Raw genomic sequence first — 72,089 nt, 5'->3', positions numbered from 1 at the left:
CTGCTTAATTTGTTGCAATTTTCTCAGAATTAATCGTTAATGTCACAGTCAACCAAATTAGGGTCCCATTTGTGTTACAGCACACAGCAGTAGACGTCACTTATTCTTTCAAACCTGCCTTTAATTTATTCATTAAATTGTCCAATTCTGCTACAAGAGTCCAGTGGCTGCAGAGAAATTAATTATGAGTAGACAATGAATTATTTATCCATGTTTGTGCCAGGAATAAAACAAATGAGTCTTATGTCGAATTATAGCTTACCGATGTTTTATTTTTTTTAGTGTGAGGCCAAAAGGTTTATATCACTGTTGTTAATTAATTAAAGTGAAGCCAGGCCGGATAGACTGTGTTTAAAAACAGATTCAAACAGACTCAATTTAAGTCGTTTTTATTTAATACAGAGTTGAAAAACTTATTTTTAAGTATTTTTTTTGCCAAATATTGCATAAAAGTGAAGGTCAAATGAAGGTCAGCTGGCACAGCAATCAACTCAATCGGTCACTTATGGATATGACCAGATTATAGATAATATACATCTATATTATTTTAAAATGTACCAAAAGCAATTCAAACTTGCTCATTTTGATGAGACAACCAATTTGAGTTTCAGATTGAGTTTCACATCGTTTTAATTGAATTGTACTTTGTCAGGTGTCGAATCTGTGCGTGTGTGTTGCATTAGAGCTATTTATTATCCATATGAATATGTTAAAACTGCCTTCAGTCCGTCCAGTGATGATTTGTCAAGTTGCTCTTTAAGTAAAGATGGGAGTCAATGAGGTTAATCATTTCTCCACTGGCTCCTCCGCCCCATGCCCATCTTTCTTCGTCAGGACCTCGGGCCATCCGTCACAGGGAGAAGAAAAGAAAAAAAGCCCCCCAATTCTCTGAGCCTGCCCGACAGTTTCTCAGCCTCGCCCTCTGCTTACACTCAAAACAGTCGTCAAAGAAGATAAATATGCACAGCGAATGCGCGGCTATCGTAAAAATTGCCTCCATTCCGGGAACGGCCGACCTAATCCGTTCTGCTCCGTCATCCGTCCAGTTGACAGAGGAGGCTTCGACCCAATGGCGGTCGTGGAGCAACCGCGGGCCGTGGAGCCTCGCTGTGGCCCCGGCCTCGTGTCTTCCTGGATGCTCGGGCGTGTGTGGGGGGGTTCAGCTGCTAGTCAGACTCCTCGTGCCTCTATTCTGTCAGTATCGGCAGCCGAAACTAAATAAAGATGTTTACTGACAGCCTAATGAACGGATGGGCCCTGGTGATTTAACCTTGATGAATGGTCCGCCCAGGTGTTTTCGGTAACGACAATAAGCACTGCAAGCCGCAGGCCCAGTGATACTGGTATAATGCATTATTAGGCCATTAGAGGCAGCCCAAGAGAGACCACTTATGCACCAGCCTATCAATAATGCGGTGTCCCCGTCCACATTTGGGCCGGGGGAATTAGTCATACTGATATTCTATTTAATAAAAAAATCACAGGAAGACGCATAAAGAATCTCATTACATTTTAACAGGGTTACAGTAACCCAGGAGGACTGCGAGTTTAATTTTCATAAGAGCATCCATTCCTCAATTATGTCAAGCAGAGAAAATGTAAATGGCAAATGGAATCCTAACAATATCTAACCAGCAGCGCATTGGCAGCAGAGGAGAGCGAGGAGGGGGCTGCAGCTCTGTGTGTGTGTGTGTGTGTGTGTGTCTACATAGTTTCGGATCATGCAAAAGAACAAGGGAGAGAAGCCCACAATTTGTCAGTTGTGTTTTTAATGTGTGTGTGTGTGTGTGTGTGTGTGTGTGTGTGTGCGTGTGTGCGTGTGTGCGTGTGTGTGTGTGTGTTTTAACCCTCTCCCAGAGTAAGGTGTGAGACCTCTGCAGCAAAAACTGTCCAAAAACTGTTCAAAACTAGGGAAGCCGAGCCGTGCTAGCAATTATTTTTTATTGCCGTTACTACTTCTGTTGTATGGAGAAAACTAACTTTTTTTATTGGATTATATGTAGAATCTATTAATTTTATATTTGAGAGAAGGATAAAACATGTTATACGTAAATGTCAAGGAAATCTCTTTATTTTTGGATTTCTTTGGGGGGGTGGGGAGGCTCGCTGGAAAATAAACTAAAATAATTCCTGCCAATGATATTTATTTGAGTTGAGGACATCTCTGACTACTTACAGACACAATATCAAGCATTTGTACTCAATTTGGAGATATTCCAAAGCAAAAGTCCTACATTTCTATAATTAGGACTGTAGACTGTATTTTTTTTTCTTCATATTCCACTTTTAATATACAGACATCTATGCATGATTTACCTGATGAATTGTAAGATTGCAAAACAATCTTAAATAAAAAACTCGAGGTAACAGGGTTAAAACAATAATTGCGAGAATGCCCGCTCTGGGCTTCCGTACACTACTCTGTGAAGGTATTAACTGTTTTCTTTATCATGCATCAATGGTATTGCCTAAACCGTGCAAAATCATTTTGTACATGATGGTGAGTAAACATTATGCTATTGTTTGTAAGGATAATCTGATTTATTGTATCACCTGTGTCTTTCCATTTTACCATCATTTAACCATCCATTTAGCCTTAATGTGCTAAAACTACAAGCAACTCATCAATGAGAAAGGGCTTGCTGTCTCAGAAGTTTGACTTCATCACCAAAGGATGCATTGGAGGAAAGAAAAAGGCTCTCCATCGCCGAGAGCACTCATGTTTGCGGGGTAAGTTTGTGGACCTTGAGCGAGGAGGGGGTCAGCTATTTTAGCATAATTACTGGAAGCATTGGGAAACCGCTAGCCTTGCTCTTTTTAAAGGTCAAATAAACACCAACACCTCTAAAGCTCACAGATTAACACACTACACGTTATGTCAAGCACAAATAGAAGTGTAAAAACACCATGTTCTGATTTCATGAGGAGTTACGTGACGGGAATATATTTCTAGGGCCAGCAGGTTATGTAACATTGATATTGAATGATTCTACAAGTTCAATGCCAGTGTTAGAAAAACTGGTGTCCATCATGAAACTCAAACAAGCTACACTCCCTTACTTTCCGCCTTGCTACATCAGTGGCATTCTACTTCCTGTTTTGGCTCTGCACGTTGGCATTGGATGTAAATCGTGAGGCGCAAATTCCTCCAATAAAGTAGTTCCTGGAGACGCTGGGGTGGTAAATTAGTAAACGTTTGAGGTGTTGAGAGCGTATTAAAGGACAGAGCTAAGCTAGCGGTTTCGCCCCGCTCACAGTCTTTATGCTAAGCTAAGCACGGACATGAGAGGTATTGATTAAAAGCTCAGATAAAATGTTTTTCCCTTGGAGACGTCATCTCAGTTCAAACAGAATGAATGTGTCAAGGGAGAAGAAGAAGAGTCAAACATCATGTGTTAGGTTAGATATATTGAGTAATCCGCAACACAGCATGCTTTTATGATGCATACGTCCTTGGGACACGAATACGAACACACATGCGGACAAACAAACACAAATGGATCCATACATTCTGCTCATGAAATCTTTGCTCAACTCAAGGTACGTCTCGTCAAAAGATCCTGCTGCTGAAAGGCGTCGCTCTGCAGCCCGTCTCTCTCTCTCTCTCAAACACACAGAGCTCACAGGCCGGGGGTAGCGGCATTGGCATGTAGCTATGAGCGCCCGGTGCCGAAGCAGAGGGCCCCTCCAATAATAAACTGCTAATTGAAGGACTGCAGTGAGCATAGAGGTGTTAGCGGGGCGTCCGGCCGCTGAAAGATCACTGCAGCACGCCAGCCAGCCAAGGCGCTGAAAGAGCCTATTACACCTCGCCTCAGTACCTGGACCTTGTGCTAATGAACACAAACACACACACACACACACACACACACACACACACACACACACACACACACACACCCTGCCTGGAAGAAATATATACTCCCTGTACATCGGACCTAGCCGTTGGTCAGAGTGCCAGAGAAGCACTTTGGGAGTGTTTGTCAACATCAAACACAGAAATAAAAAAATATGTTTATATCCTACAGATCTCATGTCAAATAACCCCTGATTAGACCCGGGAAGACAAGCCGAAGTGCCTTAAAATTGTATTCGTTCTAAAAACCATCAAGGGGAGACTACTCACGTTCTTCTCCGACTATTCGGCCTCTCGCCACGGCTCTCCCGTGTGTGCATATATCTTACTTGAGTCGCAATGATTATTGGAATACACACTTTTGATTGGCTGAGTAGCATCAAGTGATTAAAGTAATCCTTTTTGCAGGATTAGAGCAGCATAGTGGACAGTGCAAACAAACAAACAAGATACATGGGTAGAAAAATAAGATCGAAACAAGTATAATACACAGTAAAGGTATAATTAAGCAATAAGGTACGAGAGGCAGTACTGTGTCGTGCAATAATGTACTGTTCAAGGGAGTTGTTGGCAAACCCTTGAACTGTACATTATTGTAGACACAGTACTGCCTCGAGTACCTTATTGCTTCTATAATACGGGTACCTGTGACTTTATAAATAGTAATAGTAAGCTCCCTTTCAGCACAAAATAGTTGTAGCCACCAAACGTTGTGTATCGCATTTCAGCGACAGAGAAAATAGTCCCGGGACGCACGGGACGCACATACGGGACTATAAAACGGACTGTGATTTACTGACCAGGCCGGTTGGAAGCAGGTGGAGGATGACACGCAGCCACCGATGTAAAGAAGTGCTCTCGCTGCTTCTGTCCGTCTTTTCTCCGTCATTTTTCTCCTCCATGATGTTTAGAGAACTTGCCTCGCGTCGGGATTTATACGTAATTATCTCTCACTAGAAATTATCATGATTTTGTGGTCAAACCCTTTTCATTCCTCATCTCATTTTAGGGAGGAAGTGACGTGTGTGTTGTCGTTCGTTATGCTAGTGTGGGGGATGCTACGTGAGCTTGTTAGCTGTTCCGTTTGAGCTAACGTTACTGTTAGCGAAGAGCCCCGTTGCAATACTGTGAACACTCAAGCAATACACCTGCAAGTTAAGGAAACCAACGTATGCGAGTCGTTACTGCGGACGTTACAATATCAAAGTTTACACAAACATGTTTGGTAACTGTCAAGCTTGAAATGACAACTAACGGTCGCGCAATTTAAATCGACCTGTTATTTTTAATTGCGCACTGATATGGAACGCTCTAAATGTAAACAGGCTGTACAGTACTTTATGGCTGAATAAACTACACCTCGTGACTCACTCTCAACCAATCAGAATGCTTGATTTGATCTACTCGTATTATAATAAATAAGTAGAAAACTCAAATTGTTCATAGTCCGACTGAATGGTTGTTAATATTGTATACTGGATTGAACAGATTATATATATATTGCACAGTGAATACATTGGATTTAAATGGCACATGGATGAATAAATGAATGAGGACCTGTCAGTTTTTGGCACGTGTGGTCTACTGGGAGCAGTCTTGGTTGTGCAGCCTGACAGCGGCATGAAGGAAGAACCTGCGGTATCTGTCCTTCACACACGGCAGGTGAAGCACCCACTGAAGAAGCTGCACAGTGCTGTGAGAGTTATGTGAATTACAACGCAAGCGATTGGTTCGGTGTGCAGCGATTGGTTCGGTGTGCTTCCTGGACCGTTGAACAAGTGCTTTAAAGCAGGGGTGTCAAACTCATTTTCACCCCGGGCCACATCAGCATCATGGTCGTCCTCAAAGGGCCGGTTGTAACTGTAACACTGTATAAATGTAACTACTCCCGAACATAATGTTAAATAACTGTCTTTGTATTAGATTATTGTTTATTCAAGTGTAAAAATATTGTACATGCATTTATATAAATGTCAAAATATATGTAAGCAAATTTCTCTGTTACTATGACAGAAATCCATTTAATTTAGGGTTAAGAAACCCACATTACTAAATTATAATAAATATACAATTATAAAAGATCAAACTTAAAACAGAAGAAAATAACAAAGATCAAACGCATGTTATTATATTAACTTTCTTCAAAGCTTTTTTGTCACAGTTGAGAAGGACATAACTGGTCCAACAAATAATTGTGAGCAAATAAGAACATGCATGTGGTCTGGGGCACTGGTTCAACTGGTCTGGGTAGTGGTTCTGAACTGGTCTGGGTAGTGGTTCTGAACTGGTCTGGGCAGTGGTTCTGAACTGGTCTGGGTAGTGGTTCTGAACTGGTCTGGGCAGTGGTTCTGAACTGGTCTGGCTGCAGGACCCACCTTGACCCCTTAATGAAAAGCTGAGATCCAATGGGAGGAACATTTTCAACTTCTCAAATTAATTTAATGAAAGTACACAATATCACAGTATGCCAACACAAAAAAAATAGTTCCCGTTTACACTCAATTAAAAACCCAAAAGTGCATCTTAAGGACACGAGGTAATGCAACACACATAATAATTTTATAACTTCAGCCTTTTTTAAGGCTCAGTGTTTTCATGCACAAATATGAAATAAAAAAGGTTGGGAATAAAGCAAACTATCACAAATAGTCCAACGTGTAAACTCACGCGAGTGTGAATAGATGGCATTCCGCTGCATAAAAAAAACGCCTTCAAAATAAGCACATAAAAAATCCCTTTCAAAATAAAAGCCCATGCAAAGGTCGCGGGCCACATAAAATTACCTGGCGGGCCGGAATCGGCCCGCGAGCCTTGAGTTTGACACCAGTGCTTTAAAGGCTAGAAAGCCGCGCTGGGTAAAATAGCAGTGCTTCGGCAAAATGTAATAATGTTCAATTATCGGTTGTAGGTTCAGGTCCGGATGAGACGGCGTCTGGGTCCGGACCTGGACTGCGGTCCGCCTATTGGTGACTCCTGGTATTAAAAGGTTACCATGAATTTTGAGCATTATCTTGGCATGAATTATCATTACCCCGCTTTATTTTGCTTCTCAGGAACTGGAATATCCAACATACAATTATGAAGTTCATGCGTCACGTAAACTGTCTTCAAAGAAATGCTCTTAATGACTTAAAAACACACTTCATGAAATGGTGGCGAGTTGGCCAAAGCTTTAGAACATTTCTCTTTCAATGTCTCTCCGGCATCAGCAACTGGAGCAAACTAAACCCCCCCATCCCGTCGTCGGCCTCCGTCTCACCCCCTCTGAGAATGAAGTGAGGGGCCCCACGAGAAACAGCCCCTTATGCGGCATGCATGAAGCCATGCAGAACGCTCATAATCTTTTAATACTTGCACAGGCAGGAAAGATTAAACCATCAGGGTGTTGACAAATGACAGAAGAACCTCGTTGAGTGTGTAAGAATCACACACACGCATACATGTACACACACACACACATACACACACTGGCTGTACGACCAAATAGTCGAGGACTCTTAATTAAAGCAATTGGCTTTCCAGATTGCTTCCCCAATACTTGATCAGGTTCGTCTGAAGCAGTAAGAGGATTAGTCAAAAATCTCTGTGGTAATGAGAGAGAGAGAGAAAGAGAGGGAGAAAGAGAAACAGACAAAGCGTTTGGGTGGAGGGAAAGTTGCTTCATTCTGTCTGTAATTGAGCGCAATATCGTCAAAGCAGGTTGAACGTGGGTTCCAGATTTTCACAACTGTTGCCCACTTGACTTTTCACTGCTGCTGTTTATAAAATGTATTTTTGTATGTCTTTCACTCCTTTTCTTATTCTTGTGTTCTTTATTTACAAGCCTGGCGTCCCAAAGAAATGTGAAATGACCACCGGCGTCTTAACAGCGTGTTTTGTGGTGGCGGAACAAGGCCAATGGAAAGTCAATGAGGATCCCAGGAGGATTGACCTCTGGTAAATACTTAGTTTATTAGTTAAAATTATTATTTTCACAAACTAAGTGAGATTGTTTGACTCTTTCCTGTTGTTCCAGTATTTTATTATTATTTTACAGTTCTTGGATTAATCCAATGCTGTATCCTTTAACTGATCCGTTATCATCCTGAAAAAATAATAACTGTTTAACATAAAGTGGTCGAGGACCAAGAGTCAAGTTTCCCTCCCAATGTAGCACAACAATGCTCTGTTTACTCCATTAGAAAAGCTGATAAAGAAACATTTAAAAGAGGCTGCAGTTGAACAGAGAGCTGCTCACGTCTCTCTTTCACAAACAAATGTATTTCCTTTTCTCCGTATGTTAAGCAGACGGTCACATTGCTAACAAGAAGGTCCCAGCTGGGCAACTGGAGGTTAGTGGTGGTGACGAGGGAGTTTAACTGTGTGTGTGTGTGTGTGTGTGTGTGTGTGTGTGTGTGTGTGTGTGTGTGTGTGTGTGTGTCTGTGTGTGTGTCTGTGTGTGTGTGTGTCTTGGGAGGTTGCTGATGGAGAGCAGGGCCCCTCTGGCATTGTGTAGGGTCTGAAAAGGAGGTCACTGATTTGTGGCTAATTATATTACGTAGACCCTACTCAGGGCTTGTTAGGTCTGCATTTACGTGTGTGTGTGTGTGTGTGGGTGAGTGTGCACTTGTACATTTATCATTGGAGGACCAGCGACGAGAAAACACATTTTCTCTGATCCTCACTTTTTCAGAGGCCTGTTTGAGGTTTTAGACTTTATTTTAGGGTTAAAATCAGATTAAAGTTAAGGTAAAGGGAAGGGTTGGGGTGTATTGTGATGGTTAACATTAAAGTTAAGGCAAAGGCTTTATGTCGGTGAGGTTCCTTACAACTGTGTGTGTCCATGGATATCTGACAAAATATTTTTCCCTGTAATCCATATGATCGTGAGCATCGCCATCTTTTCCTAAACTTCACCAAGACAGAAGTTTATTTTGAAAAGACTGTATGCATGTTGAGAGTGAAAATTGACACATGTTACTGGCTTTCTGAGGAAAACGCACACACAATTAGCAGTTAGTTTTTGTAAGATGAGGATACATTGTTGTGTTTGAATGTGTGTGAGGAGGTAAAACAGTCAAAAAAGGAAACGTTTAAAGAGATACAAAGGAGGAGAGCAGTATACTGGAGACCGTACCTGAAACACCGTCGCCATCTATTGCAAGCGCTAGCTAACGTGCAGCTAGCCTCAGTAGCTAAACCGTGTGCGTCTTCCTCTCCGCTGCAGCTAATCCTCTCCTGTGTTTCGCCCGCTGACTCTTGTTGCTGCTCTGCTTCATTTGTCTGCACAGCCAGCGCGGCGCAAAGCCCGTCATATGACTGCATGCCCTGCACATCGGCCTAATCGTATGGAAGAAATGATCACAGGGCAGGAAATCGCTGCACAGGGCCAAAGGAAACAATCTTTCTGCACAGACTTAAGCCAATAATGTCCTCTCTCTCAACTCGCAGCTTGGCCTCTAGCTTGCCCTCCAACTCTCTTTTTTTTCTTCAGCTTTTCAGCTTTTTTTGCTTTTTTCAGGTATTTTTACTATTTTTACTTTTTTACTTTACTATTTTGACAATCTTGATTTATAAATTTAGCGAAAATATCATCAATCCTTAAATCCATTCCCACTTCAAGGGGAATTCATTTTGTTTTAATGTTTGTCTGCTTTGATACGTCTGTATTGTGTTTAATGTGTTGAAGAAGATTAATTATGTGCACCTCACGCAGGTGCAAAGTTCTCAGAACAGCGTCATTAAGGAAAACGCTCATGCCTGCAGTTTATTAATGACTGTGTTTCCTTTGTGGATCTTCAACAGGTCACAACTTTTAAAAATTGGAATCCACATCCATGTTTTTACATCATGGTCGACATGTGTTTTACAAACATTACGAAAAAATTATTGCATTAAGTTAAGAAAGGAAAAATAAATGTTGAACACAAGTGAACACAAAGGTAAAGATTGTCAGCGCAACAGGAAGCTACAAAAACCTCAACACAGAGCCGAAGAAACGCAAATATAGTGAGGCGGAGCACCAAGAGGACGAAGCTGGTTCTCAAGCAGCTTTGGCGAGGACCCTAACCCTTATTGAGCCGGGACCAACTTTGAATGTTGTGTTTAAAAACCACCATTGAATAATTTCCTTCTTCCCTCAGAATATTTCAAAGTGTGTTTGGCAGGAACTTCATGACTTGTTTACTAAATGTTTTCCATTCAACGTGAGCTTGAGGCCGCTGATATAAAATTGTTGCAAAATGAATTGTGTTTTCACTGAAATCTGTCTCTTGGCCTGTTGGAGAATCCTCTGAAACTGTTGAGCGCTTAAACTTGATCTAAACATTTTCACGGGAGTCTATGCAGCACTGCCAACAGTTCAACAACAAGAGATACCCCACAACGTCATACCCATCACATCAAAAGACGGATGGCACTGACTGTTTTTAGGGGGGCGAAAGAAAAAGCCAATTATCATCTGCGCACTTTGCTGCGCCACCGGCAGCTTTGGTTTTAATGAAATGAAGCTCTGATGGGTATCACACTCCGGTGAACCTGACGTCTCCTCCTCAGTTTATCTCTCCATCAGCGGAGCGGCAGGTGAGCCGGCCGACAGCTTTGTCCCGGGAAGCGAGGGATTCAAACGCTCGAGGTCAAGGTGCGCCGGTAATCCGGGCAGCTGTGTTACCAGGATTAAGACGAGGCCATCGTTCTGTCCACCTAAAACAGGTGTTACCATGACGATGACCGGTGGGGAGTAGTACAGCTGCAGCACCTGCTGGGGTTGAGGACAAAACATCTGAAAAATGTCAAATTGACATCATATTGCACATATCGAAGCACACATACATGCTCACAGGAAGTAACAGCAGAGTGAGTAGTTTTACTGTAGTTCATCCTACAGTGTTAATTTTCTGAAGAGTGATGTTATTCTCTGAAACCTGCCTAGGGGCTGCCTGCGTTAGCGTGTACAGCTAACTTTGGTAAGAAGCTGTGTGCTGTCTTTGTCTAGTAAAGAAAATAAATCAAACTGTGACCGTAATCCAGGAGAAAATACATTTCCCTCGAAACGTTATTGAGAATCCAGTTTTGATAAACATATGTTAAAGATATATACAGGCTTTCTAATATACAGAATATGTATGCGTACATTTTTTTCTTTTTTTCAAAATCGCAAATGAGCCCCAAGAAGATGTCAAAACAGGCAAACACACACACGCACACATACACACACATACGACAGCCGCTCTCCCCTGACTGATGTGGTGTTGTGGCCCCAAGGGCCCCTGGAGAGCGCTAATTGAATTGACTTCCAGAGAATACTAATGGGCCGTAATGTTGAGATAACTGATACTCAAACAACGAGTGATCATTGACAGCATGTGTTTCTGCTGCGTGATAAACATGTCACAGCAGCACAAGGAGCCGGTTGGCCCGTGAATTAATCCCCCACCCGCCCCGTCTGTCCTGTCTGTTACACACACACACACACACGCACACGCACACACATACACACACACACACACACGCACACACACACACACACACACACGCACACACACACACACACAGTCATGTTTCCATCACTTTAGAGGATATCACATTGACATTAATTTCCTGGAGACTCGCCCTAACCATAACCATACCCGCTATTGCCCCAATCCCAACTCTAACCCTAAAGCTAACCGTCCCCCATAACCCTTGAACCTTCAAATCTTCACACTATGATGTTATGATTTATGTTAAGGGGACACACACACTATTTCAGACCCATTTTTTGTGCACAATGACATCAAATGTGTTCAATTTAAAATATCTAACTGATGATGATGTTTTCCCCTTTGGCGTGGGGTCTGAGGCTACATGATCTTAGCGCTATATACCTAAGATTCAAAACAGACTATCACAGGGTTCTAATGTCGTCAATATAAAAATAAAACAATAACAATCTTAAAATGATTGGAACATTATGAGAACATTATCGGCTAATAATTTCTCCCAATTGTCTTCCACTGCTTGTTCCTCTAAACATAAACACAACATAGCTTCATGTGTTCCTTAAAAGATGGTTCCGGTAAAAGTTAGCTGGTGGATGAGGGATATTTGACACAATGCATTACCAATCCTCTGACCCAAACGATGACCATAAACTGAACCTAAGCAACCGATAACCCTTTGAAGAGGTAAAGGGCGGACAAAATGTCCTCATGGCGTGTTCATGAAAATATATTTTCAATGGAAGCCGCTGACGTGACGACACCGAGTGAAGACCGATCATTCGGCTCTGCATGAGGCGCTACAAATTAAAGTTGAGCTGAACCATTTCCAGCGCCCCAATCATGCGGGCGAAGCGTCAACCAATCAATTGTTTTTCTTTCACCGTGTTCCATCTAAAGTAAACGCTGTTTCGCAACATAACTACGCCAACAAGCGCTCGAACAACGCTTCAACAGCAGCTCGCCGACGGAGCAGCGGGCCACGGCATTTATCTTGAAGTCTAAAACTCAATTTGGTCCTCCAAAGATAGCAGAAGGCTACACACACCCATACATTTGCAGTGAAGGGCTTCTAATCACAAAAAATATCAGTGGTATTCCATTAAAGAAAAGCAAAAACACAGGATTGAACCTATTGCTCCATTATTATTACAACAAAGTCAGTTCAACAAAGAATAATTCATACTTTCGCAATTTAGTAATCCCTAGCCACACACACACACACACACACACACACACACACACACACACACACACACACACACACACACACACACACACACACACTCTTCCCACTGTCCCTTGGTTACTTGGTCCCCTCGTCTGTCCGAACCAGAAACCTCCTCCTCTGCTTCCTGGGTTCTTGCAGCCATCTGGGAGACGTTTGTGCAGCACGACCCCTCCAATCCGGACGTTGCAGCTCATGAACACCGCCAACTGTTTCACACGTCAACTTTCTTGCTGACAAGACACAACAAACCCACAAGAAAATGAACAAATCATGACACTGCATTAAAAGGAACCAAGTTACTTCATCACCTGTATTTACATTCCCAAATTTGGATTCCCTAAAAATGAATCATGTGATAATGAGATGGCTCAGATGACATGACAAAGCACAGACAAATTATCTAATATCTCCATTTATCTGGGAACACACTACCACAACAAAAAAAGGCCTTTTTGTCTAGAAACTACAAATCTGAAAGCAATCCTAGTTTGATGAGCCATTACATGTGTCTTTTCTCTTTTGAGTGGACATGGTTTGATTTTGACACAGCTGTTTTTAATTAGTAGGTCCCTGAGGCAACACAGCTTGGATAGAGGGTGTCACCCACAACATCGACTCACCCTGACTGCACCCACCTCACCCTCACCCAGCGCCTGTACCTCTGCCATGCTGTTTGGTGTAAAAACAAATTCCCTCAGTGTAATCCCAAGCTGAGCTAACAGTTTTCAATAGCTTGTCCTTCACCGTCAGCCCGTCCAGCAACACCTCCGGGTTTCTGACACCCCCGACGACAACTCAGCCTCAGTTATTGTACTTCGTCTGAGCCCGCCGCCCGTGGATCAGCTGGGAGTTTGAGAAAATACCGCCATGAGAGACGAGGGCCTGGGTTGCCAATTGGGGTTGATGTTGAGAGATGTGGCCCGCAGGGAAGGGGTTTCATCCCATGCGATGTCCACATGTGCTGGCGGGTTTCCACATCGCTCCAACAACAGCGGCTGTAGGTTGGTATAACAATAAGCATCCTGTCAGATGAGGTAGTGAGAAAGCCTGTTGCAATAAGGCCGTTACATTATAACAGCTTGTGAACCAACGCAGTGAGAACTACATTTGTTTGGAATTGCATTAAGCCAATAAAGGATACTTCTATTTGTATTATTATATTATTATTTATATTAATATTATTACTACTACTAAAAATAATAATAATGAACTACAATTTGGGCTGAAAGGTGCCTCATTCTAAGCAACTTTACATCTTTGCAAATAAGGTCATTACAAAATATTGAATTACCAGTAAACCCCAAAAAAACACACAATACCATGTAACTGTCGGCTTACTATATATAACCATAGGTACATGACAATAATACTTTTCGTAGTTTCCAAATAATTTCCTCAAAATAAACTGATAATGTAGCATATACTTCTATACAACCAGAGGAGTTGCTCTCTGATGTTTAGTAAGAATGCAGCTTTAAAGCATAGATTTCTATACAACCAAACTTCTATACAATCAGAGGAGTCGCCCACTGCTGGACAGTAGAGAGACTATTGAAGGCCAACGGTCAAAGTCACAAAACCCTATCTCACAAATAGTCTTTTTCCTAGTATGACATGGTCAGACTCATGACCTCAGCTTTGCCTCCATGTTCTTCTCTTTACTCCCTTTTTCTGCAGTGATTCTCAAGATTCTCACATGCAGCTTTTGGCCGAGTGCCGGCAAAGAAAACAAACACACTGTCTCCCAAAGATTTCTCAACCCTCCCCGGTTTTTCTCACCCACATTTGCCTCCCAAGCCCGCCACCACATCACCGCGAGCGGGAATCCGTGCGTAGATTCCCTCTGCGGGTGTTTGTTTGTGGAGTTTGAGGGAAGCTGTCATGATGTTAGCCCCCTCTGGCTCCGTCTCTGTCCTACTCCAAGCTAAACAAAGGAGATCAACTCATCTTTCCTGATGTTCCTGTCTCTGTGGATAGATAACTATGGCAGCTCGAAAGGAACCAGCATCACTGCTCGTTTGCGCAGCTGCCAGAATCCTGAAAATACTATTGTCCTTCTTCCTTTCATTAGCCTGGGGATCTGCAGAATGTCTTCCATCATGATGATAACAATGCTGCCGCTGCACTGTGGCTGGCTGCTATCAACAAAATCTGAATTTGTTGAAACAGAACAAGAAAAGTAAAATAAATACAAAAAATATGTATATATGAACGTTAGTGTGGGAAGCCAATGTGAACCCTTTAAATAAATACATCACTAATATCTGATCTAAGCCTGGATGCTGAATGGTGTTTCTAGAGTGCAGATATATTGTGATCCTTTAGGGACATCTACTGGTTTTAAAATGCTGGTGGAACTTGCATGACACCAAAAGAATTGATAAGGGCACGTTTTCAAATAGTCAAATTTCAACTCCATACATGTGAACCTCTCATAGTAATTATTTATATTTCTTCTCTGGTTAGTGCATTATGTTTGTATTCCTTTCGGGGTTTTTTGTATCTGCTTTAGCAACCAAAATATGTTTGTTTAAAAAAAAGTGTTTACACTTTATATCGTTGTTTGCAAATTTAATTTAACTATGTTATAGTCTTAATACTATTTATTGTTCTACACCTGTGTGGTTCATAAAACTGTGTGTGAAACATATCATATGAAATCAGGTGGCTTAGTGTAGTAATATAGGCCGAGTAGTATTACATATAGGATATCATATGAAACATTGTATGAGGTGTCGTAGTGTAGTAATATAAGCCGAGTAGTAACATAGGGCTCTCCAGTGTCACGCATTGAGCGTGACTGTCACGCATTGAGCGTGACTGTCACGCATTGAGCGTGACTGTCACGCATTTCGGTCTTAAGTCACACCCTCCCGCCACACATCGTATTTCTCACGCTGAAAAAAAACTCTAGGCTATTTAATGTGCCGCAGCGCACATTAAATAGGTCGCGCTGCCCTCACCATGGAGGAATCAAGCACGTCTCCCCCGAATCCCCTGGAACTCTGCCGTGAGGTGCCACTCATCAGCCAATCAAAAAAAAAGAAATGGGTTACACGAATAGCCAATCAGAAAAACGTATCTGTTGTATCTGGGTGAAATGTATTAAATGGGGGGGCAAATACAATTCTGGTGGTCGTATTATATATATATATATATATATATATATATATATATATATATATATATATATATATATATATATATATATATATATAGACAGTATAAGGAACTGTATGTGGTACCCGCTGCTTGACGTTGCCATGGCTACCGCCAGAAGCCCCTTGTAGTGGCGCCGACCGGCCAGCAGGTGGCGAAGCGTCACAGGAGTGTCTGAAGAGAGAACCAGAGAAGCGTCGCTCAGGTAGTAAAGGGGGCAGATCCGGGATCAGATACGAGCGACGGTGGGGCTGCTTAGCTCACAATCCTCGGGTTTTTTTTCTCTCTCTCTTTCTCTCTCTCTCTCTGCGGCTCCTCGCTGCCTTAAAACCCCCCAATCGGCTCTTCCTTTGAGAGAAACCATGGTGGCTAAAAACAGAAAACAGACCGGGAAGAGTCCCACGACCCAGGCGGACCGCGACCGGAGCCCGCTCGTCTCGCCCCCCGGGAAAAGTGCCGCTCGTCGGCCGGGCAGAGGAGGCGAGGGCAAGGCTTCCAACGGCTCTCATCCGAACGGGCTGTCGGGCATCGGACACAAGCTCGGGCTGACTCCTTCCGCGGTCGCGAGGCTGGGGATCACCCTCCTCCTCGGCAAGTTGGGACCGTTAGCCTACTAGCTTACCGACGCCCCCCCTCCATCCTCATCCCTCCCCCCTAGCTAACAGCTGCTTAGCTTCACTACTAGCATGAATTAAGTTGGTTTAGCTAACGTTAGCTCCCCTAAATGTTAGCTACTATTGAAAAAGATCGCACCCAAAATCGGTTCGTCTCTGCTCACGTGACGGCCCGAGTCCCACGCGCGTGCTAACAGGTCTTCTGGCAAAAGTTTTAACTCATGTTTTGCACGATTTTCTTGTGCAAAATGCAACCCATGTTGTTATTATTATCCCCCCTCCCCCCTTGTAGTTGACCTGTTTCAGTGTATGTAGCATTTATTTATTTGTATTGTATTGTCACTTTATCCACAGCTGGTCTGACTGGTTATCTCCACTGGTGAGTCACCCCATCCGCATGTTATTACTCATTTAGAACTGTTTACTTGTGGATGCATGCTAACATGTCCCCCACTACTGTGATCAGGCATCATCTCTCACAGCTGTTTGAGAATGACAGACACTTCTCACACTTGTCAAACCTGGAGAAGGAAATGGCTTTCCGGACAGAGATGGTAATCATATTTATTTATTATTATTTTTAGGAGAGGATGCACTTTTTTATCTGATGTGAGCCTGTACAGTTTGAGATAAAAGGCAACTGCACTTGCAAAATAGGTTTCAGGAAGATCACGACACTGCAGGGCTGCAACCAATATTTGTTTTTGATTTATCTACAAATTGCTTCGTCTGTAAAATGTCCTAAAAATGTAAGAACAAAAACCTGTACTCTCCCAGAGCTCTAGTTGACATCTTCAAATGTATTTGTCCAACAACCCCAAAATAATTAAATTTACAATCACACAGAACAAAGAGAAGCAGCACATTCTCACATTTGAGAAGCTGGAGCCATGAGGTGTTCTCAAAATATTTGCAGAACTACTAACGGTTCCACTCGTAAATACTGGGTTCTGCTGCTTATTTGACCCACATCACACAACTGGCTTATTGAACAAAGAATGTATGTTCAACCAAGTATGTGCTGTGTAAAGAGTATTTAAGAACGCTGAGGCAGAAGATAATCTGAGGCAGCAACCGTGATGTGATGAGGTTATTCAGTGTGTGTCACGGGATGGGCATTGTCCGCTTTTCTACCCTCCTTTGCATAAATGTCCATTTCATATCATCTCCGAAAATTATAGCTTGTCATGAGCCACGATGAGAGGTGTGTTTAATCTAAAAGAACAGTCGGTCACAGCTTGAGGGCACGTCATAAGTCAACTGACAGAAATATTAATCTGCAACTCTTTCGAATATACATTTTTCCTTAGAGTACAGGCAGATGTTATATTTAGAGGTTTTGAACTTTGGCTTCTAAGACATCATGTCTCTATTTCATCACATTTTATGGACTAAACGATCGCCTAATTATGAGAGATGCACCGATATCATAAATCTGTCCACTATAGACTCAAACAGCTGGATCTGGTATTGGATAACAGTTCGTTTATATTGATGTATTTCTTAGTTACATTTTGTTTTACAACGTTACGAAAGAGATGTTTAAGTTGCCTTGCCGGTAAAATAAGGATCCCGAGGCATACAGCTGGTATCGCATCAGTACTCGGCCGATTCCCAAAGCCCAGGTATTGCTATCGAGAAGGATAAAGTCAGAATGGTGCGTCTCTATTGCTAATGAATGGAATGGGCAGATTAATGTAATTCTAACGCAGCAGTTTGTAATGTGCACGACTCGGTGCTCGACGACTGATATTGACATTTCCCAAACGCTGTGTTTCTGTTTGACAGCGATTGGGCAAAGTTGAAGGGAGGCGCACACTGACCTGGAGGTCTGCCTCAGTTCGTCAGGCGATCCCAACAGGAAAGCAGGCTTCAGTTTGAATGAAAAATGAATAATTTGACCTTACTGACTCCACATCCTCTGCACATTCAGAGAAGATAATTTTTGTTCCACCCGCAATATCATAAACAACACTGAACTTAACCTTTTCAAAAACTGACATTTGTGATTCGGACAATGTGCAAAACGTTGGCGCATTCCTAATTTCCGTCGCCTCCGCTCTCGTCGGTTTCCATTTTGCAGTCACCGCGCAAACGTGTGTCATTGAATGCGGCACGTGTCCACGCGTCGCTGTAATTGTGGCAAAGTCTCTGATATTTAATGTGCAGAGCCTAGTCGCCCTTTTGGGAGACGACGGTGAAGGTGAGGATTTTATCATACGCACACAGGACATTTCTCTTCCCTCACCCCGGCTGTGTGATACCAAATGGTTCTGTGAACTGTTGCCATCTGCTGAGCCGGCACGACTCCTCACGAGATGTAATGTTGTGAAGCTATAATTAGTGTCTATGTGTTGTCTCCGCCTCTCTTTATCATTCTGTTCTGTTTCTCCTCAGCGTCTCCTTTTCTCTTCGTTTCTCTTTTTTGCTCCTCTTCTCTCTGTTGCTGATGACTCATTTAGATTCATGTTTTTTTTATTTGTTATGTATGTTTAAGTTAATTTGTACATGTCTTCTGATGGTTCCAGGGTCTCTACTATTCCTACTACAAGACCATCATTGACGCTCCGGCTTTCCTGGACGGCCTCCACATGGTCATGAACGATCGGCTGACAGAGTACCCCTTGGTTATTAACACGCTGAAGAGATTCAATCTCTACCCAGAGGTGAGGCGGATTTTGGCATGCTGTTCGTATGATCTGGAGTACGGTTGCCCGTCTCAGGGGGGGTGAATTTTCAAAAGGATTGCACACCCACACAAATAAAACAAAAAGAAAGCATCCTCTGCAGGGGCTTAGAGAATTACAGAGCACCCACAAGAGTGTGAGCGTAGGATTGTGCGGAATCGGCGAATCTCTAGAATCTGCGCCAGACTTTTTACAGATGTTTCTGGTGGAACAGCGTAAACAGCGTGTCTTTTTCGATGAGCCCCGTTAAGCCTTAACTACAACCCATGCTGTCTCTTCGCCATGGATCTGACCCCCCCACCCCCGTATCTTTGTTCCCTTGTTCCATTGGCCTGCACAACAAAACTTTGGTCTGCGCTCCTTACTGCGCTATTGATTGGGCTGTATCAAATGTATCCTACATTCAAAGCTTCTAATGAGGTTTTCAAATTCAGCTTTGAGTGTCTGTCGTCATATTTTGTGACATTATCTTTCAGTTATTTCACGTCAGCAGTCCGTCAAAACCTCTCTCTGAATAAATTCTATCCACTTTCTGAATCTTCCCTTGTATTTGATCTCCAAGGCCCAATTTAAAAGTTTGTTTCAGATTTCCGTCACGCGGCGACAAAACTATTAATAGCACCGAGGCTAATGACAGCGGGGTAGAGCCAGCGTATTTTCTAACTAATTATCTAACTTGCGGAATTAAGGTTTTCTTTCCACCAAACCAGAGTTGCTGTTAGTTGGAGGTGGAAAGATGAGGCGAACAAAGATTGTTTTGAGGAACATTGTTGAGAAAAATTGTATTCATCAGCCTAAAGCCTAAAAAGGTTAAAATCTCACGGCACAACAGACCTCTAGATATTAGTTTATATTCCTGCATTAGGTGCAATACGTTTTAAAGAAAAACTGGATGTAAAATGAATCTTCGCTCCAAACAAAACTCTTATCAGGAAGACGTTCTACGGCTTTGCGTGATAAATAAATCCTTTACAAAATTTCATGATAATTCTAGCGTAATGACGCATTGTGTTTAGGTCTTTGTGCTCAGGGGATTTTGTGGAATATCTTTAAATCTTTAGAGGTTTAATGCTGTCTGTGAATATTATGCTTCATAAGACGACTCCAAAGTTTAGTTTAAAAATTTGTTTCACACACTAATTTTTCCAGTTTTTATTTCCTGCTTTTTCTGTAGCTAGTTAAGTTGTATTAGGAACCACACGAGTTACTCGTTTGAACCAAACAGTGCAGGAGAGATCAACACATACTGGGACGGTTATGGGATTCTACAGGACCACAGAGGGAACCCTGAGAGTCTGTCCTGCCCCAGAGATAACGGGACAGAGAGGCCTTTCAAACATGTTGTGTAAAAGAGGCTTTGCACTGATTCTCATCCGTCTCTGCCCCCCAGGTAGTCCTGGCCAGCTGGTACCGGATGTACACGGGTGTCATGGGATACTTTGGCATTCCCACAAAGATGTGCTGGTCCATCAACAGAGGAGAGGGACTCACTCCTGTGGACAGCTGTGAAGGTAGGGACTGTCGCCTCGGAGCTGTGGAGCTGCAGCCTGATCTGCAAGATATGCTCGTTTGTAAACGCACGCACACACACACGCACGCACGCAGGCAGGCAGGCAGCAGGTTGAATGATGACTACATCACACAGGCAGATAGCTTTAATGTCACGACCTGGAGCTACACTCACATTGAACACAGTCTGGTGCTGAATTGACTGGATGACTAATTTTTGTATAGACTTTGATGGTTTTCTTCACTTGTGGACGGATGCAGTCAAAACAGCCTCACAGGGAATTGGCAGTTAAGAGAAACTATATAAATTACAAAGAAGGACTTGATCAAAGAAACCAAGTAGTCTTGATTAACTTTTTCTTTTTCTTCTTCTTTTGCTTCTAATCAAAACTCTTAATTGAATATTTCTTTCTACAAAAGTGCTCTTCAGATTACTGATAAATTAACTTCCTAACGATTAGTAATGCTAAGATGTGTAATAAATGAGAATACAATCTTTTATTTTCATTCTAATTTTGTGCTTCAGCTAATTTAAATGATAACATTTTGAATTTTTTAAGGTTTCCACTTGGGTTGGTGGTTGAAAAGATAAGCTGCAGTCTTGTTTACCAGCTGCTACGACAAAACAAAACAACAAACAAAAATGATCTGTACTGGTTGATTTATAGATTATAAACAATCATCAATTCGTCTGCAAAATAAAAAAAAGTGATTGGGCTTCTCTAAAAATCTCTCAAAACCTTGAAGCGATCTGAACCATGAGTCAACTGTGAGGTTGCCAGATGTCCAGCGGAGACTCGGCTAAGAATAAGCGTTGAACAAATTCTTTAATAAATGACTGTTAAATCAGATTAGACAAAAGAAAAGCAGCAAAATGTTTGCAGATACATTTTTTATCAATCGACTAAAACATATTATTTCTGCATTGTTATCATTAAAAAGACTAAATAAAATTGAGGAATTCCATGAAAAGGTATGGCATTGATGATAGACTGTAGAACAAATTGGTAGAACAACAGGTAGCCCACAGTAAGAGAAACATTAGTATTGTTAAATTCGCCCTGAAGGAAAGGAAAATGCTTTTAACCTATTGCACACAAACAGCTCTCTCATATTTGTTCGTGGGAACATTTCCGAGAAGAGTAAATCTGCTGACGGTAAACAAGCTGTTGTCGGCGCTCGCTTTTGTGGAGCTGCAATCTGTGTGTGACTGTCAGTCTCATTAGCAGAGCGAGTGCCCCTCCCTCCCCCCGGGTCGATGTACGCGGGCTGTTCTCTCAGTGTTTACACAAACCTGACGCAAGCTGCCTTGCATGAGATTGAGACGTCGGAAAGTGAGAGCGTTTCCTGTTAACTGTCAAGCCGGCACATGGCTTTTGTGAGACGCAGTGTGTCACATTTTTTTTACTACATCCTCATTCTGAGCTGCTGAAGGAACAAGCTCTGTTTCCCGTCGCGGCGATGTTACGCCAACACGCTCCCAAGTACCTCGTTAGTCATTACAGCCCCCTCGATCTGATCTGTGCCTGCTGGTTTACTGAGGCGAGGGGTTCGTTTGTGTCCACCCACTTTGTCTCAGAGTACTTATCAAGGAAGTTCCTGAACCAAAAAAGTGGAAACCGTTATTATTCAGTGTATTATATTCCTGCGTATGCAGATTTGATAAGCTTTGTTTGATAACACTCTGGCTGATTTCAGTTCTGCTTTTGTGGAGTTCAAATCTGAGGTGTTTGTGATCTTTATAGATTACAGGCAAACAGAACGTGTTGTCTGTCCTGGCCTGTAAAAACAACCTCACAATCTCCTGTCAGTTTTTTTTGTGTGGCATGTTTCCCTTTTTATTAGAGAAAGTAGAGAGGTAGCAACTGGAAATGTGGCGAGACGAGAGGGAGGGGCTGCGTGAAGCAAAGGTCCCCCACTGGATTCAATCCAGAAACATTATGATCACAGTATATAGATTGCGTTTAACCACCATATGAAATCACAAATAGGCTGGCTGAAAATAAAAGCGGGCCACAGACATCCTGCAGCAGGGGATCGGTAGAGCGCTGTTAAATTCATCACCTCAGCCTGAGTGCTCTGCAGAGACGGTACCTGCTTCATGGGCTATTTTTGCATCGACCTCACAGTCTGGAGGGGACTTGTTCAGGCTACTTCCCGACTGTTGCAGAAAGCTGAATAATAGCACGGGTGTGTTCATATGAGAGTGCCATTTCCTCTCCTCTGTGTTGGTTAGAATAGTCTTTTTGTATTGTTAAATTAATCGTATTATCCATAAAATGTCTGAATTTTGTGATGCCCCACAGACGTGTGTGTATGTATATACATATACATATATATACATATATATATATATATATATATATATATATATATATATATATATATATATATATATATATATATATATACACATATATATATATATATATATATATACACATATATATATATATGTGTATGTATGTATATATATATGTATGTATGTATGTATGTATGTATGTGTATATATATATATATATATATATATATATATATATAGTTGTTGTTGTGTGTGTGTGTGTGTGTGTGTGTGTGTATATATATATATATATATATATATATATATATATATATATATATATATATATATATACATACATACATGTGTGTGTGTGTATATATATATATTGTATCGTGCTGATACAAATTCCAATTCTTAAACGTGTTGATACGACTATCGATACGATACTAGTGCGTTAAAAACACGTTGTGTCATGGTAGGATTTTCTGGCTCATGTTACACTCTCCTCTGGTACCTGCCTGATCGCTACTGCACATGTGCAGAAGCAGGATGGCTCACTCGTTAACTACGATGGAAGTAGCAAACGGGTGAGTCATCCGGCATCTCTGTTGAGAGTTGCAGTACTGAACGTACAGGATGAGCAGATCGGGTAGCAAGCGACTCATGTTGCTGTTGTTGTTGTTCCTGTGTTAAATGATATAACGTGATAACGGATCAGTGCATTTTAGGCTGCATCCTAAGCATTATCCGATACTGCAAGTAATTATTTTGTTCATCGACTAATCAATTGTTCAATAGTAGCATTGGTTTCTGTCTCCATCCATAACCTCTAAATCCAAAAAACTGTGTGTGACATCAGGGATGGGCGACCCGGCATACTTCTACGTGACCTTTGTGTTCCTGCTGAATGGCGCGATGATGAGCCTGTTCTTCATCTACGGTGCCTACCTCAGGTATCTCCGCTCCTACTCGTCATATATTTTAATGCTCAACCGTCAGACCGAGAATACAGAATACAGTGTTGTGGCTCAGTCAATTACCGAGGTGAAGCAAGAGGTGGAAGATGACCTTTCCTAACCTATTTCCATTTTTTTGTCCTGTCTAGCGGCAGTCGACTGGGTGGCGTCGTGACCACGATGTGTTTTTTCTTCAATCACGGAGAGGTGAGTGCACCGCCCTAACTATCAAAGTCTCCATGTACCAGGAGAGCTAAATGTTTGTTGCTTTACAATTATTTGCAGTAAGTAATAATAAATAAATTAGATTAATTCGTAGCACCCTTTTTTAAATAACAAGGAACAAAACAAGTAGGGATGTCCCTATGAAGTTGTTTTGGCCCCGAGCCGAGTCCGTTGATACAGAGTCAAGTCCGGAAACTTATATTTGCTTAAATGACACAGATGGCCAGGCAACGCTCAAGCTACAACTTGAGATCAGATGAAACTTAATTAATCCTGTGTGCCAAAGATGCTCAGTATACACCGTAAAACTACTGAGCAGCAGAGATGCAGTGTTGATTTAATATGCATCTTGCACATTAACATAACAGCTGTAGACCACTAAATTGGGCGCACATTGTTTTTTAAGAGACCCTCGATCTAAATTACTAAGGATCCTGGTTCAAACCCATTAAGTTTATGAGGTTGAATCATTAATATGTGAATAAAAGTGTGAGTGTTTTGCAGAGTGGAGGTTCTTCCTGAACAAATGATCTTTGGTCGAGTGCAGAGAACAAAAAAAAACAGTCTAATGTAATTTTGTCCCGTCATTAAGTTACTCGAGGAGTTTAGCGAAAGCTGGTGATTGTGCACAGGGAAGCAATGTTTCACTCGTACGTCTAAATACAGGATTTAATCATAATAATGTGGTCATTTTTAAGCTGCTTATAAATCACAGCCGCTTTGGGGTTATTTATTTTTTACGATCGTTGCAAAGTGATTCCATACATTATGATGTTTTGATGCATGTTTCTTTTCTATGTCTTCGTGGATGTTGTCAGAGCACGCGTGTGATGTGGACTCCGCCCCTGAGGGAGAGCTTCGCCTACCCCTTCTTAATCCTGCAGATGCTCCTTCTCACCTACATCCTACGGTAAACTCACCACCAGCAGCTCCGTCTTTCAATCACAGTGGGCCACATTCTTATTTTTTTTTTCATCCTGTCTGCAAATTCTCCATAAGATGCGTAGAAGTCGTTTTATACACGCAGGATAGTCACCTTCATCAGAGAAAACATGGTTTCAGCTGGAGCAGCAGGTGCAGAAACAAACCTAGCAGTTCCAAGTAATAGAAAAATATCAACTGTTGATTGGTACCGCTGTATAATTTAATGCCTATTTCATCATGTGCCAGACCAGTAGGTGCACATACAGGTCTCATAGCAAGTTGTGTCATCACGATCAACTCATAACACATGCAGCTTTCTAACTTTTAAAGGGAAATGCACACCGCATTAGGTCGGTATTGATTCCAATCTAATTGTATCTTGGTGCCTGAAATCTTTTCTTGGGAGAATAACAACAAAAACACATGGATTGGTTTTCTTTTCACTTGTAGAGCCTGTTATGTATGCAACAGAAGTAAGACACGATCAAACTGCAGTTTGCTTGACACGTTGCAGTAATACAGGCCCTGTTGTGTTTTAATCACTGGGCTGTTTGCTAAATGCAGTCGGTAAACCGAGACTTGTTCTACCGGCAGTGTTAAAAGGAGAGTGAACTCCGGCGCGTCATGTTTCTGAGGCCGGCTCGGTGCTTTGTAGCCGACTCTGAGTGAAAACGGAATGTGTGTGCCTGTGTCGCCCTAATGCATCTTCTCTTATCTCCGCCGCGCCCCCGCAGCTCTTCTCACCGCTATATTTCTTTCTCTCGCCTCTCCCCCCAGGACACGGAACCCGAGCAGGACAGCCATGGTCGCCCTGGGCGTCTCCAACTTGTGCTTCATGCTGCCTTGGCAGTTCGCCCAGTTTGTGCTGCTCACTCAGGTAAACGGAGAGCAAGAGAGATGTCGGGAGGGAGCGTGAGGAAGAAAGCCGACTGGGCAGAGGAGATTAGGGAGAAAATAGAGACTTGGAGAGAGCAGAGGGCTCTGGCAAGGAAGGTGACTGGATTGTAGAAGTTTTCCAGGATGGAAAGAGAAACAAAGAGGCACGGATGAAAGAAAAGAGAGATTATGAATTTCCAGAATGCAGCCATTTACATCCTCATTTCATAAACCTCTCATGCATTACAGTAGGGGAATAAGCATATGAAATCCGAAGCATATTTGAGTGGAATAAGGAGAGATGCTTTCAGAGACGAGAAAGCTAAAGACAGAAAGGGAGGGGGGGGGGGGGGCACAGAGTCTAGGCTGGCAGACAGATGAGCCGGAGTTTGAACCGCGACTCCAGAACAAAGGGGTCCCCTCAGGGCGCCGCTGATTCCAACACGAGACGAGTTACTTAACAGCTTCTTCTTTGTTTTGCACTTGTAAGCTTGCTAATTGAGCCTCGTTCACTGCACGCGTAACAAATGCTGTGTGTGTCCGTCTGCTCGGCTCACTCCTGAGTTTGGGAGAAGTGACAATACATGTACAAAATACACTCTTCTGGGTCTTTACAAGATTTTAGACTCTCACAGTGGCATTATTACACCACTATCCTATTTGGTGATATCAATCTCTGTAGTATTATGATTCCTCTAATCACATACCTGTATGTGCCACCTGAATAATGAGACTTTATCCTTATTTGACAATGAAGAAAAACTGAAATGATTGCATGAGAGTGTCTGGAGGAGAACTGATAGTTGTTGGACCCTGGTCAGAGCTGGCCGATGCTACGTTGTGATTGGCCTGTCTGTGTTCGAGGGGCGGGACTTAGCAAAGGATCAGTTTTGAATCTGTGCAGTTCCAAAGCAGCACCATGGACATGCACTTCAAATGTACCGCTGCTATTTAGGATATATTTAGAGTTTAAGGATAATAAAAAAGCACTGTGTGTATCTCTGTGTCAATCTGTATGGATCAGTATTTTAAGAAGTGGTTTTAGATGCAACAACCTTAACTTTCGGGTCCCTCTTTAAGACATTATGGTGTGGTGATAATATGTGGAATTTCTGTCTGCAGTCTGTGCCTGACTCCAGATATGAAAAGATAAAAACAAATCGTTTCTATGTTAAATATTTTGTATGTTTTCTCGAGTATATTTTTATGGCTGTCCATTCGTTTTTCTTCTGTCAGGTGGCTTCTCTGTTTGCGTCTTACATCCTGGGTTACCTCGCCGCCGCCAAGATGCAATCCATCCTGGTCACTCACATGGTACAGTAGATAACCAACCAATCAATCCACTCGAGTGTTTCTGTTCCCTAACTATATATGTGTCCTTGTCTTTGGTGCATCAAGAGGTGGAACCTAGGTAGCTTGGTTTGATTCAACAGTGAAAAGATTTACACCAAAGCACCTGAGCTACAAGGACATATATGCAACAGAAGGATTTTTTTAAACAAAATGCAGAAAGGAAAAATGTAAAATGAACCAAATTTTCCAGTTGAGACACACACACACACACACACACACACACACACACAAAACGCAGAGAAAGGACCTCAGAGACAAAATGTTTACCTGAGTAGAGGATTTAAGATGGTTTTAGCTTTCACTGTGCGGGGATTGTGTGTTGTGCCCAACATAAGTGAAAGTGTTTCCAGCCGCTGTCCTCTGAGCCGTAACGGGCTCTGCCTCGGTTCTCCTTATCTCGCCCGGCTCCTCGGCCGGAAGGATTTTATGAGCCACGAGGACAACACCAGCCGAGGCTGGGATGACTTTCTTCAGCATTAACGAAACCGCTGCGTGTGCGTGTGTGTGTGTGTGTGTGTGTGTGTGTGTGTGTGTGTGTGTGTGTGTGTGTGTGTGTGTGTGTGTGTGTGTGTGTGTGTGTGTGTGTGCGTGTGTGTGTGTGTGTGTGTCCGTCTGTCCGGTTCCCCCACATTCTTTCTCCCTAATCCGCTCAGCATGCCAGCCTGTTAGCCGGGCTCTGTGCGCTCCACAGATAAGGAGAACGCCCTTTGTGGTAAGATGGTGGAGATTTGTGTCAGAGGAAGGACTATGCCTCTGCATGATTTAGAGAGCTTGGAAAAGATGACTGGCTTTGTGTGTGTGTGTGTGTGTGTGTGTGTGTTGAAGAAAAGAAATACAGACACAAAACCATGCGTGTGTGTCCTCTATGTGACTTACAGCGTTGGCACATAGAGGCTGAGCAGTGTCACTTGTTACAGGGCTAAACATTATACTCACGTTATAAACTCCTCCATCAGTTCTTAAGAGGAGAGGTAAAAGAAGACTTTATGTCATCCTTCTATATACAGCACAGTACATAGAGGTAGGAAAAGGATAGTGCAATTATAGAACGATATAAATGTGAGTTGTGTAGATCAATGTAAACTACTTCCATGAGAATTGAAGTGTTTAGGCGACCCGATAGCCGAGTGCTCACAGTGCATACCACATGGGTGCAGATGCCCTGCTGCAGTAAACGGAGCATCTTTTTTTAAAACAGGCAATTTAAATATGACGCTGTTATAAACAAAAAAACAAGCAGATTTATAAATAATAGTTCACTGCATCCCTTTTAAAGTATTAAAATGCAGCTGGCTAAATATGTAATTTCTATTTTTAGAAGTTAGTTGAGGCATCACTGCCCCTCCGTCTCCACAATGCGGTGAGCGGTGCATTATTTCACTGCTCACTGTGGGATTAAGCATCAAGAGTTCAGTGAATAGGATTACATTCTGCTGGTGGCTGTGTATTCAACGTACAGTGCATTTGTTTAATGGAGTGTTTTCAACAACAGAAAGACTCATCGTTCACACTTAATATAATTTATTAAGAACCCCATCCAGCTGTAGGGAGACAGAATGTGTGTGTATATATATATATATATGTATATATATATATATATATATATATATATATATTATATTATATTATTTTATATTCATATGTATCGGCCTATTTGGTTTACCCCCTAGAATTTAATTCCCGGTCATTATAGTTTTCTGTTAAATAGGAAATATGTTAGATTTGTATTCTCGTGAATCCCATTTTCCCTACAGGATTAACCCCTATGGAGCTGATGAATGACACCTCCTCTCCCCCTGTTCTCATGCTTCAGATCACCCTCGCCGTCTGCTTTGTGCTGATGTTTGGCAACTCCATGCTGCTCACGTCCTTCTACGCCTCCTCGCTCATCTCCATCTGGGTGAGTTGGCTCTTTCCGGTCCGATAATCTGCATGTACCACCAGTGAATGTACTGGGATGCATTGGGTCACAATGAGTTCAATTTGATCAACGGTCTGAAATAATAAATACTTTTGTTCGAGTAAATGGCATCGCAGAGGGCAACGGAAATACAAGGTAATTGTTGAGATATTGTGTCTAGAGATATAGATGCATTGTTATTGTCTTTGTGATTTCAGGCAATCATTGCGTTGAGGGATCGATTTGCTCAAGTCTTCAAACCTGGCGTCGTCCTCTGGGTATGTAGAAGTTACTTAAGTAAAAAGCACATGTTGGCTCATATTTAAATCTTTGAATTCAGTATTGTCCAAGTACTCCTATTTGAATATCTCAAAGTAAACATGCCGCCTTCACTTTGAATCTGTTAGTCTGTTTCTCACTGAGATGAACAATAAAGTTAAAATGTTGGAAATGACTGGATGTCTTTCTTTTTTTGCCCACTGTGTTCAGTCGACAGCGGCCTCCCTGGCTGGCTCCCACAATCACAGCACCTCGAGTCTTTTATGACAGCTTCCTGTCTCAGTTGCTCTCTCCTCTCTCTCTCCAGGTAATGCAGGGTTTGGCTTGGGTCGGCTCCACAGTCCTGCTCAAATTCATGCTGTCCACTGTCCTCTGTGCCTCGGATGATGTAAGCCACTGCAACTTTACTTTTGAGGAATTTATGTGTCTGGGCTGCTAATATTCAGTTTGAACCATGTTTACAGCTGATTATATTCTTGATATAATAATGTTTAAACTTTTGACTTGACATCAAAGGAATGACTAAAAAGGGTTTCCGTGTTCCTAGAAAGAGTTTTTTTTCACTAATGAATATCGGCTCATTTTATACCATTACCACTCAATCAATAGAGGGAAAAATAGATGTTTTTGTGTTATTCTGATTATATAAAGGTGATTTATGGTGCTGCTAGATCGCCCGTTAGCCTCCTTTTGTAAGGGGCAAGTGGGAAAGCAACACAGGGAAAATGCTGTTAATGAAAGGCTAGACGCCAACAGATATGGACTGAAGCAGAATATTTTGTTAGATAATAACATTTTTTAATAGACATTAATAAATGTTTAATAGTTGCACAAAGAAAAATTCAAAAGAAAGTTGTGGATCAATTCATACCAATGTGTAACAATGCACACTACTCCACACACATTGTTAGTTATTGTTATCGCTTTGTGAAGCTAACGACCTCAATAATAAATGCCATATTATTTTTTGCCACCATCAGAGAAGGTCATGCCGAACAATTAACATTTGAAATACTTTAAACATTTAAAAGTCAGGAATTAGAAGGTTTAAGAAAAAGAAGTAATGCAACGAAAACACATCTGTAATTAGTTTTTGTTTCGTCTTTTCCAGGCTCACATCAGTGGACTGATCAAGTCTAAGTTCACGAGCTACAAGGACTTCCACACTCTGATGTACACTTGTGCTGCAGAATTTGACTTCATGGAGTTGGAGGTAAAGTCTGTTTTTATCAAAGATTCTGACTCGATCAGAGTCTGAATCGTTTTTCTCAGTATTTTTCTCAATATTTTCTCCGTGCAGAGGTAGAGACAGATCTGTGCTCTGAATCTAACAGGAAATAGAAACCTGACAGCGGAACCTGGTTTTAAATTTGACTCCGCCTGCTTCCACGTCAGTGTTCGCATGTTGTGACTGTGCATGCATGTGGGCAGCGTAAAGTGTACATCACATTACTGTGTGTCTCTCCCTCAGACCCCTCTACGTTACCTCAGGACGTTGCTGCTGCCCATCAACATGCTGGTGGTTGCTCTCATCGCTGGGAGGGTGAGTCCTCTTCCAGTGTTCTGACCTTAGACTATCACTTTGGTTGGTTTTCTAGGCATTGGAACTAGTCTGACCCCCAAAAAGGCATCGTAACTACACAAAGTCTGTCAGCAAAGCATCAAGAGGACATTAAAGAGCTTTGTGTGGTTTTTAACCTTGATTACATGGCCATATTTTTTTGATTTGCAACAAGCGATATCGTAAGCAAAATAGACAATTTACGGTCATACAGTTCCATACGTAACATTGCAGGATGGGGGCTTTCCATATCATTAGTGCCAAGCTACACAGATACAATGAGGGGGATCAGAGAAAATCATAATGTTCCTGCCAAATTTGGATTTGCGGCCATTTTCAGTTGTTTTTTTTGCCACAAAACTTTAATTGAAGTCTTCACGCTGTTTGTTGGTCAACCGGTAAGTTTCAGCTTCAGCACATTTGCAGATACATCTATCTAAATTAGGCCAATGTGTCGAGGTCCAGCGGGGAAAAAAAACTTCTAAATATGTAATTTTGATGCGTTTTTAGGGCTTTAATAAATACCAGGAGAGGAACTGTAGATGCATAATCTGTAATAAAATAACTCACGGCTTCCTTCCAAGCTTGTTCCAGAACCACATCTCCCTGCACTACGTCATCATACGTCTTAAAAAGAGGGTTAATTCACAGGACCGACTGACTCAGTAACGTACAAACAACACATTTGGAGCGAAAAATAATGCAAGATAAAATCACAATAATATATGTGAATAGATTTCACAATCTGTGTGAAATGAATAGTGTTCGGTGTAGTTCTGTAAGAGAAGCTGTCCATATGTGAGTGTCGGGGCCGCAGCGTGAAGCCTCCCATCTCACCTTTCCAGAACAGAACAGCAGGCAGTCAAACACGAGGTGAGACGCTGGCTCACAGCGGCAGGAAGACAAAGCTGGGTGTCGATCCGCTCTGACTACTACGCACACATGTCCACCCCTGAGGAGAACTGCTTGAATATATATATATTTGAATATATATATATATGTATGTATGTATGTATGTATGTATGTATGTATATGTATATGTATAGGAGGATATAAAAAATGTAAAAATGAAATTCAGGTTATTCTCTTTTTTTTCTGCGTGGGAAGCTTTAGTTGGCATTTACATGTGTATATTCATATGCTTTGAGAAAAGAATCCCAGCGAGATATATTTTCAGTGGAAATTATATTTGAGGCACTGCTCTTTATGCAGTGTAATCTCATTACGCCGGCCCACGCTGAGCTAAGAATACATAACTCGGTTTGATAAAGGCTGTAATGCAACACATGAGCACGCTGTCTTCTCCCACTGTGCACTATTTGTTGGAAACGTGACACTTGAAGGAATCCCCTTTTGCATTTGATTCAAACCATTTTCATCCTTTTTTCAGACTGTCCAGGACGTAGTCCGGTTCCTGAGGGACGGGGGGAAGGCGTCCGTCAAGCCGGACGATGCTGATGAAGCTGCTGGGTGAGCGGCCCGAGGCGTCTCCTCGCTGGCCTTTCTGCTGCTCTCACTGTGTTTACTTGTTCACGCTGACATTATTAAATAGGAACATGGGAATTGTTTTGTAATAATATGTTATCAAAGCTTTGAATGGGTCTTAATCTGCATATATCTTGATAAATAATAAAGATTTCAAGCATTAGACATCAGAGTTTATATATTCTTCTGTGTTGCAGATCTGAAATCGCAGCAAAGGGAGAGGTGAGAAAAAATACTATTCACTTCCTTTATGTTTTATTCTTGAGTGTTTGCTCAAACGTTATCATGACAACAGCTTATTTTTTTGCAGCGTCGTTCCATTTCCTTAATCTGTTTTTATTTGATTAGATTCCTCCAGTGCAGCAACGTCTGCCCAGTTTCTACGTCCCTAAATGATTTTCATCCCTTTTCTCATCACTAAGAAATGAAAGCCCCCCTTCTGTTATGAAATCTCCCCGTGCTGCTTTTTGTCGGCTCGCTCTCAGTTGCTTCATCTCATTTTCTGTAATATCCCTCCCAAGGCAGGAAAAAAGGTGTGTGTGTTCATCCACCAGCCGCAACTGTGTGGACGTTTCCCAGAGTTTCCCGGATAATTGCTTTACTATTGCTGTATGGCTCAGTGAGCAACACTGCAGAGCCCCAAAGGGTTCTTCTCACTCCTCTCGGGGGAGACGGGGCGTGTTCAATAAGATCAAAGCGTTATCCAGCTAATGAAGTTTTTTCAGGTTCATGTTGGAGGGGAGCTGCTTCTAAAGAGATCGTAGCTTCACTGGCGGCAGCGCTGCAGCTGATGTTTCGTCAAATTGTTAATTTGAGGAACTAAAAAGAAACTTTCTTTCTCTTGATTCATTACTTTGTCGCTGCTGTTTTATTACTCCAGTAACGTCATTCCAGTTGTGGATCAAACGTCTGAGTCTGAGTCTGCGTTTGCCTCGGCTTCACCGCCTCGAGAGATCGGCCACAGTTCCTGTGGAGATTATCTCGCTCTTCTTTCCTTCCTCTGCGCCTTCTTGTCAGTTTTGATCACACTGAACTTGTGTCTCTGCAGCTGGTTTACCACAGCCTGCAGCTGGTGGCGTTCGCTGTCCTCGCCGTCCTCATCATGCGTCTGAAGCTCTTCCTGACGCCACACATGTGCATCATGGCCTCGCTCATCTGCTCCAAGCAGGTCTGTCAGTGATTACAACACGAGGGTCCACATTTAAACCCTGGTTCTTCTTTCCTTAAAGGAATACTTCACCCACAAAATGACCAGTTGTATATCAATTACTCACTATTACCTTGAAGAAAACGTTGTTTTGTCTCACCGCGATAAACAAAGAATCCCAAAATAGAGAAAAAAAGGTCTTGGTGAATTGAAGTATTTGATCGGTTTTACAGCAGCAAAACTACATCATAGAGACGCATGTCTTTTATTTATCCAGTCGTATGTTCTCTACTTCCCAAACTTATGCATCTTCCCCTAAACCCTGACTATTTAAAACACTTTGGACTCACACAGACGGGTAATACGTCTTTAAAATAGTCGCCATGCATGTGTTTGGAAAGCACTGAGCATACGACTGGATAAGTGAAACTTGGATTTTAAACGGCTCATTTGATATAATTACGCTCATAAAGACTTTCCTCCAGGGTTTCATCTTGAAGACATGAGAGAAAAACAATGTTTTCTTCAAGAATTAAGGGGATTTTTTCTCCATAAAAGACCATACATTATTCTCAATATTAAATGTGCATGATGCAGTGTGTTGAGCTCACATTCTGTTGTCTCTCTCCTCTCCCCTACCCCTCTACCACTCCCGGTGGTTCTGCAGTTGTTTGGCTGGATTAAGGAGAAGTTTAAACACCAGCTTGCCGTGTTTGCATTCATGGCCATCATGGCCGTACATGGAGTGGCCAACCTGCAGGCCCAGTGGGGGATCATCGGAGAGTTCAGCAACCTGCCGCAGGAGGAGCTGCTGGACTGGATCCAGGACAACACCCGTCCTGGTGAGTGAGGCTGAATTTCAGTGTCACAAGGAGGAAAATTCAAAACGTTATTTAGGATTACGCGTTCATGATGAACTGTGGCGATGCACAGCAGCAAGGGAGCTTCTGGTTCCACTTCTGCCAACTGTGTGGACAGACATATGAAGTTATGTCACGGCTACACAAGGCTGAACTAAAGTATTGTTTTCTTCCAAAGGTCAAGAGGTAGAGGTCATCTTGGTTGTTTCTCTGGCAAGTTAGCATTGTTTTGGTGAATTTGAAGGTGAAAACATGCCTAGACTTCTCAGATGAATCCAGCTAAATATGTTTGAATATGTAACTGTTGTTGCGAATATTAAAATATATGCACTCATTTGCAAGTTTATTAGGTCAACTTAACTAAAACGACTGAAGTCTATTGCAACTGTCCTGCTGTAAATCCTCCTTCACAAAGGTTAAAATGTTGACTTTTTGTTGAGATGAACTATATGTAGTTTGTGGCGCTAATAAAGTGCACTGGTGTTTCTTTTATTTTGTCCATCCCATTTAAAAAGATGAGGATAAATAATAGAAACCTCAACTAGTAAACAACATACTCCAAAATTAACATGAAGTCAACTTTGACAAACCGAGTCAGATTTACAAAACCAACTGTAGTGCAAATAGAGACCTGTGTTTTGAGTGTTGACTGGATGAACCTGCCAGCCAATCAGACTGAGGTGTTTTGCACGCCTGAAAATTCTGAAGAATAAAGAACTGGCGGCGTAAATGCTCAACAACATACCCGTTCCATCCTCTCTTCATTGTCTTCATTTGTTTTGTGTGCAATTGATGCAGACTCAGTGTTTGCTGGGGCCATGCCCACCATGGCCAGTGTGAAGCTCTCCACGGGTCGGCCCATCGTCAACCACCCCCACTATGAAGACGCTGGTCTGAGGTCAGTGGATCTCGCGGCAGCACAACAGCTCTTTTTGCTCAGAGGAGAGACCGAGAGTTTGTGTAAAATCTGTTTCTCTTTAGCCGGATATATCCCGTTAAACACATTGTCACACGCTTCATACACTGCTTAACGGAGTGAGATTAATATTAAAACATCAAAATAAATACATTTGTCTTGGAAATCAATTCGCGTAAAGCATTTAAAATGAGGTTTGATCTACGGGGACATGAAACTCTCGTGTTGACGGATTTTCTGGACCGGCAAGAGTGGATGTTATCCAAATATTTGCAGTTCAAAGTGCATTAGGAAACAGAGCTTTGTGGTTGATTCAGTCTTCATTCACGTCCCTTTGTGGGTGGTTTAAGGCTTCTGTAATATTGGTGATATAGAGAAAATCAAACAACTCTATATTTTAGACCAAATACCTTGATATCAATATTGTATCGTTGAAAACAATTACCCAATGAGATTTTTCTAAATAATCATAATCAGCATGTTGATATAATGACTACGTGGGTAAAAGCAAAATATAAAACAACTAGAACAATCTGCTAAGGACAGAAAATGTCATCACTTTCCTGCAATGCAGCCTTTAAAAACATGAAAAGACAACATGTATGCCATATTAAGACATCCAAAATCTCATATCGCAATGTATTACCCAGCCCTAACGGTAGTTGATTTGTTTCTCGCAGGGAGAGAACCAAGCTGGTCTACTCCATGTACAGCCGCATGTCTGGAGAGACAGTGAAGGAGAACCTGATGAAGCTGGGAGTCGACTTCTTCGTATTGGAGGACTCGTGGTGCACCAGGCGAACCAGGTACCCCGACACCACGAGAGCCCTCTCTCAGAAGGGGGAACATTGTTACCCAGGACCACGTTTTTCTTTCACATTTGGGTTTTTGTTTTTATCCAGAAAGACGATTTTAATTTAGTTAAATTCTGGTCTGAGATTTATCTGTTTCTCGTTAATTCTCTCTCTCTGAGGGAGGTTGTGGAGCGTTGTGGTGGAGAGCGTCGTGAGCGGCGCTAAATGTTTGGTAATTTTTCTCAAACTTTTATTATCTTTTCTTTCATGGTTCACTGTGTGATTGAGTTGGTGCAATTTTTGGGTTGTTTATTGTATTTTTTGGGACAGAAAACCGTGTTTCTTGTCAGGGAGAGTGTCCTCTGAGACGTCGTCCCTGTCTTTGAGGCATGAAGTGCGGGTTCAGCCCGACCCGTGTGTCCCCGTGTGTCGTCTGACCCCGAGACCCCGCCCACCGGCCCCGAGCAGGAGACCAGCGGGCGGACAGACTACCAGGTAGAGAGACAGGAAGACGGTCAGGTCGTGGAACAGAGAGCGGAGTTAGGCGGAGGAAAAACTATTGAGGGCAACTCAGCTATTCTGAGTCCACAAAAGGAAGAAAGAAAGTAGAGAAAGCACAGACGGCAGGAGCAGAGGAGGGGATGAGGGGATGTGTAGCAGGCAGCAGTAAAGAGCCGATGGACTGATGCTGCCTGTGTGCTGCTGAGGAGGACTGGTCTGCTGAGGAGGACTGGTCTGCTGAGGAGGGCTGGTTGCTTTGGGAGCAGCTACACTACGTCCCAGGTCCTGCCGTCGGTCAGCCGGAGATCCAGACGGAGAGAAGCCGGCTGTGTGAAGCTGGGTCATATAATGAAGACTTCCATTCTGCTCATAGCGGAGCTGACCATCATCCGGTCCAGCAGGCTGCTTCTTGGGCTGCTGAAGGAGGTCTGTGCCAGACTCCTGGCTGTCTGTCCTGCTGTGGGACAGTGAAGGATGAGGAGGACATCCTGCTGTCGCTAAGGACAGCCCAGTTGAGGGACCTTGATGTTCTGGGGAGGAAAGCAGCGTACCAGGTTGGGAAGGCCTCTAGCTTGCATTCTCTGGCAGAGGTGAGGGTGTCGAGGTGGACTGAGGTTTTTGGCAGGGGATCCTCTCCAGGGGGCTGTTGGTCCCTGTACAGACCCCCGGTAGACAAAAGGACAGGTGACCCCAGTGGAGGGTTGTACATGGGGGCCATGCTGATTGCTCGGCTCAGGGTGGAGGCTGTTTTTTTTTGAGACGGACAAAAAATACAGACTTCTTTGTGGACATTTGGGCTCTGAAGGATATTCTGTGTGCAGTCAGAGACAATGCTATGGTTCTGAACTTGTGATTGGTGCTTCTTTTTCTTTCTTTTTTACTATTTCTTTTTTTAGTTTTGTTGTAAGTTTGTGATAAACTGTAAATTAAATCGATTGAGTAATAAAGATACTAGACAATCAATCTCTCTCTCTCTCTCTCTCTCTCTCTCTCTCTCTCTCTCTCTCTCTCTCTCTCTCTCTCTCTCTCTGCTCAGGCCCGGGTGCAGCATGCCAGAGATTTGGGACATTGAGGACCCCCTAAATGCTGGTAGAATTCCCTTCTGTACCCACATGTCCAGGAGCTCAACACCCCACTTCACCACAGTGTTCGGCAACGATATTTACAAAGTTCTTAAAGTCCCCAAAGCTACCAAAGGTCTCAGATAACACCGTGTGGCGAACTGGTTCAGTTATCCTTTTCACCACTTTTACAAGGTCACTGCTTTTTACTCAAACCCCCTCCACACACACACACAGTTCCTCTTTTTTGCGGTGCTCTGATTCACTGAGCGTTTGGAAACGCCTCAACACTTCACCATGTCGTCCCTCCACTCTTGGTTCGCTGGCAGTTTTTGGGACTTAAAGGTACTCCCTGTTCCCCACATTTCGCCAATCATCCCTATCGCTCCATCTTTGTCGTCCAGCGACATTCCCGTGACGCACATTGGTGCCCGAGTGAAAGCTAAACGGTGTTGTAGCGCTTCATTTAGATTGTTGCATTGGTTCTGTTCTATAGAATCTTTAGTTTTAAGAAAACATTGTTCTCAAAGAGATGCTGTTTATACAGCAGTATTGTTTCTCAATGTTCTTTTACTTTTGCAAAGGAAGTACAATTTGTCTGGCAGGACTAATTGACGATGTCCACATACTGTGAAGCAATACCCTTTGCAAACTTGACATAAGCTGACTTCTTCTATTGTTATGCACAGTGTTGATCTCTGAAAGGACTTTTCAGTCGTAGGCTATTTTATCCTTAGAAGCCAACAGTGTTTTAGGAGTCTTGGAACGACGGGGGCGAAATTTGTTCTTATGTTTAGAAGCTTTAAAAAAAAATATTTTACTCTATGTTACTTGCCGTCCAGTCAGAATTGGTGCCATACCATTAGTCTGACGGCACACTATTCCCAAACATTAATTGTCCTAAAAATGACCCATCTTAACCTCTTAACGTTCTGCTGTCGCGCGGGCGCACATTTCAACTATACACTGTACATTCCGTTGTACATTCCGTTGTACACTGTACATCTATTTATAGTTCGGTACGAGTGCCATATGTTTTTGGAAACCTACGATTCTTCTGATTCCAGCTGTCCACTCCGTTTCAAGATCAGACCACCACAGCAGCTACAATCAATACTTTTGTCAGACAACAACAAACAAACAAGCGATTTGAAAATCAAGACAACTCACCGATGACGCCTCATATTATCCATAAATCCATAATATTCCAACAAAAACGGCGTTGTTGCGTCGTAAAGGTCCAATAAAAATAAATCCCATAAAAGATTTAGTCCAAAACACGTGATTACATCCATAAATATCCACCAACTGGCGTTGCATAATTCCATTGCAGCTGAAAGTTATGAACGAAAGTAGTATTGTTTTTAGCAGAAAGTTATGTTTGCATTGGGGCACAGCTACAAACTCGCTATCACCATGTCCGCCGAAATCTAACGTTTCCAATGAGACCCCACTTGAACCAATAGGAGCTTCATGTCCTGACTGACAAGCTACATTACCCAACCAGAAGCTACGTTGAAGTTTAGGCTCAGCCTCTATTTTCTTACGTGGCTCACGTCTGTCGCGTCGTACAGGTCAGATGACAGGCGTTTCGGACAGCCAATGAAATTCCCTAAACAAAGATAGGCGGGAAGATGGGGGGCAAATAATCCCAACAGCCTTCAATTTGATGAGAAGAGACAGCTGCTGTAGAGCTTCAGTCTGAAGTGTAAATTAGCATAAAAATACATGTATACTTCATTTTCTCTGTGTCAGCAATACTGGTAGTATATATGAATAGTACCTATATAAGTTTGCAAGACTATAAGCCTTTTTAATAAGTATATAGTATATATATCAGGAATATTTTCAGTCTCAAAATGAAAAAACACCTAGACATTTCATTAGAAAAACATGTGTAAAATATTCATTTTCTGTGATATTGTTATCAACTTTTTACTTAGACTAGAAAAGACTTCAGGCTATGGTCCCATTGTGTTTTCCAGTCCATAAGTCCCATTTATAATCATCTACAGGCATCTATTTACAAAGAAATGTTCAGACGGAAATAAAAACCTTATACTTTAGTGTGTTCAAACTCGTATAACTCAGTGTCAGCAGCACTTAAAGTGATTCTGACTATTTGAGGGAAAAAAGCTTGTTACCTTTCAAAAGAGACCAAGACCATGCATTTACTCCAAATAGTTCAAGTACAGCTTGCAATTTACTTTGGGTATACCTGGATAGGCGTTTTTCGTCAAATTTTACAGGAATGTTAAGAGGTTGACTCACGCAGAGTGTTATCATCGGACAAATTTCATAATTTTTCAGACTATTGGGACTTTGGAGTGATGGGTAGTCCCCATGGAATTCGCTCAAGGACATTTTTAACAAATGTTCACGAAGAGCATTCATTCTTAATTCAGTTTTAAACTGGCGGAAAAATGTCAAAACGAGTAGACTTCCTCTTAACTGTGCCCTATAGCAATGTTTTTGTAAATACCCAAATTGTGTGTAAAATACCAATGTACGGCCTTTAAAAGGTTCTTTGTGTATCTTAAATACTGTTTATTGCCAAAGGAGGTCTTGTTATTAAAGCTGCGTACAGTAGCACATAAAAATGTGTTTTAGCTCTGTAACAGCCAATCCAAACTATTTGTAGCAGTGGATTTTGTGTAAATGGTAGCAGTTGTTGGTTCCTTCTTCAGGGTGCATATAATGAATATTTCAGGAAATACGCTTCATGGCTTTTATGCCAAGAGTTGAATGAGAAGATCCATATGAGGCCTTTGTGGCAATACGTGAAGCTACAGGCAGCTGGCTTGGCTTAGCACAAAGACTGGAAGCTGAAGGAAAAGGCAAACCTGGCCAAAAAATTGTCCAGCATAAGAACCCCTGTAAAGCCCCAATTGTTCTGCAGATTAAACAAATCAAAAATAATCTGTTAATTAACTAATAACTTTAAAGCTGCTGGGAGGCAGATTTTGTCACCATTGTAGAGACCCAGACTCGCTCTTTCCCCTTGTTTCTAACTTTACGCTAAGCTAAGCTACCAACGCTTGCTGGCCTTAGTTTCATATTTAACGGACAGATGTAAGAGTTCTCATCTAACTTTTGGCCATAGATTTTTCCAAAATGTCAAACTATTCATAGAAGAGGAAGGCGTCGCAACGTTGGAGGAGTGGCAACAAAAGAAACGAACATCATCACTTTCTTATCTCGCTTCCTCCTGCAAGAGTTTGACTCTTAGCCACACAGACACTTGGCAGTTGGTTACTCCTCCAACACAGTGCCATGTCCTTCACAACTATTGGTAACCACTTTGTTAAATATTCAGTGATGGGTTTTTCCTTTCAAAAAGACTCAGCTTCAATGTCATTTTTTGTGTATGAACTTTGTGTATGAAAAAATAACTAATTAAATTATGATGACAAAAAAACAACTAAAATTCCTTATTTAGAAACTGCTGTGGTGAGATTAAATGTGCCAGAGCGAGCGGTCGAACAAATCAAAAAGGACACATTTAATCTGTGACATTTCAGAGCTTCTTTTTTTTCATGTACTCGTACAAAGACTGAGTTTTCACGGCGTGGAAGTGATTAAGTCAAGTCTCAAGTAAAGTGCCCGTTTTTTGAGTGGGGCTCTCGTCACACTTTCTGAAACGCATAAATATTTTTTTCCCCTCTCAGACGTTGGTGTGTTACGGATGTCTTTTATAATATTTGTCTATTTTGTCTGTATTTTAAAAAATAAAATATTTGCCATCAGCACTATTGCTTTTTTGTCTTCAATGTATGTTTAAAACACCTAGAACAGTTATTTTTATTGAAGACTTTAAGATTTTTCACAACACACATTTCAGTGTTTCCCCTACAGTTATCAGGAAAATTACAGGGGGGCGCCCCGCTATTGATCTCGCTATTCGCTATTGTTCTCTTTCCTATAGAACAGGTCTACACCTTGTTCTGTTATTAAACAAACTAAACGGCCGTATTTTATTGATCTTATCCACACCACAGCTTGTCATTTCTGTCTCTACTGGTCGCGTTAACACTTCTCCTCTGCTCTGCATCGCACACAGCGGAGTTCCGCCCCGATGCGCACAGACACGTGCGCGCGCACACACAGGTGAGCACTGAGCGGACAGAGAGCGTTGAAAAATATGTCGCGTGAATAGCAGACCGCTATATCTGCGTTTTAAACGCTCCCAGGGTGAAGATGGCAACAGCAGTTCTCCTGTGAGGAGCAGCGGAGTTGCTCCTCACACCGGAGCAGCTCTCTGACCCCGGAGCAGCTCTCCTGCTCCAGGTGAAACGAGACAAAGTGCTCGTGTCTTCTACCAACAATGAACTGCTGGCTTCACATATTACAAAAGTACAAAGTACACAGACATACAACTAAGTCATTCATAAATACATGGAGAAATGCCTTTACTTTCGGGTAAATGTTTACGTTACGCCGTTAACAGGTTACGCTTGCGCATGCGCCACTCGCCGACCGTGAGGTCCTTTCTGCTGCTGCGCGTCTCAAAACAGAAAACAGATCTCAGCTCAACGTTGAGCATGAATTGTATCAAATCTACAACCCCGTTTATAAAAGATGTGTAGAGGCTCACTGCTCCACTAATACTGATGCAACCTGATGCTCACATACCTGCACAATGAGCTATTTAGTAGTAACATTAATAGTAATATTAGTTATTTTTTGCACAGATATAACTTTATTTTCATTGTTCTAAGTGATTGCAATTTAAAAATTAAAAAAAGTCTGATGGAGCAATCTGATTTACTTGAAAGTGATTGCAATGTTCTTTATGCTGTTATTTATAAAAGCACAGATGGAGTCACAAAATGAAATTATTTACAGAAAAAGTTTGAGAACCACTACTTTAAGTGTTTGTGTCGGTGTCGTCGTCATCGCCCCCCCACCCCCCGAAGCTGTAAACCTAGGGGAAACACTGCATTTCTATAGTCTTTTAGGCTGTCGACGATTGAAACAACTGTATCAAAAACAACAATAAAAGCTTAAAGTGAAAGTTTGCCTTTGTTTTTCACACTGGACACGAACACTGGTCTCCTGGGTGAAAATCATGTGTTTGAAACTCTACAGTCCAAGTCCCAGCATTGCTGTTCCCTCTAGGAGTGATATCTTGGCTTCAGATTCAAGTCTACAGTCCAAAGCTCATAAAACTCTCATTAAAAAAGTGTCTTTAATTAATAGTCGTATCCCTAAATATAACAGTATATTTATGTTTATTGCCTCCACCAAGGATGCTACATTTTCTGTCCTGTATATGCTAAATGTTTCACATGGTTGTAGTCGATGAAATTTAAATGCAAGATTATTTATTTTTATTCAGACCGATAAGGATGAAAAAAACAATAGGCTTTGCTTATGATTTAATTGTATTTCAGTATTGATGACCGACAGTTTTATCCTGCAGCAGGTAGTGACAGCAAACCAAAAGTGTGTTAATAGAAAAAGACCTCATCCCTAATCCAGGGGAGAGCCGTACACCTCCACCTCACACAGACTCAGAAACTCTTCTCTTGGGATGACCACGTTGACGTAACGACCGTCCATCCCATTGCACTGGAACTCACCGACACCACCTGGTGGGATACTGGTGATCACAGCACACCTGGCAGAGGAAACAGAAATGGTGTTGTTGACTCCAAAAAAGTTGCTTTCTGCCACTTTAACAAAGAGCAGTAATTAAACCATACTTTAAATCAGATCAATTAGATGAAATAAAATAAAATATTGTCCAGAAGATATGAATACAAGTCAGTCAGCAGCTGTCAAGTTTGTTGTGTTGAAATAGAAAATACAAATGTATCTCAAGATGTCAATGAAGAAACCATGGATTTTAAATGAACAGGTTGTAAACTACCTGGTGTTGTTGTTGCCGTAGATTGAGATGGAATCTCCAATGCGGATCTCGGCTCCATTGAGTCGGTCGGAGTCTTCCTCTCGGTTGGTTATCTTCACAGAAAACACTTTGTGGGTTTTGCGCAGATCCAGTCGCCACCAGGGGTTGATGTTGTTTTTGGTGTGGGTGCAGGAGCCGTCCTCCCACTTGCTGTTAGGATTCCCATCTATGGCGTTGGAAGCAGTGCCAAACATATACAGTGACGACTGAGTGGCTTTTCCTCCGAGTGCCAGGTTCTCTCCTGCAGAACAAACAACCGTACACATGAAAAAAGTGCACAAGCAACATGTGTGACTTCTGATGCTGTTTTTGTTTTTCTTGCCATGTTCAATATAATATCTCCAATGACTCATCAAGAAAATGTGATTAAATGTGCAGACATAATGTAGGATGTAGGATCAAAACCAAATTAACCACCACTTACGGTACAGTTACGTAAAATACACTGAGTACACCTGTATCAGTCAGATGTGGAAGATTAAACTTTAAATGCAAAATAAAAGGTATTATGTAGGATGCAGGATACAGAAGATGAACCACCATTTAGAGTATGATTATGTTTTATGTAGTCGATAAGCATACAGCATGAATAACATTAATAAGATAAAAACTGGTTTCATATTATATTATTATTCATATTAATTCATGTAATAGGTCAAAAGCTCACCAGTAGGGGTACGGTACCCATAGACTTCTACTTCGCACAGTGTGAGGTATTTTCCTGAACCCGGTAGAAGCACAGTCACGTGACGTCCCTCCACATGTTCATTGAAAGTCAGAGTAAACATGTTGTCTGAATTAGTTCTAGAAATTGTACCAACTCTGAGAGAGAGAGAGATAGAGAGAGAGAGAGAGGACAGCACATTAATCACATTTTATACTTGCAGTCCTTTGAAGATGAAAAAAACAAGCGTGTTTGAATTCAAAATGTATTTATTCTCTTGTGTTAGCATAATTACACTATTTTCTTTCTTTTTTTATATATTTGTGGTAATAACTTTTAAAGGTGCCACATATCTGTCTCCTCCACATGGCGGCAGCTGAGCCGTTAGCTTGCAGCTAACTGTGCTAACAGGGTTTAAGTGAAGGGGGGAACCGGAAAGTGGGCGCTACACGTAAGTGAAAATGTTCTGATCAGAGGTGAAAATGAGCATGATTCACAGTGGTACTTACAAGAAGAAATTAATAATTGCGGGATGTATTTTCTTACACTGGGTTTGCGGCACCATTGTCCTTTAAAGAGTTGCCGATGTGAATCTTTGCACCGTTGAGCCTGCTGTCGCAGCAGTCTCCTCTGTTGATGATGATGATGGAGGTGACGATGTAGGAATCCAGCAGGTCCACTCTCCACCAGGGATTGGTCTCCTCATCAGTGTGGGAACAGGATCCCGAATGGAAATTAGAATTACGGTTTCCATCAATAGCACTGTAGGCAGCTCCAAAGGCGTGCTCATAGCGGTCTGACTGTGTCGCCTTTCCACGCAAGGCCACGTTCTCTGTGAATGAGACGGTTGAAAACACAAAGGAAGATCGTTTGTGAATTGTTAAACTGAAATCTGAAAGCGCAACACACTGCAACTAAAGAAAAAACATGCAAAACATAAAGTACAGACAACAAAACCAACAGAAACATTTTACAAGTTGCCCAGGCATGGAGTTAATATGGCTCAGTGTGATAAAGACCATGTGCTTCAACACTTTATCCATTTGATGTAAACTTAAACCTTTAGCTCACTGTTTGGGTATTTGGTTGTGTTGGCATGTGTTCCAATATTTTATGAATTAGTTTCTTGGTGATAAATTGTTGTGGAATTTGTCGAAAGATGTTTTGTCATTTGCTTTTGTCTCTTTGCATGTGCTTCCTTAAGTTGCAATCTGATGAGCCACATGGCAACTTTTTACTCAATACAAAAATCCTGAAGGAAGTTGTTGCAGACAAGTTTGCAGAAAAGAGGATGTTGGTCTGCCAATGCAGTCCAACTACAACACAGCATTTGGAGAGTTCGGATTAGCTAAACATTAAATATATGTTTAATGTGAGAAGGGAAATTAATTTTCATGCAGAACACAAGTACATAAAAAAAAATAAAAAAACATATTACGGTGCAAAAACAAATATGCATGAAATATGCATGATTATACTAGTTACTTTTCTTGCTAACAAAACAGACCTACTTGCATCTCCTGGTGATGATTGACAATAACGACTCCAGACATACTCTCAGATCATACTCACCATAAGTGTAAGCTGAGCGTGTCTCCAGGAGGAGAAGGAGAACAAAAACGCTGGGTTTCGTCATTCTGGTTGAAAGAATGAACCATATTTGTTTCTTATATAACACGTCTTATTATTCATTATTACTTGTGTAATATGTGTCCTATTGGAATTCTGGAGGAGTGATTATAACAATAATGTTGAATGTGTTTGTTTTTAACAATAAGATATAACTTCATCCAGAGGGAAACTGCTGTTAAGCAGTTGTAGTACAAAGTAGGAAAGAGTGCATGAATATAGTATAAAAATTCAAATACATTTCACAAAAATGATTAAAACTAAACCAACTAGCATGTGCTTCCATGTGCTGCAGAGGTACATATCAACATGCGAAAGATACTCAGAAATGTATGTAAGAGCATGATGCAACAATTAAATGAAAAGTGTTACCTGGAGACCCCAACAGTCGGATGGTTCAATGAAAAAGAAAGAAGCTTCAAAACACCTCAAACCCAAACAACTCCTGTGCTCTTTATATGCGTCTCAGTGGAACTGTATCTAACCAATCATCAGAAATCAGATCATATTCATCTTCAACACGTATCCAATCACATCCCTTCAGTTTACTTCCTTGCACATGTATTTCCCTGTCCTAAACTCGTGATTAAATCTCAGAATTACGTTCCAAGAAGTATGCCAAAGATCACACACATCAATTAATTATGTATGTAGGGAAAGTACCTTTAATAAAAATCATAGTAGTACATTTACTCCTACACTCACTCAGTGAAGAAGTAGATTTACTCAAGTATTGTATTTACAATGTTGAGTATATTTTACAGAAGTTTTACCATTTTATACTACTTTAAATTTCTACTGCACTGCACCTCAGAGGGAAATATTGCACTTTTACAAATATTGCACTTTTTACTCCAATGCCTTTGTCTTGAAAGTTACTTTGTAACTTTAAAGGTTATGATTTCACAATCAACTTGTGATAAAATAATGAAGTGTGACACATTATTTTGATTTAAACTATCCATCAGTGCATATTGTAGTAACATACTGTATAGCCCCAACTCAACCATATGTGGTATTAAAATACTGCCTTTCTGTCATACTAACACTCTCAAAAGGGGCTACTCTGCCTAATGTGCACATTTAATACTTTAATTAATTTTCATTTCATACTTTAGTTCATATATTTAAGTAACATTTTGAATGCAAGACTTTTACTTGTAACAGAGTATTTTTCACAGAGTGGTGTTGCTACTTTTACTAAAGTAACTTGTAGTACTTCTTTCATCATTGCTTTCTGGACGGTCTTTACGGCCTCTGCAGTTAATGGCTTGATTAAAATGGACCATTACAGCAAGAGAATTGGTTGAGCATGAGCAAATAATCAGCACTTCATAAACGGGTGAAGTATAATACAGAGATATAAGCAGCAACTTCAGAGAAGCAAAGCTGTCAGTCTGACTCAAGACTTAACTGTATGATACTTTAAAGGTGTTTGTGATTTTGGAGGTCTTTTGCAATGTGCTCCTGAAACAACATGTGAGGAAACATAGCTGCTGTCAGCTGTTTTATGTACTTTTGACCTGAACAATAGTTCAGGTTTAAAACGCCTAGTTTTTTGCGCAATATGCACGTTCCCTAAAACGTATCATTTATTTCCTGCATCCCTTTTTCTCTCTGTTTCAACATCTCAAATGCTACTTATTTGTTTCTCCCTCTGAAAACACAGAATCATAATCCAACTCTCTCCAGTTTACTTAAACTGTACTTGCCAAAATATGATACTTACTATATAATAATTATAACTATTAAAGGAACAGTGCGGAGCAGAAATGTAATATATTGTTGTGAAGTATGTTTTCTTTAATGTATAACAGTCTATATATGAAGTGGATGTAGTCATTGTGACGTCACTCATTGGTTCTAGACTGCTGTTTTGAAGCCTTGAGTTGTGTCGAGCTTTGTAGGTGAAGAGAAGGATTTTAAAGTTGATTTATGATTTTACAGGCAGCTAGTGCAGAAAAGCTAATACAGGAGTAATATGATCTCTTTGCTTCGTTTTGGTCTGGATCAACTGGAGAGATTTAAGCGATGTATTAGAGAAGCCTGATAAGGAAGAATTGCAGTAATCTAGTCTAGAATCAACAAATTAAGTATTATCTTCATAACAATGAAAGTTTATGGAGTGTTCTATGACAATATTGCCGAAAGGAAGCATATATATAGGTGAATAAAATTGATCCAAGCACAAAATCTTGTGGAACCATATGACTAACGTTGGTGTTCATCGAGGTTTCATTTTGTACATATACTAACTGAGATTGATCTGATAAATAGGACTTAAACCGGCTTAGTGTGGTTCCTTTAATGCCAATCGACTGATCTAGTCTCTCTAATAGGATGTGATGGTCAATGGTGTCGAACGCAGCACTCCGGTCTGTCAAGACAAGAACAGACAAGTCTTTTGTCTGATGCAATTAGAAGGTCATTGTAACAGGTGTGGTATGGACCCAGAAGCAGTACGACGGACACGTGAATCGTTGAGGAAGGCTTTATTACAGGCAGAGATCTCAACAGGAAAACAGTATTGGATCTTCTCACGTAGAGAGACCCGCTCAGGGAGCCTGGGAGGTCCAAACAGGCAGGGTTAGCAACGGGAAAGCCGTGGGAGGGTGAACACTGGAAAGTCTGGCATGCTGCAGAGAACAATCTGACAGTGAATGAGTGTAAAGCTGAGGCTTATATACCAAAGAGAACTCCTTCGAGACCGCAGAGTCAGAATCCACAGCCGGGTGGGTGGGGGGAGTCCTGAGATAGGGTTCCTCGGAACCGGATGAAAGACCCTCATTGTCCGAACGAGGGGGCCTGCTGGGTGTTCCCGGCAGGCGTCCTAGTCCTGCAAGGCAAGTCCGGGTGCTGTCGATGAAAACTGTCGATGAGTCAGGGGTCGCAGATGTTACTAGCTAGAACCCATTGTCTCTTCTCCGGACCGTGTCCTTCCCAGTCGACCAGGTACTGAAGACCTCGCCCCCAGCGACAGAAGCGAAGCAGGCAATAAACAGAGTAGACAGGACCTCCTTCGCTGAGGAGAGGGGGTGGAGGAGGAGGAGCCGGCACCAAGGGACTCTCCCGGACAGGTTTGACCCTGGATAAGTGGAACGTGGGTTGGATGCGCTTGTGTCTGAACTTTAGACTTACTGTCGCCAGGTTTATGATCCTCTCGCACTCGAAGGGCCCGATGAACCTTGGGCCCAGCTTTTTGGACTCTACTTGCAGCGGTAGGTCCCGGGTCGATAACCACACCTTCTGACCGACATGGTAGATTGGGGCCGGCCTGCGGTGCCAGCTAGGGGCCGGCCTGCGGTGCCAGTTAGCCGCTGTTGCGTAGCGGTCGGCCGACCAGAGCAGGGTTGCTCGGGCCAGCAGAGAAGGCTTAGAAGGCCCTGACGGCCCGCCACTGCCTTTCGCGCCGGTTGATCTGGGCCCAGTTGTTTCACCTGTAGTTTGTCCGCCAAAGTTCTTCTCTCAAACGGGTCTTTGAGGAGAAATTTGATCGAGTTATGGTTGAGTCTTTTAGGAAGAGTAGCGCTCATGCTTGGATGTTCCATTGTCATGTCGTTAAAATGGTGCCGCGAGAGACGAGAAGATGAGAATACAAGAGACGAGAACACAAGAACAAGCAAGATGAGAACGAGAGACTAGCGCTGATTAGAGCGAGAGACGTGAACTCGCCTAATGAAAATGGCCTCGTGGTGAGTATTTTTTAGGATGCTGATTGGCTAAATTGTATGTCACTCATTAATATCTTTAATCAGTGATTGGCTAAGCTGCGTATTAGACCCGTCTTTCTTGGGCCGCAGTAAAGACGTGCACGGGGGCAGATGAGAGGTGCATGGGCAGAGAGGACAAGCAGGAAAAGCATATATTTTGCGCAGACATCATATTTTACAAATATTACTGGGTATATTCCATATCTAAAAAACACAAATATTGACAATTTGTACAATTTATTAATATTATTATGATTTGTATAATTAATGATATTATAAATATTTATTTTATTTCTTATTTTTGGTGGCTCAGGGTGGGTGGGGCCAGGCCCCGTTGCTTTCTATTGGGCGGTTGCCACTGAAAGGATCGTTGATTTTGATCTTTTAATTGGATTTCTGGACAATTTGAGCACCACAATCCAAGTATAAGATAGCCCCTTTATATTTGAGAGAAGGCAGACATCGAATTGTGACATGGAAATAATTAGGGCCCTAAAATGTACAAGTGTATCACGTTTCATACTTAAGTGAAAAAGCGAAAATAGATTTCACATATCGCCTGGACTATAAGGAAAATGTGATATTTCCCCCGCCTTATTCTTTGAAACCCTTTAACCTCTCGGTGCTGGAATAGTATTCATTGTAATATGGGTTTTTAGCAAAGCTCAAGTTTATTTAAATCACACCCTCGTCCAGATCTGGCGGCAGCGGCGGCTGAAGGTCTGGACCGAAATAGGAAACCTCCTTTTGCAACACGGGGAACAGAGGCTGGAACCCATATGCGCACTGGAACACAGACACGCCTGTGGCTGATCGGACCAGGTGATGTGAAGATGGTGGCTCCTTAGAGTAACTCAAAGGATGTCGTAATGAGTGACCAGGGGTACCGGAACTCCCCAAACCAGGGCTCCGAGACTGCCGTGAGTTGTTGCACCTGGTGGATCAAGGCGGTCATAACCTGGTCCTCGATGGTGTCGGCGACAATTCAGTTTTCGTGTCGTTGAATCGCTTCTTCAATCGCCACGAACTGGGCCTAAGTGTCGTCCCAGTTGTGGGACGTAAACCAAAATTTACAGATTGAAGATGTATCTTATGTGCGTCTAAACAGTGATTTTTGGAGGTTATGCTAGCTTGCAGTGCTACAGTAACTTCCTGTTTACATGGTTGATTGCTCTTTATTGAACAGCAAAACAAATGTTTCCTCGTAACTCATTTACACATTCCTAAAGTCTTTACTCGGTTAATTTTTTATTTCAATGGTGCAATCTGATTTAATAGATGACTCCATTTAGTTCATAAGAAACTTGGATATTTAGGAAAAGATTTATGAATTACTTCTGATCTTGAGAAGCTTTTCCTTCATGAAAATCTATTTTTAAGACACAAAAAAAAGGTGTGCTTTGTGTTTGTGTTCATGGTAATGCAAGTCAGTGCAACAGTGTGACTCATTGATTGACAATGGAGCTCTATTGTACAGAGGAATAAGATATATCCCATAATACTTATTACGATTAATTTATTGGACAATTATTAAGAACCTATTCTCCTCTTCTTTGTCCTCATGTGGTTTCACACTTGTTTTGTTTGTCCTTGAGAGCATCAATATTATCCCGATAATGGAAAGTACAAACGTTATCTAATCAAACCAGGAAGTTGTGTCTCATATCATCCACCTGGCGGCAAATTATAAACGTGAATATTCTCTCATTTTACTGTTTTATCTCTGTGCTTATCTTACCAGGAAGTGCAACCAGTTTTTTGGGTAGGGCCATCCAATCAATTTCAGCAAACATCCTAGTATGATTCCATGCAAAAAAAAGGTATCAAACACGCATTACTACTTTGCAGTTAAATATTTAACATTTAATCCAACACTGACATAATAAGGACATCTTATTCATAAAATTCAGTATATTAATATATATATATATATTATATATACCATATAATAATAGTCAGTATAATATGATATACAAATACCATATAATATCATAAATATACAATATGAATATCATGAATATATTGTAATAAAATATAAATATATACATATATATTTATATTTTATTATATAAAATATAAACGTGTTCTATTAGACTACATATATATGTAGTCTAATAGAACAAGTTTATATTTTAAGATCTGTAAACCTAGACATCCTATTTCCCCAAAGTAGGGGCGGACTGGCCATGGGGGACACGGGGGAAATCCCCTGTATTCACATTCATGGTTTGGATGTTGCTTGCAGGTTTTCAGGATATTCTGCCATTAATTTATCCTGGGGGTGGACCCATCAGCTATGTCTTTGCTTCACAGAATGTAACCAATGTTGTCCATCTCAAGTAGGCCGCTCCTATCAACGACTTTGGGCCCCACAAACCACCAGAATGCAGGGTACAACATGGGTACAACGCCAAATTAATTCAAATTTCCTGATATTTGAGCCACCAACGTGGGGCTGCGTGCGCGGAAAAATGTTGGTCACCCCCGACAAAATCTCACTCCAAGGTTTTTTGAAAAGTTGGCAGCTCTGGAGTCCTACATCGTCACCTCCATCATCGTCACCACCAGAGGAGACGCATCTGCAGAAAGGCTTGACGGGGCCAAGATCCACATCTGCAACTCTTTACAAGACAACGGTCTCATAAACCCACTGTGAGTGAACGTAATGACGTCTTAAATACAGCTGGTTAAGTGTTGTATTATTTCTTACTTGATATTGATATATACCTTTCAAGCACCCCGCATATAAAAATAATGAATGCACTGCCTCCTCTCTCTATTTTAGGGCTGGTGTGATTCCTCATAATCCAGCAGGCAGGTCTTTAAAACTCACTTTTACCAGACGTGTGGAGGGACATTATGTGACTGTGGTGCTACCCGGTGCAAAAAGAATCCTGACACTCTGTGAAGTGGAAGTCTACGGGTACCACGCCCCAACAGGTGAGAACTGAACACGAGGTTGAAGTCACACAAGATGAGACTTTCTAAGTGATGCCTCATCTTCTATACAGCCGAGGTCACACCACAGTTTGAAGAGCGTTTTTAAGATAATGGGCACAATGCATGCGCTTCTTGTTGCTTATCAATCTTTTTTTTTTTGCTTGTGTCTATTTGAGCTAAATGTGTCTTACGTCTAACTACCTAAAATATCTAAAAATCTAAAACATAGCAAGACTCACATCCTGGTGAGTCTTGCTATGTTTTAGATTTTTGGTTTATCTTGAAAACGTTGGTCAATCGTTCGAAGACACATTTTCTGAAAAGATAAGATTTACAAATATATAAAACCTGATTGATACACGTACTCCTGCTGGCTGCTGGCGCATCCTTTAGGTTTCACGGTTCTGATCCAAATAAACAACAGGCATCTTTACAACTTTCCATGACTTCTCCATCTTTAACTGCAGTTTCTTCTGGAAAGCTGGAAAATTGCGTCAATGTGCAAATAGTTTCGAACATCAGTTTCAAGACATTTACTTTGTTATGCAGAAAACATCACGTTAAACCATCTATCAGTGCTGATGTTTGTAAATACGTCCTTTATGCAGGAGAGAACCTGGCACTCCAAGGAAAAGCCACACAGTCGTCACTGCATACTACAGGCATTGCAATTAACGCCATAGATGGGAACCGTGCATACTACTGGAATCAGGCTTCTTGTACTGACACAAAGGCCGACTTTAACCCGTGGTGGCGACATTGTGCCTTGCCAGTGTCAATCGTCAGTGTAGCTCCAAAGAACTCGACCCAAAAGCCCACTCACCGGGGGTAAAGTAACTGTATTCTCAAAAAAAATCGGAATCTGCTTTATTATGTGTGTCCTCCGGTTTCACATTGCTCTCCTTGTACATATATACATATTGTATACAATAAACAAGATAAATATAAAAAAAGACATTAAAGACAACAGATACAACAGAGTAGTGCATAGTGCAAGTAGTACAGATGGAGGCAACTGATTAATAATTCTTCATCAGAGTGACAGCCAATGGAAAGAAGGTGGGGAGAACACAAGGAACGTAGCATATATATATACACAGGGCTATACGCTGTATATATATATACGCAGCTATACACACAGACAAACAGACAACGGGGCAGGAAACAAACAGGGTTTAAATACACTGGGAAGGTGAAGGTGATTAGACACAGGAGGATTCAATCAAGGACAAGGGAGACAATCACAGGGACAGAAAGTGAAGGGAAACAGAGGACAACCAGGAGACAAGGAACTTCAAAATAATACAGGAATTCAAATAAAAGCCTGAACCGTGACATCAATGTTATCCACCTGATAGTGCAAAGTACAAACTTTATCTAATCAATCCAGGAAGTTGTGTCTTTTATCGGATATACGGATCGTGGCTATCTGGATCATGGACCATGCCTACTACTCATTATATGAATAATTTCTGTCACATTCATTGAATGTGCTGTAACTCCGTTACGTTATTCATTCTGGCCAAATGACATCTATTGCTTCTGTCCATCCGGGGAGAGGGATCCTCCTCTGTTGCTCTCCCTCAGGTTTCTTCCCCTTTGTTTCCCTGTGAAAGGGTTTTTACTATCTTTATTGGGGGAGTTTTTCCTGATCCGATGTGAGGTCCCGGGATAGGGATGTCATGTGTACAGATTGTAAAGCCCTGCGAGGCAAACTTGTATTTGTGATGTTGGGCTATATAAAATAAACTGAATTGAATTGAATATCATCCACCTGTCGGCAAATTATAAACATTTTGCTGTTTTAGCTCTGTATTTATCTGACCAGGAAGTACAGCCAGATTTATTATGGACTTTACAGTAAACAGCAAGTACTACACGTGACACATTTTTGACATGTTGTTTATGACAGTGCATGTTTAGATTTTTTAAATCCACATTCAACTAATGTTGTAAAATTTAGTTTTAAGACTTCCATTCTTTCAGTTGATAATGTACTTTTCTAAATAAACTTCAGTGTGTGTGTTCATGCTAATGAAGGAACTTGTCAATTAGTTCAACAGTGTGGCTTTTGAATAATCTTTGGACAACAATGGGGCACAGAGGAAGAAAACATATCAAGCTTTGATTACAAAGACAATATTTAATAGCAGGATCGTTAATTTTGGTCTTTTAATTGGATTTCTGGACAAATTGAGCACCACAATCCAAGTGTAAAATAGTCCCTTTATATTCGAGAGAAGGCAGACATCAACAACATTGGTCAATCATTCAAAGACACATTTTCTGAAAAGATAAGATTTACAAATATATAAAACCTGATTGATACACGTACTCCTGCTGGCTGCTGGCGCATCCTTTAGGTTTCACGGTTCTGATCCAAATAAACAACAGGCATCTTTACAACTTTCCATGACTTCTCCATCTTTAACTGCAGTTTCTTCTGGAAAGCTGGAAAATTGCGTCAATGTGCAAATAGTTTCGAACATCAGTTTCAAGACATTTACTTTGTTATGCAGAAAACATCACGTTAAACCATCTATCAGTGCTGATGTTTGTAAATACGTCCTTTATGCAGGAGAGAACCTGGCACTCCAAGGAAAAGCCACACAGTCGTCACTGCATACTACAGGCATTGCAATTAACGCCATAGATGGGAACCGTGCATACTACTGGAATCAGGCTTCTTGTACTCACACAAAGGCCGACTTTAACCCGTGGTGGCGACTGGACCTGGGCAAAACCCATAAAGTGTTTTCTGTCAACATAACCAACGTAATTGATTCTCTGCCACAACGACTTAATGGAGCCGAGATCTTAATTGGAGATTCGCTTGAAAACAATGGCAACAACAACCCCAGGTATAGTTTACAGTCCTTAAACTAAAATATAACTAAATGTTTTTGATTAATGGTTATTTGTCATTGAGTTTGTTTTGAAAAAGTTTCACAGTGACTTATATTTATCAAACTACTTAATTAGTGAGTATTAAAATTATCCTTTGGTGAGTTCAAGTTAATTTCTTCTACCGCTAGGTGTGCTGTGATCTCAAGCATCCCTGGAGGTTTTACAAAAGACTTTTTGTGTGACGGGATGGACGGTCGCTACGTCAACATCGTCATTCCTGGAAGAAGCGAGTACCTGACCCTGTGTGAGGTGGAGGTGTACGGCTCCAGACTGGATTAGGTTTGAGGAGGCTCATAATATGTAACAGAGACATTTTACATCGGTGATGTCCATCTGATGCTCATGGTGCGATCATATCTTAAACGGACAGTGCAACCCTCCATTTACCTGCAGTGTTATGTATCAATCTAGATTGTTTTTGGTGTGAGTTGCAGAGTTGTGGGGATAAGGGATATAGAGACGTCTGCCTTCACCTGAATATAATTGATGACACTTGGCTTGTGGTGCTCAAAAGCATCAAAAATATACATTTAAAAAACTCAACAACACTGTTTCTTTCTAGAAATCATGACCCGGTTACTCAAGATAATCCCCAGACCTTGTTCTGAGCAGTTTTGTGGAGGAACAATTTTCTCAAAGGTCTTTGTGCACCACAAGCTGAGTGCCATCTCTATTGTATGAGAGAGAAGGTAGACATTACTACGGCCAATATATCCAATACTCTACATACAACTCACCAAAACCATTCAGATTGATAAATAGCACTACAGGTAAGAGGAAAAATATGTATTTGTGATTTTGTGGTTGAATTGTCCCTAAGCTTTACTTGCTAGCTAATGGATAGTTATAGCTAGTTAAACTAGAACTATTACAATGAAAACTTTTAAGTTAGTGTTCTCCATTATATATTTTAATGTGTATTTCAACTTTCTCAATTTAAGAAAGTGTGGAAGAGCGACCCAGTAAGTAATCATGTTAATTCAGCCAATACATAAGTGGGCTTTTATATTCATCCATGTGAATCATCATCAGCGTGGAGAGAAATCAAACACATTGTCAATGCTCCTCTAGTTTTATTACTATAATGGTCCTCAACTCTCCTCCTGTTGTGGCTTCACACTTCAATATTACAATCCTGAGAATGCATTGCACACACGGAATATCAGACCGGGAAGTTGTGTCTTATGTGATCCACCTGTCAGCAACACAAATATATTCTCTATTTTTACTGTTTTATCTCAGTGTGTTTGTCTGACCAGGAAGTGCAACCATATTGATGTGAGACTTTAAATGGAAGACACATAATAAAAGTGCAGGTTTTCATTGTTCCAATGTGCATTCAAGTACTGTAATGTAACCTGAAAATATTTGTGCAGTATATTGCTCTTTTTATTTGCTTCACACGTTGGAAGAATAAAAGCACGTTACATTGACTGGACTGCCTGTGTGTGAGAGTCGAGGGGGTCCATCCTGTGGCCAACTGTGCAAAGCAGGGCACTCGATTCCCAGGAGTCCCAAAACCCACCTTTCTAAATAACATAATATTTCAAAATAACTGGAGTTTGGGAATTTCCACTGTCCTGCGTCCTCATGTGGTTCCTGAAATTCAAACCTAGCCTTGTTCTTATGTTCTGTGTTTTCTAAGTGAAGTTTGCTCCACACAAACTACTTCTCATGCACTCTTGAAAATGTAAAAAATACACCTCCCAGCACATCTGAAGCGCAATAGGTAATAGGCAGATTATACATGTTACAAATAGTTTCCACATAGAAATGTATATAGTTTCAAAAAAAAGCAAACAGAAAAAAGGAACAAAGGCAGGATGTTTTTTTCTTTCATTTATTTACCTTTTTATAGTCATCTGCTGACAGTGAGAGAATTTCAGAATTAGAAATTAAAATCTTCACTTCAGTCAAAAAACAAATCTGCAACCGCTATATACAAAACCAAACAGGATTATTTAAAACAAATACAAAAGTACAAAGTTCTTACCAAATCATATGTAGGCCTAAATATGCAACATTATTGTCACTGTAGGGTTAAATGCAATACAAATGTACATATCATTATTATGATACAGTTGGTGTGTTTTATTCCCAGTGAAACAGACTGTATTTCATCGTTGCTTCTGAGTACAGCTGTGACAGTACGGTGTTTTCCTCGAGAAAGCTGAGATAGTCCCGGCCGAGCATTCGCCCGTTCCGAACCGGCATCTTTTGCACGGTTCCTGTCGAGTCTCTGCAGATACAAACCCCGCCACACACTTCTAGTGGGTCACAAGTGATGATTGAGAGGGGATCACTTTTTATCAGTCTATTCATACATAGTTTACCTTTAATTTTTATAAGTAGCACCTTATGTCTGCCGTGAATCATTTTCAATCAAATCGTTTTTCCCGCTCAGTTGTTGTCAGCATTTTAAATTTAAAAATAGGATATTTTTTTACCAAAATGCATGCTGGGAGATGTAGTTCAAGTCTCATCTTGTGTTTTTGTCTGATACCTTTGAAGATCCAAACAGTTGCCAGTTGTGTTGGTATACCTAGCAAAAAATAATGCAGTCCAATACAACAGTCCAGAAGTGAATTCTTTCTTCCTGAAGAAGATAATGTTGATTTTATATTCAATGGAACTGAGATGATTGATCATGAACCTAATCCAGTCTGGAGCCGTACACCTCCACCTCACACAGGCTCAGGAACTCGCTTCTTCCAGGAATGACGATGTTGACGTAGCGACCGTCCATCCCGTCACACTGGAAGCTTTCGGTGAAACCCGGAGCGATTCTTGAGATCACAGCACACCTAGCGGAAGAAGAAATTAATTTGTTAACTCACCTGATGAAGTCATTTGATGAACATCGGATAATGCTAAGTTATGACGAACCTTTATTCTTTGATATTTATTTTGAGGATTGATGTGCTTACAAACAAACCCAATGGCAGATATCCAATAATCACAAACTTCTAGTTATAGTAGCATTTTAGTTGATGGACATTAAACTACCTGGGATTGCTGTTGCCATTGTTTTCAAGAGAATCTCCAATTCTGATCTCAGCCCCAACAAGTTGTAAATTAGGATCTCTGTAGTTGGTTATGTTGACAGAAAACACTTTATGGGTTTTGCTCAGGTCCACTCGCCACCAGGGGTTAAAGTCTTGGTTTGTGTAAGTACAAGAAGCGTGGCTCCAGATGGTGGCACGATTCCCATCTATGGCATAATATGCCATTCCTGCAGAAGACACTGACGACTGTGTGGCCTTTCCTTGGATTGCCAGGTTGTCTCCTGCATAAAGAACACATTTGCAAACATCAGCACTGATCATTTATTTTCTTTTTTAAAGTTGCCCCAATCTGTGTATGTCTTGAAACTGAAATTCACTGTTTGCACATTGTTGCCATGTTATAGCTTTCCAGAAGGTACTACATGGAGAGTTGTTTAGAGGCCTGTTTTCAATTCACAGTATGTATGACAACTTTGCCAATCCAAACTTTTCTAAATGAAAATTGGCAAATTGGCAAGCTTGTGAGTTTCACTATATTATGAGTTAGAGTTATGACACATTTCGCTCAAATATATGCAACTTTGCAGAGAAGAGCTTTAGAGACGTTTTAGTAACAGGAAGTGCATGTATCTATTATCTTTATTCAAATGAATGTAGTTGAAACTGTTGTGTGACCTCCCTGTATAGAAGATGAGGCATCACATAGAAAGTCCCATCCTGTGTGACTTCAATCTCGTGTTCAGTTCTCACCTGTTGGGGCGTGGTACCCGTAGACTTCCACTTCACAGAGTGTCAGGATTCTTTTTGAACCGGGTAGCACCACAGTCACAAAACGTCCCTCCATACGTCTGGTAAAAGTGAGTTTTAAAGACCTGCCTGCTGGGATATGAGGAATCACACCACCCCTAAAAGAGAGAGAGAGGAAGCAGTGCATTCATTATTTTTATATGCGGGGTGCTTGAAAGGTATATATCAATATCAAGTAAGAAATAATACCAACACTTAACCAGCTGGAGAAAGAGTTGAGGCAGTATTTCACACAACACATGCTATCATTTAGTGATCGACTCGATAATCGGTCACAAGATGAGCTGCTTCAGGATGGGGGGGTCTTAGGTCTGCGAAACTATTTCCTTGTGTTGAAATGAAACCTTGTATTTAAGACATCATTACATTCACTCACACTGGGTTTTCGATACCGTTGTCTCGTAAAGAGTTGCCGATGTGAATCTCCGCGCCGTTGAGCCTTTCTGCAAAGGCGTCTCTGTTGGTGACGATGATGGAGGTGACGATGTAGGACTCCAGCAGGTCCACTCTCCACCAGGGGTTGCTCTGTTCCACAGTGTGGGTGCAAGATCCAGCCCCGTAGTTAGATTCACGATTTCCATCAATAGCATTGTACGCAGCTCCAGATGCGTCCACAAGGCGGTCTGACTGCGTCGCTTTTCCACGCAAGGCCACATTCTCTGTGAGGGAGACGGATGAAATACACATTCTAAGACTAAAATGTCATCTTTTCCAACACCTCTCAAAGGTTTTTCTGCATCTCTTATTGTTTCCAAATGTATCACTTGAAGCCGTTCAAGGGAACGTGGGAGACTTAAATATATAAAAAATATAACCAGATCCTACTTACGATAGGTGTAAGCAGAACACGTCCCCAGAAGGAGCAGCAAAGGCAGAACTGAACTGTGGTTCATTGTTCTGGTTGAGACAAACAAGAGAGTTATATATTTAAAATGGAGAAATAAACATTGTCATCTTTAATACTGAATGAAATTTATCCAAGACCTACAATCTAATGATCCTCCAGAATGTGTATCTAAAAGCTTTACAACCACATACCTTGACTTGCAAAATGGACTCAGGAGAAGACGAGGAGCCGCTGTTTATGTCTTGTTGGTGAATAAGACTAGATGTGGACCACACAGGGATATTTATGTGCACCTCTTATCATGGCACACTGTTGTTCATTGATGATTTACCACATGATGACTTTGTCCTTGTATGTAGATAAGGCAAATGTGATTCCTATGTTTTTGTCTGGTACTACTTTTGTTAATAAGTAGATTCAAGATCAAATACTTTAAAGTCACGTCAACAGCTCTTCTCTTTGAAACATAAAACAAAACATACAGACAATTTTCTATCTATACTTCTGAGTTTTATTCTCATGTATGTCAGAGAGAAAAAAGCAGCTCAAAATCTATGATTTTTAAGGTTGTGAGTACAATTTTGTAATTTTGAGATGGTGTAAACCTGCTCCACCTCCTGGCCTTGGATGGACAGAGGCACAAACTCTATGCAGCCAGGAAGAGTCTCCGCTGACAAACAAGAGCATCGTGCTTCATTTCAATCAGTCATAGCTGGACAAGCTCTCATTATGTGTTTGGATTTATAGACTATCTAAGAAAGATATGCCATGTGTTCTTGCTGATTACAGTCAATTCCCGATAAAGATTGTCAGATAAACAGAGATAAAACAGTCAAATAAGAGATATTTATGTTGATACGCTGCCAGGTGGATCATATTTGGCGCACAACTTCTTGGTCTGATTAGACGACGCGTGTACTTTGCATTCTTAGGAAAAGCCACACAGTCTCCAATCGGCGCTGCAAATAATAATAATAATAATAATCATGTTAATTCAGCCAATACATTAGTGGGTTTTTATATTCATCCATGTGAATCATCATCAGCGTGGAAAGAAATCAAACACATTTCCCAAGTGTGTGTGTGTGTGCGTGTGTGTGTGCAATAACAGAATAAAAAAGGTGATTTAATAGGAGACCTCTTCTTCAAGGTTTTTAGAAATGGAGTTTGCTGCAGGGCGATAAAGCGCCTCTAGATGGCGATCAAACACTTAGAAAACTCTTGAGCAGTGCCTCGAATATGTGAACGACAATGTTCATGTAACGTGGCAAGTCCAGTAGAATTTCTGTATCACTTGTGTCTGTTTTTATGGCTCGTTGGTCTAGGGGTATGATTCTCGCTTAGGGTGCGAGAGGTCCCGGGTTCAAATCCCGGACGAGCCCTTGCATTTTCATAGAAAAGTGCAAAACATGCAATTAAAATGCTAAAAAGAGAATTTAGTAACATACACTGTGTAAGTGCAGAGGAGATTCTTAATACGTTCATAGGCAATGTATAACTTCACGTAACAGGCTTCTTCTCCCAACTCTCAAATGCTGATCTTGAATTCTATGTAGTTAGTTGGTGTAAGGTTGTTGCTGAAAAAGAAACGTTGAAGGCCAAACGCCAAACAGATTTACAGGAATGTTACAACATCTGGAATAAAAACATGTCAGAACTGACATTAATGCACCAGTCTGACCACGGCTCCAATTGATCCTCGTTAAAGGATTTAAAGTGTACTCAGTACAATTACTGGGCCTCAAAAAAATCCTGTATTGTTATTTTTGGTCACTACCTGCACGCGAGCTGATTGAAGTTAATTTTTTGAAAATGTATACAGACAGAAGATAGAGACAATCGCACAATCGCAAAAGATCCAGACCATACAACATGAATTGGCTTGGCTTGATGCTGAACTAGATGCAGATAACAGGGAGAAGAGGATTCACAATGAGGTGAAGAGATAACCGATGGATTCATTGGAGAAAGAAAAGCAGGCGCTCCAAGAAAAGGGAGAAGTTTACATGAGTTGGAATTACTGCGGCTTCTGGCACCAGACTTGCCCTCCAGTTAATGAATACTAAATAATATATACTCGCCTCATAAATTATGGGATGGCAACCCTCATGTGCCGTCCTAAATAGACGAAATGTCGGTATTGCCGATAATATTACTATTGCAGCTAAAAAACTATTTGTACAGTATTATTTTCAAATGTTTCTTTTTTCTTTTCTTTTCTTCTATTTGAAAAGATATAACGTAATTTGGAGGAAAAATAAATAATTCTAATTTCTTCAATAATTCTTATTACAGTATTATGAAGCATCAGTGTTCAGCTGGCGTTTATACAGATTTCTTTAAATGTTATAACAATTTACTCTTCTATTTCCCGCCTCAAGCCTCCATATTCAGCTCTGTATATGTTGTGGATGTGTGGGTATTTAATTAAATACTCTTAAAATTCAAAGAGGTGTGCATATGTATATATATACATATAAACAATGATATATAAATATACTCAAACCAAACCCTCCCATACAACTAAAATTACCGCATATATTCTGGACTTGTATTCAAAAAGGCTGCATTTACTCTAAAATTTTGACTACTTTTTTGTTTGGTTAAATTTTGTATGAAATAGCTACAGCAAGAATGAATGAATGGAGGAAATAAAATAAACAGCTAGATCAAAATGCCTTTAAATGAAAATACTTTAAACTTTTACATTTTGATAATACAATTACTTTAGATATTGAAAACAATGCATTTAGGACACAGTATAATATTACTTTCTACTTTTTACAACATTATTATTTGTGGACATCTGTCCCCTGTTCCTTACAGAATCTCTAATGTTTTGAACAGTTCTTTCTCTTAAAACATGGTCTTCAGGAAGCTTACACTGCTCACACTTAATATTTTTGCAGGATGTCCCTTCGAAATATGTGTTAAAGCATTTCATTTGGCTTTTAGACAAATCTTCTTTGGATGACCTCTGCAAATCACAAGAACATATTTTCCTTGTTTGGAATATTATAAAGACAACCATTATACATTTAGTTGAGAATCACAACTTGTTTTGAATACTTTGTGATGCATTCACATATAGCATTTGTAGGTTATCGAGTATGTTATTTACCAAAGTTACATAAGTTAAATTAAAATGAGGATTAAACCAGAGAGCATTATGACACCATGATGAACTAAACTTGAACTGTACTGATAGTATTCTGTAAATATACTTTACACAACTTAAGGCTGCAACATAGTACACTTAAAATATATATTTGAACTGAATATCCAGAGTTCAATATACCAGATAAAATAAAGAGTAGAATAATAGAATAAATATGGTTGTATTTCCTTGTCAGATAAACAGAGATAGTCAAATAAGAGCTTTTTATGTTAATACGCTGCCAGGTGGATCATATATGGCACAACTTCCTGGTATGATGTAGTGTGTATATTGTGTGTTTGCGCGCGTGTGTTTACGCGCGTGTGTTTACACGCGTGTGTTTACGCGCGTAAACACACGCGCGTGTGTTTACGCGCGTGTGTGTGCAGTGCGTGATGACAGAATAAAGGTGATTTAATAGGAGACCTCTTCTTCAAGGTTTATGGGAATGGAGTGTGCTGCAGGACGATAAAGCGCCTCTAGATGGCGATCAAACACTAAGGAAAGAAACCCTTGAGCGGTGCTTCGAATTTGAGAAGGAGGATAAAGTTCATGCAACGTGGCAGGTCCAGTGAAATTTGTAAATGACGTGGATACCGGTGTATTTATGGCTCGTTGGTCTAGGGGTATGATTCTCGCTTTGGGTGCGAGAGGTCCCGGGTTCAAATCCCGGACGAGCCCATACGTTTTCATAGAAAAGTGCAAAACTTGAAATTAAAATGCTAAAAATAGATTATAGTAACATACACTGTGTAAGTGCAGAGGAGATTGTTAAGATGTAAAACTTCACGTAGCAGGCCTTTTCCAACTCTCAAATGCTGATGTTGACTTTTGCATGTAGTTCCACTTAAAATGATATGGTCATATATCAGGCTTTTATTTGAGCAACATTTAATCTACATTGCACCTTAGCAAATGTGCAAGTTTTGTGCCATACAGTTTAATGTCATACTGTCTGTTTCAATATACTAATAGTGGTATTCAGCCAAAGACGATACTGTATATTTGTATGTGTCAATGCTAATTTTCCATTCATATGAAAGAATTATCAAGATTGTATTCAGGTATATTTACAGATATAAAGTCCTGTCTCTTTATTTTTCGTCACTGCCTTTCTTGGATGTTTCTCAGGCTCCCTCTCCGGGAAATTGAACCCTGATTCCATGTTACCCATGGTCACCATGGTAGACACAGAAAGCACCATCCAAGGTTGAAAGGGCAGACATTCGAATGAGATAATGGAAGTAAAAAATATAATCAAGACCATGGAAGAGGAAGTGGTAAAATGGCAGGTGAGATATACTGACATGGAGATAGAGTGGTGTAAGGTTGTAGGCGAAAAAGAAACGTTGAAGGCGAAACACCAAACAGATGTACAGGAATGTTACAATATTTGGAATAAAAACATGTCAGGACTGACACTACTGCACCAGTCTGACCGTGACTGCTGGCACCAGACTTGCCCTCCAGTTGATCCTCGTTAAAGGATTTAAAGTGTACTCATTACAATGACAGGGCCTCAAAAGAGTCCTGTATTGTATTAGTGCCCAGGCTGAATTAGACCTGAATACAACATGGATTCCATCAAAGCCTTATCTGAGCATCCCTTCTCTCAATAACCTAATTGTCTGTTTGCCTCATAAAAAATGTCTCTCGGGATCCTTTTCTGATGATGGAGATGGCGTTGTCCATTTCAGAGAAGAGGAGATGGTGTAAACCTGCTCCACCTCCTGGCCTTGGACAAACTATGCAGCCAGGAAGAGTCTCCGCTGACAAACAAGAGCATCGTGCATCATTTCAATCAGTCATAGCTGGACAAGCTCTTATGTGTTTTGATTTATAGACTATCTAAGAAAGATATGCCATGTGTTCTTGCTGATTACAGTCAATTCCCAAATTAATATGGTTGTATTTCCTTGTCAGATAAACAGAGATAAAACAGTCAAATAAGAGATATTTATGTTGATACGCTGCCAGGTGGATCATATATGGCACAACGTCCTGGTCTGATTAGACAACGCGTGTACTTTGCATTCTTAGGAAAAGCCACACAGTCGTCACTGTATTCTACAGGCACTGCAAATAACACCAACAAGGGAATCGTGCATACTACTGGAACCAGGCTTCTTGTACTCACACAAATGCCGACTTTGACCCTTGGTGGCGACTGGACCTGGGTCAAACCCATAAAGTGAATTTCTGTCAACAAAACCAACGTAATATAGATTGTTTGCCACAACAACTTAATGGAGCCGAGATCCTAATTGGAGATTTGCTTGAAAACAATTGTTTTTAATGTGTATTTCAACTGTCTCAATTCAAGAAAATGTGGAAGAGCGACCCAGTCAGTAATCATGTTAATTCAGCCAATACATTAGCGGGTTTTTGTATTCATCCATGTGAATCGTCATCATCGTGGAAAGAAAGCAAACACATTTTCAATGCTCCTCTAGTTGCATTATTACATATTATAATGGACCTCAACTCTCCTCTTCTTGCGGCTTCACACTTCAATATTACAATCCGAAGAATGCAACACACACACGATATATCAGACCGGGAAGTTGTGTCTTAAGTGAAACACCTGTCAGCAACACAAATATATTCTCTATTTTCACTACTTTATCTCTGTGTGTTTGTCTGAAGTACAACCATGTTGATTAAATGAAATACATTTGCCACTTTAACATTACACTTGTCACCTTCACATAACACTTACATTCCGTGCACTTTATTTCATCTTTAATTTGATATTCTACTGTAGATTCAATTGTAAATATTCATGCTCCCATTTATTGCGCTCTGTATATTGTTATGCACCTCCCGCCGGGACAAATTCCTTGTATGTGAAAACATACATGGCAATAAATGGTTCTGATTCTGATTCTGATTTGAGCTAGATTGATACGGATTCTATCAATCTCTCTCTCTCTCTCTCTCTCTCTATATATATATATATATATATATATATATATATATATATATATATATATATATATATATAGTACGTGATGACAATAAAAAAGGTGATTTAATAGGAAACCTCTTCTTCAGGGTTTATAGGAATGGAGTGTGCTGCAGGACGATAACGCGCCTCTAGATGGCGATCAAACACTAAGAAAACTCTTGAGAGGTGCCTTGAATAGTTGAGAAGGATGACAAAAGTTCATGCAACGTGGCAAGTCCAGTAAAATTTGTAAATGACGTGAATGAAGGGGTATTTATGGCTCGTTGGTCTAGGGGTATGATTCTCGCTTAGGGTGCGAGAGGTCCCGGGTTCAAATCCCGGACGAGCCCTCATTTTTTCATAGAAAAGAGCAAAACATAAAATTAAAATGCGTTAAAGCGATTATAGTAACATTGCAGAGGAGATTCTTAATCCGTTAAAGGGAATTTAAAACTTCACGTAACAGGCTTCTCCCAACTCCCAAATGCTGATGTTGAATTGTATGTATCAGAATCAGAATCAGAAACCGTTTATTTGCCAGGAATGTTTACACAAACAAGGAATTTTTCTAGGCGGAAGGTGCATACATTAGACATGAGACATTAGACGAGACAAACAACAATCAACAATCAACAACAGCAACAGTGCAATGATATTAAATCAAGTATAAGATAAAGTGCTCAGACAAACAGATAACGTTAATGTAAGTGTATGTTAAAGTGACATGTGTATTTAAGTTAAAGTGTATGTTAAGTGGCATGAGTGTTGAATTTCTTCAGCTGCCTCAGGAAGAACATCCTCTGCTGGGCCTTCTTTGTGATGGAGCTGATGTTTAGCTCCCACTTGAGGTCCTGGAAAATGTAGTTCCACTTACAATGATATGGTCATATATCAGGCTTTTACTTTTGCAACATTTAATCTACATTGTACCTCAGCAAACGTACAAGTATTGTGCCATACAGTTTAATATCATACTGTCTGTTTCAATATGCTAATAGCTAGGTATGTTTGCTTCAAATCTGATTGATTGCACGGTGTCCCGTGATTAGCTTTAGGCCATTTTCTTCTCAAATGCTCATAAGGGAGTTTAGCTGATGTGTTATCAATTGAGAGACGTTGCAAATACAAGCTGAACACCTTCAGCAGCTGAAACATCAGTCCGCCTCCTGTTTGTGGACGTTTTCGCGGCTAAATGCGTTATTATTATTAACCGTCTCTGAACTCTGCCAGACATAACTCTTCCAGACATAACTTTAACCCTCATGTCGTCCTGACGGGTAACGCAGTTGGCTTTGTCATGACAATGAAACTCTCGCATTTACAGTCACTCTGTTGTTTTTACAAAAGTCTGCGTTGTAGCTGTTGTATATACCATATATATATATATATATATATATATATATATATATATATATATATATATATATATATATATATATATATATAAAATATTTTGATGATTGATTAACTGAGAAATAACCAACCAATGACAATAAAAATATCTTGAATCTTGAATCTTGAATCAATGATGTGTTTTTCTTCCTTCTCTTTGATATATATATATATATATATATATATATATATATATATATATATATATATATATATATATATATATATATGATGGACAAAACAAGCTATATAAACATGTCAAATTGGGCTTTGTGACATTATGATGGACATTGTATTTTACTATTCCCGGACCTACTTTGGTCAGATGCATTAACAGAGAACATATCAGTTCACTGCAACACTTGACCCACATATGTTGGAAGTAAAGACATACAGACTCAAAGTCGAGCGAGGACTCGTTTTATGTTTAAGGACATTTCATAATTTCTCTCCATGGAGCGGTGTGCAATCACATCTTTACAGTACATTATCATCCATCTCTCTCTCTCTCTCTCTCCCTTAACACCCTCCACCACCTAAATAAATATTACACCATTTTGTTACCAACATGTTTCTGTATTTCTGTGTATTTTAGTGAAACAGAGAGAGAGAGAGAGAGAGAGAGAGAGAGAGAGAGAGAGAGAGAGGAGGCCCAATCCCAACCTCCCCCCTAACCCTCAAACCCTGAACCCTCAGGCACTCACTGACGTCAGCTGCTAAGTGGCTCAGTGTGAGAGGCTGTGAGGGCTTGAACTGGTGTGAATATGAATGGGACAGCACTTTGCTGCAACATATCACGTGACCACATACACAAATATTGTGTACAATTGTGTATTTATTTTATACTTTTTACTTCCTCACGAGATGAGAAGACATTTTTAATGATCTATTTACTCGTTTTTGTAAAAACTAAATGTTTGATGAATGTAAAAAAAATATTATTATATATATTTTCTGCTTGCATTCCTCTGATTTCATGTGTTTTATGTTCCATCTTTAATTTGTAATGTTGTAGTGTAAAGGTATTTTCTCAGGCTGAATGCCCACGTGTCTCATGAACTGTGGTTAATTCCCTTAGGCAAAGTCAGCATTAGATGCTGACTTACGGAAAGGGATCATAAAGGCCTCAAAATATCTGCCAGAGAACCCCGCGATAAAAAGAGTGAGCAACCAAACATGAAAGAGAAATCTCAAACTCAAGAAACGCTAAAATGTAACATCTGAAACACTCAGGACTCCTCATGAACACACACACACACACACACACACACACACACACACACACACACACACACACACACACACACACACACACACACATTCAGTCAAACTCTTCTTTGCTTGTTTCGTTTTTTTTCTGCCTCCACACACATTCACACACAATTTATTATTATTATTATTATTATTATTACATACTACTTTGTTTGAAACATTAAAAAAGTACTAGCATCACTATTGTCATTATTGCTGTGACCAGTAATGATCCTCTTGGTCCGTACTATAACAACAAATACGAGCACAAAATAACCTCCAAATGACTTCTTGAGAGCAGGACAGGACTTCAGGTCAAACTTCACTGGTAATAATAAATACTGTCGGCCCAGTCAGACGCAGCTTGTTGTCTTCACAAAACAACCCAACACATTGATTTTGAAAAAACAAACAAACTTAAAACCCCACGATGGGAGTGGGAGGAGTGGGGGTGGCGTTTGAGATTCATCTTCAGATGTATGATCTACATGAAAAAATAAAGCTGAAAACAAAAGTGTCTGGTGTTGAAATGTTTCTCATCCCTGTTTTTCGCGGAGGATCGACGGCCTTTGAGGGGGGCTCCACTCGGACAGCAGTAGTGTCCCCCCGTTTTTGTTTCAGCAGGCGTTCACTATAGAGCAGGGGTGTCAAACTCATTTTAGTTAAGGGGCCACATGCTCCCCATTTTGATCTCAAGTGGGCCAGACCAGTAATATCATAGCATAATAACGCATACATAACGACAATATTTCTCTATGTTTAAATCATTGGTGAAGGTTTTTGGATGATAAACCCTATGTTAAGGTCTTTCTACAATAAACTAGAAACATACCAAGACCAAAACTTCAGACATCAGCCCACTGTTTATCTGCCTGGGCTCTCCTCTGCAGATTCCCTCGCTTTGTGACGCATTTGTGACACCACTTTCATCACGTGATCCATTTTTAACGACTTGCAACACAATGCCTCGTGGTGAAAAATACAGTGAAATGTCCAAAAACGTTATCCTCCATTTGCAGCTTGTACTTTCTCACTGAATTTTGTCACAACGCCTGTTTTTCTCCTGATCATTGATGGTGCACCATCTGTAGCCCCACTGACAGCACGGGTCCAGTCCACTACGACCCGGTCCAGCGCTTCTACGCTAAAAATGTAATTGGCTGTAGTGGTGCCTGTCACACAAGGAACTCAATCGCTAAAATCTCATCAACACCACGAATGAATACGGCCAGTTGAGCAACATCTGTAATGTCAGTGGTCTCATCGATTGCAACTGACTTTACTTTATGCTTCTTTTGACTCTCCAAATCTGCTGAAAGATCGGAAATCCAATCTGTCACAGTATTCCTCGTTAGGCTAATGTTAACAAAAGCCTGTCAAAAGCCGCATCCGGCCCGCGGGTCGTATGTTTGACACCCCTGCTATAGAGGCAACGGGTATCTAACTGTTCCCAGAACTAGGAGGAGGACATCCCAGTTTCTAGAAGCACTGATCCCTATGAAATGTTGTCAGAAGAAGAACTGAAGTCTGTGATAGTCATAAAATGAGGGTGGGGTGCGGCCATTTTGAAATGTCTCAGGCAGACCTGGTCGAGAAGAGTGATGGAGGACTGCAGGATCTGTTGCTGCTGAGCTGAGCCTGGTGAAACTGCCGCTGAAGCTGCAAGACCTGAGCCCACTCTCCAGCTGTCTGGGATAAAGGACTGAGGAGAGAAAAGAAGACGGAAGGGAGTGAGCAGTGTCGTCATGGTTCTTTTACCAGAAATACCAGGTAAGATGTTGTCCACTAGGGGTCAGCAGAAACAAGCTGTCAACTCAACTCAATAATTACACATCCAGCAGATACAGAACAACATTCATATACATTTAAAATTTGTTTTTCTCGGCCTGATGAATACAAGCCCTGTTTTTCTGATATTTGGTGGTGAACAGGTGGTGTAGTGTGGTTTTATTTTGCCCTGGTTGCTGAAAGTGGCTGCCCACAGAAAGCCAAAAAACAACCGAAGTACAGATGCTGAAACTGAATCATTGAGCTGAAAGACGGGTGATAACTCTCTCAGATAGTCTCATTAGAACTGCTAAAATTGCTGCTAAAATTGATTAAATATCAATTAGCCGTTCATCTATTTACCTTACCAAAGGCAAGAGAGATGTGTTGCTATACAACACCGTAATAACTCTTGAAAGATATTTCACTCCTCAGATCCCACGAGAATAACTCCTTTAGCCTGAGAGCACATGCCAATTACCAGAACAACAGAGAGTCTATATGTGTATGGAAAAACAGAGCGGTGTGTTTACCTGTCAGCAACAGAATAGGAGTGCCATGTCTCCAGTGTATGGGATGCTCTTTCCAAAGCGTACAGCTTGTAGAATAGCAGCATGTTGAGAGCCACCAGACTGATTGGGACAGAGAGAAGAGGATCTTATTTACTGACTGCTCGGAAATTGCTTCAGAAAATCGTTAAGAAATCAATGGCAAAATGCCAATACTGCTGACACAAATATGTCAATTCAATCACAACCCAGCACGTATTCACAACACAACGTCATTTTATGATAAAATGTTTCTATTACTGTTCTACTCCTCTGCAGAGTTTTAGTTTTGTTTCCTGCTCGTAATGGCTCAAACGTAGATTTCATGATGTAATATTTCCAGTAAAATAAACTCAACGATCACACATTACTCACATCAATTGCAACTGGAGACCAGAAAGCTTTGTGCGTTGAGTAAAGGGTGCGATCCCTTTTTCGCTCATTGAAAACCTGAATTACTGTTGGTCTCCATCTCCATGTAAAGACATACAGTAAAGAGCTGCGTCCCTTGCTGTCAGTCACCGGAATTAGTTTTGTTTTTAACTTAGCATGAAGCAGACTAAAAATAAAAAGGCAATAATGTATTTTTTTTTTATTCCAGATCAAATTAACTAGAGATGTGAAGGTGACTTAAAATGTGTTTGTTTAGACTGAAGACAAACTGAATGGCAGAGTAAAACACATATAGTTGGTTTGTGTTGTTAGTCCCTTGAATGTTTGTGGCAAACAAATGAAGACTTGAAAATCCCCCCAGTTTGTGTCAAATCTGTGGGAAACAAGATTTTGTTTCATGTTCAGTTTGAGTGCACTTTAAGAGCATCAAAGGGTGCTCCTGTATCATTCACATAGTTCTCATTTATGCAGCCAGTGGTCTAAAATTAAAGCCTCATACGAACCTGATACAGATCCTATTCACAAAAAGGAATTGTAGAAAGGAAAGAAGGAAAAAGAAGAAAAATAGCAAGAAAAGGC

General features: G+C 40.9%; 4 protein-coding genes across 4 annotated transcripts; 2 read left to right on the top strand and 2 right to left on the bottom strand.

Moving 5' to 3' along the window:
• Window positions 1-16,065: 16,065 nt before the first annotated feature.
• Window positions 16,066-37,865, top strand: dpy19l1l (dpy-19-like 1, like (H. sapiens); the record flags this gene model as incomplete). Its single annotated transcript, XM_079226910.1, has 22 exons — window positions 16,066-16,294; window positions 16,672-16,696; window positions 16,784-16,871; window positions 18,846-18,983; window positions 20,395-20,515; window positions 23,657-23,750; window positions 23,903-23,960; window positions 24,797-24,888; window positions 25,680-25,779; window positions 27,015-27,092; window positions 28,945-29,031; window positions 29,250-29,309; window positions 29,618-29,698; window positions 30,422-30,523; window positions 30,782-30,853; window positions 32,262-32,341; window positions 32,554-32,578; window positions 33,405-33,524; window positions 34,171-34,345; window positions 35,162-35,261; window positions 35,960-36,085; window positions 37,611-37,865. The coding sequence occupies 22 exons, from the start codon at window positions 16,066-16,068 to the stop codon at window positions 37,780-37,782; spliced, it is 2,223 nt and encodes a 740-aa protein (XP_079083036.1). The 3' UTR covers window positions 37,783-37,865.
• Window positions 37,866-43,001: 5,136 nt separating this feature from the next.
• On the bottom strand, window positions 43,002-46,226 carry LOC306744331 (uncharacterized protein). Its single transcript, XM_079226949.1, has 6 exons — window positions 46,212-46,226; window positions 45,783-45,847; window positions 44,757-45,042; window positions 44,214-44,368; window positions 43,508-43,787; window positions 43,002-43,255 (listed from the first exon to the last, which is right to left on the bottom strand). Exons 2-6 carry the CDS (start codon window positions 45,844-45,846, stop codon window positions 43,108-43,110), a joined length of 933 nt encoding a protein of 310 aa, XP_079083075.1. The 5' UTR covers window position 45,847; window positions 46,212-46,226; the 3' UTR covers window positions 43,002-43,107.
• Window positions 46,227-50,418: 4,192 nt separating this feature from the next.
• LOC306745245 (fucolectin-like) lies at window positions 50,419-55,675 on the top strand (the record flags this gene model as incomplete). Its single annotated transcript, XM_079227998.1, has 5 exons — window positions 50,419-50,469; window positions 52,068-52,201; window positions 52,392-52,489; window positions 55,068-55,350; window positions 55,525-55,675. The coding sequence occupies 5 exons, from the start codon at window positions 50,419-50,421 to the stop codon at window positions 55,673-55,675; spliced, it is 717 nt and encodes a 238-aa protein (XP_079084124.1).
• Window positions 55,676-58,049: 2,374 nt separating this feature from the next.
• On the bottom strand, window positions 58,050-59,895 carry LOC306745243 (fucolectin-5; the record flags this gene model as incomplete). Its single annotated transcript, XM_079227996.1, has 4 exons — window positions 58,050-58,200; window positions 58,403-58,682; window positions 59,152-59,306; window positions 59,585-59,895. 4 exons carry the CDS (start codon window positions 59,893-59,895, stop codon window positions 58,050-58,052), a joined length of 897 nt encoding a protein of 298 aa, XP_079084122.1.
• Window positions 59,896-72,089: the final 12,194 nt, after the last annotated feature.

The sequence above is a fragment of the Taurulus bubalis genome, assembly GCF_910589615.1.
Source record: "Taurulus bubalis genome assembly, chromosome: 12".
NCBI lineage: Eukaryota > Metazoa > Chordata > Actinopteri > Perciformes > Cottidae > Taurulus > Taurulus bubalis.
This window is presented reverse-complemented; position numbering and strand designations above follow the sequence as displayed.

Bases quoted from the DNA above. Each gene is read 5' to 3' on its own strand.
- LOC306744331 (XM_079226949.1), bottom strand. From the start codon at position 45,846: ATGACGAAACCCAGCGTTTTTGTTCTCCTTCTCCTCCTGGAGACACGC. The intron at 45,043-45,782 runs GTGAGTATGATC...TCTCATTCACAG, and splicing joins ACGCTCAGCTTACACTTATG to AGAACGTGGCCTTGCGTGGA. The intron at 44,369-44,756 runs GTAAGAAAATAC...TCTCTCTCTCAG, and splicing joins AATGGTGCCGCAAACCCAGT to AGTTGGTACAATTTCTAGAA.